Here is a 68,667-nt window from a genome sequence, read left to right as displayed (position 1 = left end):
GAGAATGAGTGGCAGGGAGGAAGAATGAAAGAGAAGGAGAAAGGGGGGAGGGAAAAAAGAAAAAAAAAGAAAGGAAGGGGTGGAAAGAAAGAAGATGGGGGAAAAACTGAGTGGAGAGGAGAAAGCTTTTATTGAGAGGAGGAAGAGACAAACTGGAAAACAGGGAGAAAGAGAACCCGCAAAGGGATGGAGAAAAAGCAGGCTGAGATAGGACAGGAGAGGAAGAAAAGAGAAGGGAGCACAGACGCAGGAGGCGGCCACCAAAGGGGTTCCCCAAGTTACAGACTTTGCCCAGAGAGCCAAGGGGTGCACCCTAGCTCCCCAACATCACTCCTGGGCCCTGGAGCTCCACTCCCACCTCTCCTCCTACCAGAAACGCCGCTGCCTCTCAGGCGCCCCATCCCAGCTGCTCCCTCTCCCATCTTCCACCCAGCCGGCAGTCCAGAGCACCCCGTTTCTTTCTCTTGCCCCTCGTTTCCACCCCCAGCCCGTTCTGGTCCCCCGTGCCCTCTTACCTCTCCCCCCCATGCACCCTGCTTGCTTCGGAGCTTCAGACAGCACCAGCAACCAATATCCTCACCATCATCACGCTAAACCGGCCCCCACACCCCCAGGAAAGGAAGAAAAAAAAAAAAAGCAGGCGGCACCACCACCAGTCCTGACCCCCTCTCGCCTCATTTTCTCCACAGCCGCCCCCTTCCCCAAACGCAGAGTCAAAAATGGGGATCCCGCCCAGCCCGGGGAGCCTCTCCAGAGCGCCGAAGCCAGCCGGGAGCGGATGCACCTCGCCTCTCTTCTCTGCACTCGCTCCTTTTTGTATACGACGGCCCCAGCTGCGATGGGTTTTATTTTCATCGTCTTTTTATTGGTATTATTGTTTTTCTCTTTTTCTTTATTTTTTTGCCCGGGGGGCGGCAGCGACGAAGCGCCCACCGCCTGGTCTCCGTCGCCAGCTCCCGGCCGTCGGCTCTTTCTCTCTCGGCGCTGCTCTCACCTCCCTCCTTTCTCTTCTGTCTCCGCTCGCTCCTCCGTGCTCTCGGCTCCGTCCTCTGTCACTGCGCCCTCTCCTCCCTACGGCCTCCCGCCCCACGCCTCTCCTTTCCCCATCCTTCTTGCCCCTTCTCCCCTTTTTCTCTCCTTCTTCACCTCCTCTCCGTCCCCATTTCTTCCCATCCCTCCCCCCCACCAACCACGCACATCTCCTTTCGGTTCCCTCGCCGCCACCGACAGCAAGCCACCCCCCTCGCCCCCAAATAATAAAAATATCCGGCCGGGGGCAAAGCCCCGACGCCGGCGCCGGGAGGGAGGCGAGAGGGCCGGGGCCGCGGCGGCGGCGGGCAGCCCGAGCGCGGTGCGGAGCGAGCGGCGCCCGCCCGGCTCCCGCCCGGAGAGCTCTCTGCAATAGGCCGAGCCGGCTGCATTAAGCTTCTTGCAATCAATAAAGCGCGGGTCAGATTATGCAAAGCGCAGATATTAATATGCAAAGTTTTAAAGATTTTTAAATGGAAGGGCGAGCGCGGCGCGGGCGGGCGGGCAGGGGCTGCGAGGGGAGAGGGAGGAAGGGAGGGCGGGCGGGCGGGCGCGCAGGCGAGCTGGGGAGAGGAGGAGGCTGCCCGCCGCCCGCCCGCCCGCCCGCCCGGCTGCGCCGCGCCGCCTTGCCTTACCGCTGCTCCCATCGGTAGGCGCCGCTGTCTTCGCCATGCGCGTCAGCTGCACGGCTCCGAGGGGATGGCCGAGGAGGAGCCGCCGCCGCCAACGCTACCCCCGCTCCCGCTCCCGCTCCCGCGCCCGCTCGCTGCCTGCTGCTGGCGCTGCTCTGGCCGCTGCTCCTCGCCTGAGCTGCCGGCGCGAGCCCAGGCGCGCGCCATCCCCGGCTCCCACCTTGTCCCCATGGCAACCCCGGGCCCAAGGATGCTCAGAGAGAGAGCGCGAGCGAGAGAGCGAGGGGGGAGAGAGGGAGAGGGAGAGGGCGGGGAGCGCAGGGGACACGGAGGCAGGGAGAGGCCCGAGACCCACAGAGACACAGAGACACGCAGAGACGGAGCGACTCAGAGACATGCAGAGATAGGCTGAAACAGACAGAGACGCAGTGACAGAGAGAGGGGAGAGGGGCGGGGAGTAGAGGGGGACACCGAGACCAGGAGAAGCCCAGAGACGCACAGAGACACACAGAAACGCAAAGAGACACAGAGAGACAGAGGGGAGAGGGAGAGGGAGGGGAGCAGAGGGGGACTCAAAGGCAGGGAGAGACCCCGAGGCACAGAGACACCCATGGATAGAGAGACATCTAGAGACAGAGAGAAAACGGAGAGAGGAGAGGGCCAGGAGCTCAGAGGACACAGAGGCAGGGAAAGACTCAAAGAGACAAAGAGATGCCCAGAGACAGAGACACACAGACACACAGACACACATAGACCAGGGACAGAGAGGGAGAGTTGAGGAGCAGAGACAGACTCAAAGGCAGGGGGAGGCCTCAAAGAGACACCAGAGACACAGAGACAGGGAGCAAAGAGACAGGAGAGACAGTAGTACAGGAGACACGGGCGGGGAGAGACTAACAGAGGCAGAGAGATATGAGAGACACACGGAAACATAAACACAGGCTTGGTGCAGGAGGTGAGAAAGAGAGGTGGGGAGTTGTAAACAGGGGCATGAAGGCAGAGGAGCACCAAGAATCCCAGAGACATGCAGAGACAAAGAGATAAAGAGAAGAGGTCCGTGCGGAGAGAAAAGAGATGAAGAACTAGAAAGACAACCACAGAGAGGCAGACACACAGACAGGAGACAGAGTTATATATCTATATCGATAGCTACAGATACATAAAGAGAGGGAGGGAGAGAGAGTCAAAGAGATAGACGCAGAGATAAGAGACACAGACATGCAAGAATCAGAGATGGGAAAAAGAGCTACACTCAGAGTTGGAGAGATACAGAGACAGGAAAAGAGAGACAGAGACAGGCACAGGGAGATAGACACGGAGATAAGAGAGACATGCAGAATCAGGGAGTACGAAGAAAGAGCCATGAGGGGGAAGGCAAAGCCAGAAAGGCACAGGCAGAGACCAAAAGATACGGAGACAGAGAAGAGGAGAAGGCACCCAGAGAGAGAGAGAGACAGAGAGGTGGAGGCAGACAAGGAGACAGATGTTTAGTGAGGTGTAGACAGAAATACAGAGAAGAAGAGATTCTGGAAGAGAACCCAAGAAACAGAAAGAAAAAAAGGAAATGTGCAAAGAGAGACACAGGACGAGACAACCAAAGAGACAAACAGAGACAGAAAGCCAAGACGGAAGATTTTGAGAGTCAAAGGGCTGAGCTGAGAAACCCAAAGAGACAGGGACAGAGACTGCAGGAGACAGGGAGATGGTGAGATGAAGAGGGACACTAGAAGAGTCTTCCTGGTGGGCAGAGATCCACGGGGGAGATACGAGACAGAGACAGCAGGGGACAAATGAAGAATCAGAAATTGAGACTAAGACTTGGAAGTAGGGACAAAGAGAAAGAGCCTAGGGGAGGCCAGGGAGAGGGCAGAGACCAGGAGAGTGACAAGTGGGTCTAGGGGAGCACCAGCGGGGAGAGAGCAAGTAGGGAAAACTAGAACAGCAGGGGATGGGGAGGGAGGGAGGGAGGAGGGCAGTATCCACTCAGTGAGCATCACCCCTGTGCCAGGCACATTAAGGCAGGGAGGGAGAGGAAGGAGAGGAGGACTGAGCAGGAAGGGACCCCAGCCAAGGGAAGGTGGGCTCTGGGTCTGGGGAGGGCACGTGGCTCTGGCCCCAAGTCAGGGCGGGGGGCGCTGCGCTGCAGGGGAGGGGGGGAGAATGGGGCTTTGAGTGGTACCCAGAGCTGACGGGTTTGTGGGAGGGAGGAGGAGGAGCATCGCAGTCTTGGCTCAGAGGCTGCAGCTGCCCGAGGACGCTTTGTTACCCACCCTGCTGCTGCCCCGCACGGACTGCGTGGGCACACGGGTGACATGTGTGTGAGAGAAACACCAGAATCACCGACTGCCCACGTGTACAGAGAAGGCTCCAGGGACCTACGCTGAAAGCGCGGAACAGAAATAAATACAGGAAACACCTACCCCGCGGGCGTACAAAGTAAGTACACGGGACATGTGCAGCGCATAACAGACTTGGAACTACCTCCTCAGCCCTGTACTGGGCAGCCTCTTGGGACCCACACTGTGTGCACAACACAGGTAAATGCGAGAAATACCTATCCCGTGTGCATACAAAGTAGGTACAGAGACTAAGGCAGTACATGCATGAGCGGAGGAACCGCTTAATACCCCCTATACGGAGCAGGGCCCCAGAGTCCACACTGCTTGTGTACAACACAAAGCAATACAGGAAATGCCTGCCCCACCTGCACACAAACTAGGCACACAGGACCCATACATCATGAACATAAGGGACATGGAACCACATAACAAGCGGCTTCCCAGGATACACACTGTGCGTACACAGCATAAATAAATGCAGGAAGTGCCCTATGGCTTGTGTCTATAAAGTAGGCACACACCTAATATTAGGACCTCAGGGGTATGAATATGACAGACACCCATGAGCAGGTTCTGGAGACCCGCAAAGTGCATACTACACAAGTAAATATAACATATACCCACCTTGTTTGGATGCAAAGGCCCAGGGGTTCCACTGATAAGGACAAACTCAAAAGGGGTGTGTATAATGACTATAGAGGAACAACCCACCTTGGAAGAACCAAGAAGGAACAGTGGGCCCTGCCATGAGCTCCCCACTGTGTGTGCACGGACACCTTGATGCCTGTTAAAAGGGAAGCTCCAGGGGATCCCTGGGTGGCGCAGCGGTTTGGCGCCTGCCTTTGGCCCAGGGCACGATCCTGGAGACCCGGGATCGAATCCCACGTCGGGCTCCCAGGGCATGGAGCCTGCTTCTCCCTCTGCCTATGTCTCTGCCTCTCTCTCTCTCTCTCTCTCTCTCTCTGTGACTATCATAAATAAATAAAAATTAAAAAAAAAAAAGGGAAGCTCCAGGCAGGGACTAGGGCCATGGGATATTCTGTTCTCTACCCCACCCCGAAACCCATAAAGGACCCACACGTGGTGGGAGCTTCTCCCCTCCAAGAATGAGCAAGTAGGCAATAACTACATGTATGGTGAGCACACACTACACACTCAAGTACCAGTGTCAATGATCCCAAAACGTTGATGGGATACATACATGCAAAATCCTTATCAGATGTTTACTGGACAGTATGCTGAGCAGTGATGGCCCGCTGCTGATATATTAAAGGTGTCTTTTAATTATCCAGAATATCCCCATGAAGCAAAAGCTGATGTCACTCACATAGCACGGGCAGATCCAGGAGGAGTCTCAAGTTAAGCCATGGGGGCAGGTTGCCCTAACTGCTCTCAAGGGCTCCACACGCAGCCCTGAGTCAAGACCATGAGGCTTAAGGCAGCCACCAAGCACACACAAAGACACACAAGGCACACTGCACACAACACGGGGGAAATGTGCATGCCCCCCCTCCTTCTGAAGGAGCCCTAATTCCAGAAGTGCTGGATTCTTGGGAGGAGTGCATGGGCATATGAGTCTGAGTGAGGCTGTGTCTGGAGATGGGTGTATAGCTCTTCTTGTGCCAATGAACTTGTGGCCTTAGCTCTCACACCCTACTCCTTCTGCCCCTTCACATTCCAGAGACTGTGTAAAAATAGCAGTACCTGGTGTACACTAAGTGCAACATGTTGTAAGCTATGGATACTCTTAATCATTCGTGTGCACCTGAATGCACATCTAGATGGAAGCACATGCTCACTAATGCAATGTGTCTGTCCGTGTATCTGTAGCCACCTATCCATGTGAGTGTGGGCGTGTGGACATCTTTGTGTCTGGGTCCCCAGTCTTGCATCTCCCTTATAAACTGAGGACAAAGCGGGTAAGATAAAGGAAATGGAGGCACACAAAGGGGGAGGAGCACTCTGGGAGAAGGAGGAGGGTTGTGGATAGGAAGAGGGAAAGAGGAAAAGACCCAGCAATGGAATGGGGCCAAGGGAAGGAGGAAAGGAGCTTCAAGGATGGAAGCAGTGGGAGAGGGTAGATGAGGAAGGAGAAACAGTGGGCTGGGAGAAAGGAAGGAGGCCGGCAGGAGAAAGGGATGCAAGTGAGACCCACTGGAGAAAGAATACGGAAGAAGGTGCCAAGAAAAGGAAGGGGCCTCAGGATGGAGGGAGGGAGGCAAGGGAAGGAAATAAGAGAGAGAGAGGTTTTTCTGGTCTGCACAAAATTTAGAGATCTCCCCCAAGGGCCTCCTTGAGGGAAGGAGTCTGAGTAGGGGATGAAGGGGAATGGAAGGGAACAGAGGAGATAAAGGAGGAGAAAACATAATGAGGCTCCCCAGAATGGGACAGCCAGCTGCCACCAGCATCCTAAAAGGGGATCAGGAGACAGGGACCTCAGTGGCCCAGAGAAAGAGGCACACAGAGCATGCCAGGCAGAGGCAGAGGAACATCTGAAAGGAGTGAGTCTCGGAAGAGGTGAGGAGGATACTCTTACTACATAGCTGAGCGACCTGCGGACTCAGGGAGGCCAGGGCTCAATGGTGGAGACTTCCAAAGGCCAGAAGAAAGCTGCGGTGGGCAAGAGAGAGAGACAGAAGACCAGGTAGAGGGACAAAGTCTAGCCGGGGCAGAAGAATGAGGACTTGTGGACTGGAAATGGCTGGAGCAGCTAGAGGGCAACCTGAAGGCCATGGGCACCTGGCAGATGAGCCCTGTCTTATGCACATCCAAGATCCAGAGGTTCTCCTAGGTGTGCTCTCTCAGAACATGCGATTCAGTTCCATTTAAGAAAACATCTACTGAGTGCTAGTATGTGCTAGTGCTATGCTGTGAGCTGAAGACACAGGGTGGCCGAGGTACAACGCTGCCCTCACAGAGACCTGGTCTGCGCAGAGACAGTAAACATGCAGTTAGTGAAAGAGGCAGTAACACAGATGGACCCCAGAACAAAGTGAGAGAAGCTGGACACGGAAGACTACATACTGTAGGATCCCATTTACAGGAAATTCTACCCAGAGCAAAACTATAGCAGCCCAAAAGCAGATCAGTGGTTGGAAGTGCTGGGATTAGGAGGGGACTTGTGGGGTAATGGGCATGTTTTGCATCATACTGTGGTGGTGGTTACATGACAGTGGGGTTGGGGGGTTACTCATCATACACTGAGAACTGGTGAATACTGGATTTAAATTATACTGCAATAAAGCAGACCAAAAATAAGTAAAGAAGCAATTATAAGCCAGAACATTGAGACTCAAGATAGGGAACACTCAGTATTCTGCAGGAGCCAAGAGAAGGTAAAGGGGGCAGTGAGAGAGGGCTTGCAGGAGGAGGTGATGTCTGAGATAAGATCTAAAGGATGGGGGTGAGTGGTGAGGCATTTCCATGGCCATGGCGGTAGGACTTTCATGTGGAAGCAGGTGAGAACTGTAAAAGGTTTGATATATTTTTTTAAGATTTTATTTTTAAGTTATCTCTATACCCGACATGGGCTCAAACTCACAACCCCGAGATGGAGAGTCATATGCTCCACCAGCTAAGCCAGCCAGGAAGCCTGAAAGTTCAGTATGTCTTGGGCATAGATTGCAAAGTGGAACTAATGAGAGTAGAAAAAAATCAGAGTCCAAAATACAAAGCCCATGACTTCCGGGGGTACCATGTTGACTAAGCCCCCCTGCAGTCCCGTAGGCCCTCCAGAGGGAAATTGCAATACGGGACTGGGGATTGTGAATCTGCCCCTGTGTACCTCACCAAAAGGCCTTCCTTCCCCAGCCCTTCCAGAACTTCTTCTCTATTCCCTTCACATCAGAACGTCCCTCCCCCCTAGTAAACAGCCTCTGCAATGGGTCAGCTCCCTATTCCATGCCACAGCCCACATCAAGCCCACCAGCTTGCCAGGCCCCAGCAAATCCCTTCAACCTGGATTCCGTGTGGCCACTGCCCCCTGGTGGCTACAGCCACGCATTACTGAGGATCAAGGGCCAGTCCCAAAGCCAGGCCTAGTCTCTTCCCCTCCAGGGCCCAGTCCAGGCCACTCCTATCACTGTCCCCTTCCCCAGACTGCCTCCTTCTTGCTAAATCCAAGAGGTGCTTCTCAGTCATAGGACATGCCCTCTCTACAGCACTGGGCACAACTGTCTTTTAAAAATCCTCTTTGCATCTAAGAAAACTCACTCTCTTGGTTCTCCTGCTGTCTCGGCTGCTCTCTCTGGGTGAATCTTCCCCTCCCACAATTGCCTTCTCTAAGCTGGTAAACCCAAATATTTCTCCATCTTATCCCTCTCTCCTAAACTTGGGACCCAGATATCCAGCCACCTCCTGGAGGTCTCAAAGTCACCTCAAAATCAAAATGTCCAACCTGAACACACTGCCTTCCCCACCATGCCCCACCCCCACCCGATGTGAGTTTCTTCTCTCCCTACTGACCTCTCCATCTGATTCAGCAATCCAGTCAGAAAAATAGCCCCACACTGAGGGGGGCACTTGACAGGATGAGCACTGGGTGTTATGCTAAATGTTGGCTAATTGAACTCCAATTAAAAAATTAAAAAAGAAAAAAAAAATTTAAAAAGAAAAAAGAAAAATAGCCCCAGACTTGGCAGCCTCTTTGTCACGTTCACCTCCATGTCAGAATCAAAATCCCATCCAGGGGGATCCCTGGGTGGCGCAGCGGTTTGGCGCCTGCCTTTGGCCCAGGGCGCGATCCTGGAGACCCGGGATCGAATCCCACGTCGGGCTCCCGGTGCATGGAGCCTGCTTCTCCCTCTGCCTGTGTCTCTGCCTCTCTCTCTCTCTCTCTGTGACTATCATAAAAAAAAAAAAATTTAAAAAAAAATCCCATCCAGTTTATTTACTTTCTTAATATATTTTTTAAGATTTTATTTATTTATTTGAGAGAGAGAGAGAGAGAGAGCAATAGAGAGCACAAGGAGGGGCAGAGGGAGAGGGAGAAGAGGCTCCCCGCTGAGCAGTCCGATGAGGGGCTCTATCCCAGGACCCCAGGATCATGACCTGAGCTGAAGGCAGAGGTGAGCCACCTAGGTGCCCCCTACCTTCCTAATATTAAGATGAACCACATAAAAATTGCCAACAGTCAACTGGCTTTTTCTTTACAAAACAGCAATTTCATAGATCTCAACCTATTTCTCAAATCTATCCCCTCTTCTCTTCCAGTGACACTTGCCTCAGGTCCTCATTCAGGCCTCCACACCTGATGCACCGGCTTCCTGCCTGGCCTCCCAGCCTCCAGTCCTGCCTTTTCTAGTCCATTCTCCACAACCGGCCACTGGAGCGATCTTTCTACAACATGGCTTTGATGAAATCACTCCCTGCTTCAAACTCTTTCAGGGCTCCCCGTCACCAACAGGATGAAAGCCAAAACCTTCCTTAGCCAGTTTTTCAGGCCCTTCCCAGTATCTGGCTCCCCTCCTGCTCCTCCAGTCAGCACCCACTATGCACTGTATACTCCAAACCAGACCACCACCACTTCCTTGAATTGGCTTCCTCTGACCTCCTGCCCTTTGCACATGCAGTTCTCTATAACTGGAATGTCCTTCCCCCTCTTCTCCCTCTGGCTAACTTCAATTCGACTTCAAGAACCATTTCATAGGGGGTGCCTGGGTGGCTCAGTCAGCAGAGCATGCACTCTCGATCTCTGAGTTCAAGCCTCACGTTGGATGTACAGATTACCTTTAAAAAATAAAGCATTTTTTAAAAAAAAGAACCATTTCATATATCCTAAGCTATCAAAAATCTCCAGTTTAAAAAAAAATCTCCAGTTTATACATTCATGCATTTAATACACACAGCTGGAGTAACCCATATAAGTACAACCTCCACGGAAGGTGCTAGTGATGCCAAGAGGGAGAGAATACAATTCCTGCCCTCAAGAGCTCATGGTCCAGTAGGAGAGACAAGCACATCAATAAATCAAAACAACATGGTGTGCTGGGACACAATACCAGCCTGGGTAAATTTTCTTGAGTTTTAAAGGGGAAATTGTTCTCCTGAAGTGGGAGGGGCATTAAAATCAGAGAGGACAGTAGAAAGAAAGACATGCATGTGAAGAAGAGCAGGTTGTGGGCAGACAGGCAGTGAGGTTGCTAACATACAAACTGTGTCAGAAAGATCCTTCTGGAAAGGCTGGATGCGGCCCTATCATTAAGCATCTTTTGATCTCAGAGGCCAAGGGGGCTTTAATCCAGGGCAGCTCTGTGTTTTTGAGAGGGTCAGAGTGAGGCAAGAAAAACCAGGAAGCTGTTGCAATTACCCAACCAAGAGGAGCTAAAGGCTGATATTGTGACATTATTAGCAACCCAAAGCAGGTGACTGGTTTGACAAACTTTGAGGTAAATCCAGTCAGCAAGGCTTTATGTCTGGATATGAGGGTGAGGGAGAGGGTGGTGTCAAGGGTGATGACCATGTTTCTCACCTGGATGACTGGGTGGACGGAGTGCCATTCATTGAGACAGGAGAAAATATGAGGGAGGCACAGAGCTTACTTGAAGAAGTTCTTTTTGGAACTTCTTTTTTTAAAAGATTTTATTTATTTATTCATAAGAGAGACACAGAGAGAGGCAGAGACATAGGACAGAGGGAAAAGCAGGCTCCCTGTGGGGAGCTCAGTGTGAGACTTCATCCCAGGGCCCCAGGATCACGCCCTGAGCCAAAGGCCAGGGACCACTAAGCCACCCAGGCATCCCCTTTTCGGAACCTCTTATGTCTGAGGTATGCATGGACACGCTCTGATCCAGCAGTCTATACTGGCTCTGCAGTGGATATTAGAATATAACATGGAGAGAGTCTGGGCTGAAAGTTTGCACATCATCAGCATACTGGTGAAAGCTAAAATCACGTGGGTGGATGACGTCTCTCAGGAAGAACGTGCAGAAGGAGAAGAGCTATGGGTCAAGAAAGGAGCCGGGGGAAGAGCCACATTTCAAAGATGTACAGAGGAAGAGGAGTCCCTATATGGACCAGAGAAGAAGCGGTCAGGGAGGAAGAAGAACTATGACTAAGCTAGGTCATGGAAGCTATGGTAGGCAGCCCTAAGAGGCACCCAGTGACCCCTGCCTCGGGGGTCTTGTGTGATCCCCTCCCCATGAGTGTGGGCTGGACCTAGACACTCACTTCTCATGAAGAGAATACAGCAGAAGTGATGGCTTGTCACTTCCAAGATTAGATTATAAGAAGACTACAACTTCTATACATGCTCGCACGTCTTTTTCCCCTTCTCTCCTGTCTCTCTCCTTCCCATCCCTGACCCCTCTGTTGGATCACCCACCCTGGGGAAACTCTTGCATGCTATATCCCCCCACACACAACCCGAGCCTTCAGACCCTTCAGACGAGATCACAAGCCCTCAGCTAAACCGTTCATGGAGTCCTGACTCGAAGAAACTATGAGATAATAAATGTCTGCTGTTCTGAAATGCTAAGTTTTGCAGATCAATTTGTTATGCACAAGCCAGGAAGGAAAGATTGTCTTTTGTTTTTCTTTATTTTTAAAGATTTTATTTACTTATTCATGAGAGACACAGAGACACAGGCACAGGGAGAAACAGGCTCCCTGAGGGAAGCCTGATGTGGGACTCAATCCTGGGATCACGCCCTGAGCCGAAGGCAGACACTCAACCACTGAGCCACTCAGGTGTCCCAGGAGGAAAGATTTTCAAGAGAGAGGTACTGGTCAATGGAGTCAAAAACTGCAGACAAAGACTGAAAAATGTCCTTGGATTTGGCAAGAGAAGGTCACCAACAAGCTTAGTGCAAATGGTTTCAGTGAGTTGAGGCTCAGATGGGAGATGAAGGCTGGGTCTGGTGAGCAGGAGTGCTCTGCGCCGCAGACATCCATTGTTTCTGCCTGCCCGGCATCCATTTCCCCCTCGTCTATGATAGCTCCTTGATTTTTCTCTGAGTAACCACCCCTGGCCTACCAGATACGATTCCAGGAGACTGTCCAACAGGGTGCCCAGCTGTCCACAGGCCAAGGGGAGGCCACGTGGCTCAAGCCACACCAATCAGAGGCTCTCCCTGGAATTTGAATCGTGAGATTACGTGACCTGCTGCTGGAACCTGGTTGGAACTGATTCAGATGGCAGCCAGGGCCCAGAAGAGACTGTTATTCCTTCTTGCTGTCTCCATCTCTGCCATGCCCCTGGCTCAAATCCTTTTGGAAGCCGGGCTCTTCAGTCCCCCCCTCCATCTGTGTGCCACCCTCATTTCCTTCTAACAAATTCTTTTCTTGCTTAAGTTTGCAAGTCAGTCTCTGTTGCTTGCAGTCAAAGAACCCTAACTCGTACATGTTCTTGCCAGAATTTTGGATGAGGGGCACCTAGGTGGCTCCATGGTTGAGCATCGACCTTTGACTCAGGACCCTGGGATCAAGTCTCACATCAGGCTCCCCTCAGGGAGCCTGCTTCTCCCTCTGTCTATGTCTCTGCCTCTGTGTGTGTGTGTGTCTCTCACGAATAAATAAAATCTTAAATAAAAAGAATTTTGGATGAGATGAGGAGGAAGAAAAAGGACAGGCAACAGAGATAAAAGGAGGTAGAGGCTTTTTGTTAGTTTTTAAGGCAGTAGAAACTTGGACATATTTTTTTTTTTTTTATGATAGTCACAGAGAGAGAGAGAGACAGAGACATAGGCAGAGGGAGAAGCAGGCTCCATGCACCGGGAGCCCGATGTGGGATTCGATCCCGGGTCTCCAGAATCGCGCCCTAGGCCAAAGGCAGGCGCTAAACCACTGCGCCACCCAGGGATCCCGAAACTTGGACATATTTACAGGCTAAGAGGGAAGAAAGAGAAGGAAGGACCATCGAAACAGAGAAAGGAAGGATGATGGAGTGATGCTCTAGGAGTCACGACGGGCTGGGTGATACATAGGTAGAGAGGCTGGCCTGGAACACAGCCTGGAGAAGTATAGTAAATCTGGGTGTGGATCCCTATAGGTTTGAATAGGAAGCTGAAGGAAATCATGATGGATTCACCTTAATTGTATTTATTGAGACTCAAAGGGTAGTGTCAGAGGATATTTGTGGAAAGGTATAACAAAGAGAGGCTGCCCAAGAAGTGGGACTACTTTGCCACCATCCTTATCTGTTTTTTTGTTTTTTGTTTTTTTAAGATTTTACTTATTTATTCATGAGAGACACAGAGAGAGAGAGGCAGGGACACAGGCAGAGAGAGAAGCAGGCTCCACGCAGGGAGCCCGATGTGGGACTCGATCCAGGGACTCCAGGATCATGCCCTGGGCCGAAGGCAGGCACTCAGCCACTGAGCCACCAGGGTATCCCAACCACCATCCTTCTCTGAGCCAGTCTCAACCACCTGGACTGAGGCTAGGGCTATGCTGCCAGATGAGGCAGATGGCCCCCTGTAAGGCAATCAACAATGTGCTGGTCATTTTCCCTTTGTCCTTCCAGGTCCGCCCCCCCACCCTTCTCTACCCATATGGATAGCATGCCCCAGGTTCCGGTGCCCTCTGACATCTACCTGGGATCTCCACAGAAGCACCAGCAGGATGTTAGAGTCGGAAAAGAAAGCACTGTTGTAGATATTTCTCCTCCTACTCCCAGCTCTGTGTCAGTACCGTGGTTCTGGCAGTGGCTGTACCTTTCACAACTTCAGCCCCTCTCAGGCATGTTCCACAGCTCTCACTGGGCTCCAGTAGTACCATTTCCTCTCCTCACCCCTGCAGACCTAAGGGTGGTCACAGCTTCCTGCTGCTTTCACCTCCCTTGTTGGCTCCCTCAACCCTGCCCACACCTCTGCAAATAGTTCCTTCATTAAATTATCTTCAAAATCCCAGCTGTGATGCCCTGTTTCCTGCTGGGACCCTGACTATTAGAGAGCTAGTGAGAAAGATCAGATAGTCTCATATGAGGCTCTGGCTGGGCAGGGAAGGGAGAGAAGCCAGAAGGGGTCCGGCCAACTGGCCCCAAACAGAGGGATCACGGGAGTGGAGCTCTCTGTGAGTTAATCTACAGGTGTGATGGCAGTGGGGGCCTGGGAGCCTGGAAGGCAGGTGCTGGGATCAGAGTGCAAGATACTGGATTTCAGGCTTGGAAAACAGTAATGGGTTGTGGTTAAAATCAAGGCTTTTTTTGTTTTAATTTTTTTTTAAGTAGTTTCCACACCCAGCGTGGGGCCTGAACTTACAACCCTGAGATCAAGAGTCATATGTTCTACCTACTGAGCCAGCCAGGCCCCCCTAAAACCTGGGCTTTTTAATTTGGGATCCAGAGAATCCTGTGTTAGCATCCTTGCCCTGCCACTTCACTATGCGTCAGCCAGGGAAGTGACTTCACCTTCCTTACTATGCATCCTCACCTTTAAAATGAGGCTCCTAATACCAGACTTGCAGGTTTTTGTGAGGGGTAAACACATGTAAACCATTTGGCACTATGCCTGCCATGTAGTATGAATGCTCAGCAAATGTTTACTATGTGTACTGCACTTCTGAGTAATGACTTAGTCCAAGGTGTGGTCACGGGAATGAATGGCTGGTTTGGGAGGAAGGTCAGCAGAGATGAGGTGGAAAGAGGCCAAGAGGTAAGATAATTGGAAGGATGAGTTATCACAGGGAGGTTAAATATTCCAGGGGGATCTAGCATGGGGTATACATGCAGTCTGTGAGGAGGTGCCAGAGTCTTCAGGAATGAAGGCAAGCAACCAGAGTCAACAGATGTCAATGAGGAAGTGGCACAGTGGTAGAACCTTTAGACATAAGCCTCAAGGAAGCCCGAGTTCCGTGAAGCCAGATTAGACTCAGTATATGCCTCATCTGAGCTCCCACAGTGACTTGTGTGTCCTCTTGAGACGCCCACAGTGATCATGTCCCCCAATAAGCCAGAGCTGTCAAGAGAGGGATTGGATCTGACCCATCCTGTAGTAGCTAGAACAGAAGTATACATTGTTAAACGATTGTTGAATTACAGGAGAGGGGTTCAGGAAAGAGCACAGTTCTGGATGACATTTAGCAAAGTGGCAGGGCCAGGACGCAAATGCAGGACTCTAGGTCGCAAATTAAAAAGCCCTGGTTTTAGGGGCACCTAGGTGACTCAGTCGTTGAGTATCTGCCTTTGGCTCAGGTTGTGATCCCGGGGTCCTGGGATCAAGACCCGCATCAGGCTCCCTGCAGAAACCTGCTTCTCCCTCTACCTATGTCTCTGCCTCTCTCTTGCTGTCTGTCATGAATAAGTAAAATCTTAAAATAAAAAAAATAAAAAGCCCCGGTTTTAACCACAACCCATTACTGTTTTCTGTGCTCAAAATCCAGTATCTTGCACTCTGATCCCAGCACCTTCCAGGCCCCCAGGCCCCCAGGTCCCCACTGCCATCACACCTATAGACTAACTCACAGAGAGCTCCGCTCCCCTGATCCCTTTGTTTGGGGCCAGTTGGCCAGACCCCTCTTGGCTTCTCTCCCTTCCCTGCCCAGCCAGAGCCTCATATTGGACCATCTTATTTAAGTTTGACTTTGTCCCATTTATCTCTCTGCATTCTCTTTTAATAACCTAGTGCCTTAAAAACACTTCTTATTCAATTTAAACAAATGTTCCCTGAGGGGCGTCAGTTGAGCATCCAACTCAACATTCGGCTCAGGTCATGATCTCAGGGTTGTGAGATGGAGCCCAGAATCAGGTTCTGCATACTCCCCTCTCCCTTTACCCCCACCCATTGCTCGCTCTTTAAAAGAAGAAGAAGAAGGAGAAAGAGAAGGAGAAGGAGAAGAAGAAGAAAGAAAGAAAAGAAAAAGAAAGACAAGACAAATGTTCCTGAGATCTCATACATACTGTTCCATCTATCTAGATTACCCTTGCCCATTCTATCCACTCAAAGACTTCTTACTCCTCATTCAAGAGCAAGCAGAAATTAGTCATCAGGGTGAAGGAAAATAAACGATACCACACAATCATCAGACTGGCAAAACTAAAGTGTCTGACAATACCAAGTGTTGTTGATGAGGATGTATAAAGACAGGATGCAAAGACAACTCTCATTCAGTGCTGGTGGGAGAGTAATCTGGTACAAACACTTTAGAAAAGTACTTTGGCAATGTGGCAGGCTGCAAAATGGCCCCCAAAACATATCTTCGGCTCAATCCCCAGAATCCGTGAATGTTGTCATGGATGGCAAAAAGACTGCAGATGTGGTTAAAGTGAGGATTTTGAGATGAGATTATCCTGATTATTTGAGTGGTCCCTAAATGTCATAACATGTGTCCTTATTAAGAGGGAGGTCAACAGAGATGTGACATAGACAGAAGAGGAAGCAATGTGATCACAGAGGCAGAGATGGGAGGAATGTGGCCACAAGCCAAGGGATGCTGGCAGCCACCAGAAGTTGGAGGAGGCAAAAAACAAATTCTTCCCCAGAGCCTCTGGAGGGAATGTGGTTCTGCTGACACCTTGATTCTGGCCCAGTGAAAATAATGTTACACTTCTGGCCTCCAGAACTACAGAGAATACATTTCTGTTGTGTTAAGCCATCAGATTTGTGCTTATTTATTACATCGGCCATTGGAAACCAATATTGATGGTATCTATGAAACCTGAACATACCCACATCCAGCAGTTCCCCTTCCAGGTATATCCCAATAGAAATGTGAGCATTTGCTCACCAAAAACCATGCACGACAACGTTTGCAGCAGCATTACTCATTATAGCCCCAAAGTGGAAATTACTTCTATGTCCATCAACGGTGCGATGCATGAAGTACTTTGTAGGATGGTCATAAAAATGAGTCAACTGCAAACAGACATATAGAGGAACCTCACAAACGCGACACTGAGCAAAAGAAAGCAGATGCAACAGAAGACATATTGTACGATTCCATTTATATCAAGTGCAAGAGATAAACTTAACTACATCGAGGGACATAAAACAAGCCAAAACGAAACAAAAGCAAAGAATTATTACTGTAAAAGGCGGGATAGTGTTCCTAGCTAGGGGAAGGAAGGGGCAGGTGTGGTCAGGAGGGAGTATATGACAGCCAGGTGGCAGGGGGTGGGGGATGTCTGGGATGCTGGCAATGTATTTCTTAATGTGGGAGGCACAGGTGTTTCACAAACACACTAACACCGCACTAGCACTGTATATCCTTTGTCCGTACTTTTCGGAATGTTGTATTTCACAGTTGAAAGGTATGGTGGTGGCGTTGATTCTAAACAGAATGAACAGGGGTCCGATCCTTGAGGCCTTTCTGGGGCGCTCCACTCAGCGTCCTCTGGGCTCCCACAGCCTCTGCTAATGATTCAGGTCACCGACCCTCCCGGGCTGCGACCCGCGGTGGCCCTGCGTGGCTGGCCCGCTGGAACAGGAGCTGCAGGGCCAGTGCCAGGGCCAGAGCGCCACCAAGGGCTCCGGCGGAGGCCTGGGGACAGGTGCGCGGCCACGGGGCCTGCCTCACTCTACCACTTTCTAGCATTACTGTGGCTGTGATCGTGGCCAGCCCGTGGGAGCTGATGGCCGCTGGGTAACCGACGGGGGGCGGGCTCTGCACCGCCACCACTTACCTCTGACTCTCCCTAAGGCCTTCAGGGGGGCTGCTCTCTCTGCTGGGAGGCTTCCTCTCGGTCACTCGGTTGAACTCCTACTCATCCTGCAAGAGCCAGATGCGGGCTCCTCTCCTCTGTGAAACCTGCCTTCCTCTGAGCTCCCACAGGCCCCTCGTCGCCTGGCCGCAGCCTGCCCATGCCCTGCCCCACAGAATCTGTCCCAACTCCTGAAGCTCTTTGATCTCCCCGGCTTGTCCTCATGGCCTGGGTCTGACCCACTTCTGGGCCTCAGGGGCGCATCGGTCACCGCCGGTGCCGGGCGCGGGCTCTGGCAGGTCCAGGCGAGCTCCACAGCGCGCGCGCCCACGGAGGCTCTGCAGGCGAGACGTCTCAAGGTTCCCGCCACCGCCGACTCCTGCATGCACTGCGCCTGCGCGGGCCCCGGCGGCCTCGCGGTTAGGCGTCCCTACGCCCGGCACGCGCGTGCCAGCGAAAGGGGCGGGCCCCGGCTGAGGAGGGCGGGTGGGAGGAGCCTAGAGGACGGGGTGGGGCCTGGGCGGGGCGCGGGCGCGGGCGCGGGCGGGGCCCGTGTCACGGAACTGACGCGCGGACCGGGCCCGAATCTCTCCCGGCGAGGAGGCGGAGCCATCACTCAAAAGGGGCGGAGAGACAGGCCTCAAAGACTATGAAGAGGCCAACTCTGCAGCTCAGCCCAGCGGCGGCAGTACCGGCAGCCGCTCCGACACCCAAGTACGGAAAGCCCCAAACCTTCAAGAGAAAACCTACTCCCGCCCAGACCCAGGAGAGTCCCCCAGCTGTTGGGAGGAAGAGGCGTGGAAACCTCCCACCTGCCTCCCCAACCTGCGTCCACTAGGGCAGAGAGCTCTGGAGCTCAGCGCTTCTCCATCCCCCAGGCAAGTCACCTCCCTTCTCTGAAGCCCATTTCCTGTCAAAAATGGGGATAGAATCCCTACTTCACACAGGCTAAGCATTAAATAAACAGATCTTGAGTAGGTGCCCAGGAGACTTCAGCTCCCTCCCGGCGAGGGTGAAGGGCTAGTCTGAAGTCACAGAGCAAACAGACCAGGTCCTGACTCCAGGACAGAACTCAGCCCCCAGACTCGCCACTCTCCCTCTACACCAACACAGGCCAGGCGTCCAGGTTCCCAAGTGTGGGCAGGAGCGCCCACTTCCCCAGGAAAGGCCAACAGTCCCTGCCACCCCCTAACCTGGTTCTCTTCCCCACAGGAAGGAAAACCTTGGTTATTGTGTAAGAAACCTGAGTTCCTAGGCCCTTAAATGAGGGATCGGGAAAGCCAGGAGGCCACAACCTCCTGTAGCCGCAAGGGAGCAGAAAGCCGTACTGCGCCTCGGGAGGAAGAATGCAGGTTCAGATTTAAGAGGTGACCGTCCAGAAGGCACAAAGAGCCAGCTGAAAAGGGATTCCAGGCAGAGAACTGTGGCTCATGACCAGTTTGGTTTCCAAAGCTTTGGGCTAGAGAGCTGGCTCACCTCTGGGAATAAAATAAAATAGTAGTACTCTCAGGAATAAAACAAGAGCAAATGCGGTTGGGACGGGTTAGGACTCCAAGGCAGTTTTCCCTTTGATAGATGAGGAAACTGAGGCCCAGAGGAGGGCAGCAGGCCTGTGGTGCCAGCGGCGGATGATGCTCCAGCACCCTAACCCCTCCTCCAGCCTGATACCGGGCCAGGAACCCCAGGATCTCATCAGCTCCTTCCCCCAACCCACAAAGAAAGAGTCCTAGGGAGCCTTGATGCCCACCCTAAGCCCCAATCCAGGGCAGTTTTATTGGTGCCATTTGTAAAAGGCCTTTCCCATCAGCCCCAAGCCTTTGCCTTCCCTTTCTGAGAAGGAAGTTGCTGATCCTGGCCCCATGGGTGACAACACACTTGGTCTGATACTGCTGCGATGCATGTGTGACACTCCAGGTGCAGGTCCTTGTGCAAGTCTGCATCCAACCATGGGCAGCAGGAAAATGTGGAGAGCCAGGTCTGTGTATGGAAGCTGGGCAGAGCCCTGGCTGGCTGTAGAGATGTGTGGGCAAGGTGAGCAGGCCCCATGTACACCCAAGCCCCAGTGCCCAGCGTAGCTGAGGTCCAGGATTGGGGGCAGTAAAATCAGAGATCCTGAGAGAGAAGCCCTTGGGCCAAAGACATGTGTGGTGGCCAGGGCAGGAGCCCAGGTGAGATTCCAGAGGGGGCAGTGTGCATGTTCGCGCACAGCCCAGGGGCAGGGACATTGTGTGCAGGGGGCCTTTGGTGAATGTGTAGCTATGCCTCCCTCCCTTTCTGATCTGCATGCCTGAGTCCCTGGCCTCCTGAAGCTGGGGGTACACACCAGAGGGTAGGGTGGGGAGGAGGTTGGGAAGGAAACTCAGGTGGAAGTGGTTTAGGCCTCAGAGCCCACATCCTGTGGGAGAGTCTGTCAAGGAGCCAGGCCTTCTGTCCCAGTCCTCAGAGCTGCTGGAGTGACAGTCCTCTAGGGGCAGAGATGGATGTCCTCTGGGGGAGGAAATGGCCCAGAGGCTAGGAGGTGGGTTTAGTCCTCCCCGTTCCAGAATCAGGAGGCCTCAGTCGGGCGCCGTCCCCCCTCCTCCTCCATCAGCAGCAGGCGGCGCCGGCCGGCCTCGTAGTCTGCCTCGTCCACACTGACCAGCAGGCGGACAGCCTCCCGGCCCACGGCCTCACGAAGGGCCTCAGTCAGGAACACGCCCCGGAGGGCCTGCAGCAGGGCACCACTCAGGTAGTCGCCCCAGAAGGCGTCCAGATAGGAGAGCTCTGAGAACTTGATGTCGCAAACCACGGAGCCCAGGTCTCGTGAGCGCAGCACTGCGGTGGCCTGCCCAAACACGTCCAGCTGCCGTGCCAGCGCCTGGGGCCGCCGGGATGCCACGCCCTGCTCCAAGGCAGGCCCGTGCTCACAGTACTCTGCTCGCACCCTGAGCCGGATGTCTGCGGAGAAGGAGGGACCAGTCAGGGGGGGCCAACACTTCACACACTGTGCAATGGGACTGGGGGATACAATGGGACAGAGGACAGAAACCCTTCCTCTCACCTTCCCTCCCCCCACAGGCTCCTCCCACCGCCCCATGGGTTGCACTGCACCTACCCACATCCTTCCCCCTTCTGGCACCCACACCCAAGGATGGGTGACACCCTCCCATGGCTTCCCTCCTGTGGCCTGGCCTCTGTTACCTCCTTCCTGACCCCACAACCTCCTCTCCCCTCACGTGCCCCACTCTAGCCTTAGCACTCTGCTGTACCTCCACTCACCAAGCAGGTTCTATCCATCCCTGCCCTCTCCTTTGACTAAGGATGCTCTGTGTGTCCCTGTAGCACTTGTTCCCTCACTTCCTTCAAATGCCACCTTCCCAATGAAGCCTCCCCAACCTCCCCATTGAAAACTTCACCACCAGCACCCTGGCCCCCCACATTCCCAGTCCCTCACACCCTGCTCCATTTCTTCCCAAGGCACTTACCACCTTCTAACCTCCTCTGTGCTCTCCCTTATACTGTCATGCTTATCACCTGTCTCCTCTGGGTGAGCCTCCTGTGAGCCCCCTGAAGTTAGGGGCTGTCTGGTTTTGTTTTTGTTTTTAAAGATTTTATCATTCATTCATGAGAGACACAGAGAGGCAGAGACACAGGCAGAGGGAGAAGTAGGCTTCCTGCAAGGAGCCCAATGTGGGACTTGATCCCAGGACTCCAGGATCAGGACCTGAGCCAAAGACAAGAAGTTCAACCACTGAGCCACCCAGGTGCCCCCAGGGGACTGTCTGTTTTATTCACTTGTGTAGCCCTGTGGCACACAGTGGGTGTTCAATACATATTTGTGAAAGAACCAATGCATGGACCAACGGATTTGCTTTGAGGCAACCGGCCTCATGTCCTCCTGCCCCCAGAGAGACTCCTGTGGGGCCAGCCACATCCTCAGCACCCACCCACCAAGTGAGCACCACCCAGGAGTCTCAAGGCTGGACCTGGCTGGATCTGCTGGCAGCAGGTGCTCTTTACCCTCAGAGGCTGCTGAGATGGTGGGCTGTACGCCCGCAGCTCCTGGGGGCCAACTGGCCACCAGGAAGGGAGAGTATGAAGCCTACCCAGGGTCAACAACAGAGAGGAAGAAACGGGGGTTTCTTATGCATCCCCCCGAATACCCAAATTTGCAGCTACAATCAATGCCCTTCTGCTAAGGCCAGTCTGAGCTGAGTTTCTGTTGCTTACAACCCTACCCACATCTGCCCAAATGAGAGGACAGCTCTGCAAGGGCACAGGCTCCAAGACTTCTTCCTAGACTGTCCCTGTAAATGTGTCCTCAGGCGTATCACACCTCCCTGTGGGATTACTGAACTCCCACTTGTGACACAGGCTACTAACAGAACCTCCTCTCCAAACAACACCAGCTGTGAGGATCAGCTATGAGCTGCAAATGACAACAGGCACTACCCACATATGAACTCATTTAATCCATGAACACCCCGTAAGGCAGGCCCTATTATCACCTCAATTTACAGGTGAGCAAGTGGAGGCAAAGAGAAGGGAAGTGATTTTTCCAAGGTCACAAGGCCAGGGAGTGGTAGTGCCCCACAGAGGTCACTGAACCTCCTGTGCCCCACAGGGCAGCTTCTGGTCAATGGAAACGATTCTAACCCAGGAGCCTTAAGGCACCAGCTGTGTGACCTGGCATAAGCCACCACCTCTCTGAGCCTAGGTTCTTGCCTGAACCAGGGAATTCCGACTCTGGAAGGCTGCTGAAAGGATTAAAGACAGAGCGATGGATGGAAAAGAAGTGGCTAGCACTGCAGGCAGTGCCCGACGAGTGCTCCAAGAATGGCAACCGCCAACAGCTCCGATGTGCCATGCTTTACCCCTAGTATTCAGAAGGACCAGCCCTGTAGGGGCACGGGCCACATGCAACCCATTTGACAGATGAGGAAACTGAAGCTCTGGAAGGGAAGTGCCATGTTCCCATCTCCCTTAGCCTTCCATACACAGTGTCAGCAGCAGAGCACAAGGTAGAAAGCAGGTCCCTGCTGCCCCAGATGACTTCTCAGTAGCACCCACTTCCTCCTCCCACCTAAACCCTTCCTCTTTCTACCTCAAGGAGAACCTCATCCTCTCTGCCTGAAGCCCAGGGCAACCTACCTGGCCTTGCCCCTCGGACTTCCCACAACACTCAGGCCCAGCTCCTTCCATCTTAAGAACCACACAAGAAAAAAAAAAAAAAAAAAAAAGAACCACACAAGACCTCCAAGCCCACATCCTAGACTCCCAGGGGCGTCTGACCATGCCCTCAATTGGTGTGGGCCAGGGAGCAGGGGATTGGGAGGGGCAGCACCTGTCCAAGGCCACACGAAGCAGCTCAGTGGCAGAGGCACAGAGCCAGGTGGCGGAGTCCGACAGACCTTGAGGCGAGTCCCGGCTCTGCCACTCTCTAGCTGTGGGGCCTTGGGCATGTGACCTCACCTCTCTGAGCCTCAGTTTCCCCATCTGAAAAACATAAACAGACAAACAAGAGGTCCCTGCTGCATGGTGCAATCGTGAGGATTCAATAAGGCAACTCACAAAGCACTTGCCCCAGGGCCTAGGACATAGAAGGCACCCAGAAACAGGAACTGTGATTTCGACACCCACCACTCTACCCCATGGCTCCTGCTCAGGCCTGGCTCTCTCTTGCTTGGGCCCCTTAGTTAACTCCTCCCTCAGTCCCCACTGCATTCTCCCATGCTCTGAGACTCCAGGTGCAAGGGCAGCACCCCCAGCACAAGACTTACTCACTCACACAATGACCTGTCTACCTCCTCTGCCCACAACAGCCCCATTCACCCACCAAGGCTCAGCTTGCGAGACCACATGTCCTGAGCCCGTGAAACCCTCCTAGATGGCCTTTTTCCTCAGCACAGATGGGTATTCAACCTGTGGCAGAAACTGTTCACCCACAGCCTACCCCCAACATGGGAAGTGGAAGGACAACAGGACCAGGATGGACTAGTGTATGTCCCAACCATTCTTTCATTTGACAGATGTATTTACAAAGTGCCAGGAACGCTAGCATGGCATGCATGTCTGCCACCAGTGTGCCTAGGAGATACGAAACCCCAGTTAGGGAGCACCTCTCATGGGCCAGGCCCTACCCAACGGTTCTCCAGATCTTCAGCCCCAAATCCCCACCGTACTTTCCTATCTCCATTGACAAATGAGGAAATCCTTCACCACGCCACAGCCCAACCTCGGGTCTGGAACACAACAGCATGACGCACAGAGAAAGAGCACAAGGAGACTCCAGGAGGGAAAAGAAGACCTGCATTACCTGAGCCTCCCTCTACTCCCCCTAGCCAGGAATCAGAGGCAGCAACAGGTGCCATCTCTCCTTTAGTCCTCGAAATGACCGAAGAACAATAGATGATCTCCATATAGCATTTACCGCAGACTAGCACACACACGGCATGTATTGACCCTCTGATTATCCTTGCAACCTTATAGGACAGTGCTGTTACCTCCTTTCGGCAAATGGGAAACTGAGGCACCCAGGATGAGTCACCTGCCTGAGGCCACACAGCCAGGAAATGGCAGAGCTGGAGTTCCAACTGGGGTGCCTGGCTCCAGAGCCTGAGCTCTTAATTACCTCTGTTCTGTTTGCTGCCTCTCACACAACAATACACAGAAACCTGTAATTAAAAGACATCCCAAGGCCCACGAGAGAAAATTAGGGAGAACGAGGTGTAATTTAGATTGTAACAATCAGAGAGAACCTCTCTAGGAAATGACACTGCAAGTAAAATGCGACGAAAAGCAGGTCGAGAGAGAAAGAGAAGGAAAAGCAGCCTTCCCAGAAGACAAACTGGCTCGCAGGAAAGTCCAGAAGCTGAACGTGAACTTGAGGCTTTCACAGGCTGCGGGCCGGTGTGGCTGGAGCACATGGAGAAGGGCGCCAGGGGAATGAGCAGAGGTGCAGGTGGAATCATGCAGGGCAAGGTGTCACAGCCTCTGGGAGGGGACCACAGCCCTCCACACCGCAGTGGCCACCCTCCATAAAACCTCACCCCGGCACCTGCTCTCCTGGGGCTGGCTGGGGGATCACACGGCTGGATGCAAGTGAGGAGCAGAGGCCAGTGCTTGCACATAATGAGCCCTCTGAGGGCCACAGGAAGGATACAACCTCACCCCAAAGGACTCCGGCTGTACCCCAGAAGCGGCCTGGCAGTCTGGGACAGAGCCAGGGTGGCAGTCGGGGAAGGACAAAGGCGTTCAGCCCAGGAAAGATGCAGCAGACACGGAGAGAAGTGAATGATCCAGGCCCAGGTGTGTCAGGAAGGAGCAGAGTGGGGAAGAGCATGGGCCAGGGGCTGGCTGAACTGTGTCCTCTGGCCAGAACACCAAGCATGGGCCAATGGTCCCTCTCCACTTGGGCAGCTAGATGGAAAGGCTCACTGGCCCCAGGGCAGAGGCCGTGGCTATACTCTCCTTAGCGAGGAGAGCTGCTCTTGCTCCCACACTCTGGTGGGCCCCAGCACACTCTGGTCCTCCTGCCCCACACCTCAACCCCCTCTCTACTAGGGCAGAAGGAGATGTGGAGGGAAACAGGCAGAGATTCCCAGTGGGGGACCAGAGAAGGGACAGGCCAAGGGGGAGAATGGCAGCCAGGATGCTCTGATGGAAAGACCCCTGCCCCTCCACGGCCATTCCAAGGGCCCCTCTGGACAACAGAGGCACCCATCCCTTGCTTTAGTCTCTTCCCCAGGATATGGCCAGCATCATCACATCAGATAGGAGGTTCTGCTAAACTAACAGATGGAGGCAATGAGGAGACACTGCCACCAATGTCAGAGAAAGATAAGCAGCCACTACCTGCTTCCCAATGGAAGGTCACACCACCACCTGGGGAGTGAGCTTGAAAATAAAATAAAACATCACATCAGAATCTGATCAAGTCTCTCTAGACCAACTACCGATTTTCAGGAAACAGACTATAGAGGACCGTATCAATCACCTCAACTGTGGGATGCAACTAACAAAATCCAGTCTTGGGCAGCCCCGGTGGCGCAGCGGTTCAGTGCCGCCTGAAGCCCAGGGCGTGATCCTGGAGACCCTGGATCGAGTCCCACATCAGGCTCCCTGCATGGAGCCTGCTTCTCCCTCTGCCTGTGCCTCTGCCTCTCTCTCTCTCTCTCTCTCTCTCTCTGATCTCTATGAATAAATAAATAAAATCTTTAAAAAAAAAAAACTTAAAACAAAACAAAATCCAGTCTTTAGGAATCACTACAGGACAACTACTTTCAACAAATACAAAGCTAGAGGGATGGGGAGGGAGAGAGAACTGACATGATGAAGGAAATATCAGAGATCAGGAGAGACTTAGAGAGCCAGCAGACAGCTCCTGGTTGGCTCACACGGATCATTTGCCTTTGGCTCAGGTCATGATCCCAGGGTCCTGGGATGGAGTCCCACATCGGGCCCCCTGCTCAGTGGGGAGTCTGCTTCTCCCTCTGCCCCTCCCCCTGTTCCTGCTCTCAAATAAATTAAATTTAAAAAGAACCAGCACTTCTGAGACAACCGGACGTTGGAGCACTGATTATAGACATTTAAACAGTTAAGGAACTTAACTTTCGCATGGTGATTTTTCAAAAATTCTGATCCTTTAGTGGTACACAGTGAAAAATCCACAAATGAAATAAAAAGACACCTGAAAGTGATTCCAAAACCATGGATGGTGCAGCAGGATCACCCACGAGCTGATAATGGTGGAAGCATAGTGAAGGCGGGGGAAAGGGGTCATCATGCTGGTGTGCCTGCCTCTGTCCCTTCACCACAGAAAACGGGAAAAAAGTCCATTCTGCCACTCAAATCCTTTGGCTGCTTTCCATCATTTAAAGCAAAGAAAGCACTGACCCATGCTGCTGGCCCTGCAGGATGAGCCCCACACCTCCCAGCAATCTCACCTTTACTCCCTGGGCTCCAGTCTGGCCAGCTTCCTCACCATCCCTTCACCACCACTGGCTCACCCTTACTCAGATCTTGACACCTGCTGTCCCCAGATCTAGAACACTCTTCCCGGCCATCCACACACTCTGTCTCTTCCAAGAGGGCTTCTGAGACCACCCTACCACCCACACATCTAAAGCTGAATTTTCCATTTCTCTCTACCCCCTTGCCCTGCCTTCTCATCTCCGCTGCCATCTGAAGTTTCTGTGTCTTGGTTTTCTCCTCCCATCAAAACACACGCTCCATATGCACAAGCGCCTCCCATCCCTGCTGTGCCTAGTGAGTAATAAGTTCTCTAAGAATACACATGGAATAAGAGAATGAACCAACCCTGCCACTCTGCACAAGGAGTGCTATCACCCCTACCTCAGGGCTGTCTTGAAAATTCAGGGCCAGGCGAGTAGTATGCCCAGCACAGTGCCCAACGGATGGCTTTGAAGGGGATGTGGAAACTCAGAGGATCTGTGTCCAAACCCGGGGTACTCCAGACACCCTTCTTCCCCTTCGGAAACCCAGAGTTTGGTCTGGTTCTACCCCTCTGGGGAGGGCACCTGACTAGGGGCAATCCCCACAGCGGTCACACACGAGGGGCAAGAATGGCAGATCACGCAGGTCTGAACGAGCCTCCTTCCACCCCTGGGAGCCTCCTTCCACCTCTGGTACTGGGCCTCGTTAAAGGTGAGCCATCCCAGCTTTCAGAGGGAAGGAACCACCAGTGCCCTTACTGGGAAGGGCCTCCCTCCAGCCCCACCCTGCCTAGTGAGTCAGCAGTTAGACCTGCTTACAGTCCTCCCAGCAAGACCCAGCCACACCCTGGGTAACAACCTCCCTGCCACAGCCCTGCCTTCCGGGAAGAGACCTGAGGCCTCTGCAGGCAACAAGACCCCTCCCCAGCCCCAGCTCAGCAGGCTCCCTAGGGAGGCAGTGACTCCCTCTGCTACAGCCAGCCAGCCCAGTGGCTCTAATTGCTGCTGGCCCTCCGGGCAGCCACTCCCTCTAGCTGAGGGTTGTTGGAGGACACTGGCTGGCTCTATTGGTCTATTCCTCCTGGCAGCACTCAGCACAGGTTATCTGCAGCCTCATCCGTGGAGTGGATGTGACACTCAAGAGAGGGAACCAAAGAGGTGTGGGCTGAGTGAAAGAGAGCACGTCTACACCCCTTAGAACCAGCTGGAATTTCTCGAAGGCAAGGTCTGAGCATGAATCTCTAGAGCAGAGCCCACCACCCACCTGACCTAACACACCCACAGGCCCAGGCAGCCCTTCTCCCCAAGAGAACATCCCTGGGCCATACCTCCCTCGTCTCCTGCATGCGCTGCCCAGCCTCTTCACTCCATTCTCTGCTCCCTTTTCGTTTATGTACTACCTACCTGGCACGGCACATACTCTTTATATGCCTGACACGCTTTTAAACACTTTATAAATCAAAACTCGTGGGCAGCCCAGGTGGCTCGGTGGTTTAGCACTGCCTTCAGCCCAGGGCGTGATCCTGGAGACCCGGAATCGAGTACCACATCAGGCTCCCTGCATGGAGCCTGCTTCTCCCTCTGCCTATGTCTCTGCTTCTCTCTCTCTCTCTCTCTCTCTGTGTGTGTCTCATGAATAAATAAAATCTTTAAAAAAAAATAAAAAATAAAAAATAAATAAATCAAAATTCGTTTATTAACTAATTTTCCAGATGGAGTCAGAGTTCCATCAAAAGCAGGTATCAGATCACCTAGCTCCCCTACTGAAAACCCTAAGTAACACCTGCTGTATGGAATAAAATCCCAACTCCCATCTACTCCCAGGTCTGCCAGGCCCAGTGGCTTGGCTCCTGCCAAGCTCCTCCACCCACTCCCCACCCTCTGTTCATGGCACTATCTAAAGTGAGCTTTAGTTTCACTGATCTGTCACCCTACTAGAAGGTCGCCTCCCCAAGGGCAGGGACCTCACTGCTATTCCTGTCCCAAGCACACTGCACATAACAAGACAACCCACAAACTGGAACATAGCGCATAGCGCGGGCCTCAAGCCAGGCACCGTTGTGGACATATTACCAGGTTAAATCATTTTCTCTCTCAACAACCCTACTCGGAAAGCACCGTATCAGCCTCGTTTTACACAAAACGATTCGGCCACCTGCCCAAGGTCAAACGGACTATTTAAAGGCCAAGGCTAAAAGATGAATCTGGCAGCCTGCCCCAGGATCATTTTCTACCCATATGTTATTCCACCCCTACAGAGGAAATGACTGTAGGGTAAGTGAACCCGGAAATTTTTTTCTGAAAAAAACAAATGAAACTGAGAGCAAGGGGTCGTCAGTAAAAGCTTCCTGAAGGAGGTAGTGCATGTGATCCTTCAACTACAGACAGGACAGACAGGACGTAGAAAGCAAGGGGCTGATGATGAACAGAAGCCACTGCCTACCCACTAGGTGTGCCACTCTCCGGACCAGTGTCTGTCTCTGCCATCCTCTGGCTCAGCACCCAGCCACTGGCACTATACATGCATTCACCAAGGCCCACAGACACCTACCACAGGTCACTTTGCCTTCTGAGGCAGGTCTGGCTGGCTCTTGCTGCTGCTGCTGGGGGGTGGTCGGGGTCCCTCTCCGCCGCCGTCTGGCACCACCACTGGGCCGGCCCCGACTCCGCCGCTGCCGCTTGGTCGGTGGGGAGCCTGAGGAGAGAAAGATGGGGCACACTGAGGGCCAGGATAACAGGTAGAGCAGATAGGCAGGTGCCTGCTGAAGAGATCAAGGCTTGTCTCCATGCCAGGAGATCCTGGATGAGCCCCTCCACTTCCTGGGCCTCAGTTGGCCTGGACCATAAAATGAACAGGGAGTATATCCAACCTAGCATCATCTGGAAGAGCACACCCTACTATTGGGAAACCCCACTCCCACGTGTGACCCTGAAGAAGCCCCTGCACCACAAGGCCAGGAAGCAAGCATGACAACAAACCACTGGGGCATCTTCCTAATTGTCTAAATGTGAACACAATGTAAATATCCGGCAAGAAGTACATAGGGTAACTCCTAGGGCAGATTGGTTAGTGAAATAAAAGCAAAGAGTCAAACAAGTGTCTACAATTTGCTACATCTGTGTGAAAAAAGAGAGAGAGAAAATAAGCATATATACACATTTGTTATTTTTGCAAGACAAAACACTGTAAAGATAAATTGGAAATGAATGGAATTAGTTACCTATTCACTAGGGGTGGGGGGCAACAGTGGAAATGATCCTTCGGAGAACATCTTTCTCACCCATGTTAGTTCTGACCTTTGAGTCATGAAACTTATTTTACATACTCAAAATATTAAAGAGACCCCAAAAACCCCCAACCATAAAATTAAACAGAAACAAATGAACCTAGTTGTATATATAATTGGTAATTCGAACAGAAGAATTATTTCAAGTAACTTGGAAGAACATTATGACTATAAACTCTCAGTGGGATATACTCCTAGGGCAGGAAGAACCAGGAATAAATGGTATGCTTCATTCAGGAGATACAGTCAGCAGCGGTGCTGGTACGGATGTACTTTTGAAGCTATGCCCGTCGTAAAACAAAGTAAACAAACCTATTATCACAAAGTTATTAATACCTAAAATTTTTAGAGTACCAAAAAAAGTCTTTGTAGTATTAACTTTGAAAACACTAAAATAGGGCAGCCCCAGTGGCACAGCGGTTTAGTGCCGCCTACAGCCCGGGGTATGATCCTGGAGACCTGGGATGGAGTCCCACGTCGGGCTTCCTGCGTGGAGCCTGCTTCTCCCTCTGCCTATGTCTCTGCCTCTCTCTCTCTCTCTGAATAAATAAATAAAGCTTTAAAAAAAAAAAAAGAAAGAAAACACTAAGATAATTTATTTTTGGAGACAGAAAGAGAAAGCGAACACACGTGTATGAGAGCAGGAGAGAGAGGGAAAGAGAGAACCCCAAGCAGGCTCCATGCCCAGCACAGACCCCAACATGGGGCTTGATCCCACAACACTGAGATCATGACCTGAGCCAGAATCAAAAGTTGGCTACATTACTGAGCCACCTCGGTGCCCCAAAATAACGAATACAAATTTCTTAAAAGCAATTTCTAGTTCTGTTCACTAAAAAGAGTCTGGAAACAGCACACAGACTCAGCACCCAGGTCTGGGTCTCTAAATGCCAGTGCCTCTAAAAGAAACAGCCTTCTGGAAATAGCAGATTCCAGGACTGGGGAAGGAAAAGTACAAGTTGAGTCCAGGACATCTCACTGTGCCACAGAGCAGGAAGCCCAAAGAATGATGGAGCCACATCAAAAAGACAGTAGGAGCTAGTCAATTTGAACCTCAGGAAGAATGACTAATAGATTCTAACACAGTAAATAAATAACAATACAAGAAAACATAGTGCTGCTCCCTCTCCCCCCAAGAAAAGAGAGAGAAATAAAGGAAAGTCCTGAAAGAACGCCAGCTAACAGACACTGAAAAATAAGAAAAGAATAAATCACCGTTTTGGGAACACCAGTGTAATCACTGGTTCGGGTGGAGATCACCAACACATGCTAAAGCCACTGGGGATGGCGTTGGGGAACAGAATGTGCCAAAGTGTCACCCCACAGATTGTCTAGCCATTAAAGGGGAAAATGTCCGTTTACCAAGGACAAATATGGCAGACACCACCTTACCCGAGTGATCAGACTTGCCTACTCACAAGAAAACCAGATATTAAGCAGCCTGAGGTGTTCCAATGTGAAACACATGGCATCAACCAAGGAGCATTCCTGCCAAAACATGTAACCTGAATCTAATCAAGCCTCCTGACCCACTTTTTATTGCACCTTACTTTACTAAACTCTCAACCCTGGAAATTACTCTAACCTCTTCTGGCCACATGTTTACATGATTTTTAAGGTTTTTTTTTTTTTTTTAAGTTTCAAGTTATAAACTATACACAGCGCCAGGTGGCTATTGCCATACCTGTCTCTTGGTATATGTGTGTGTGTGTTGGGGGGGGGGGTTCCCACTTCACAGCAGATGCAGGGCACCAAAGGGACAGCTCAGTGACACCATGAGGAAATTATCAGACACTTCCAAAAACAATCAGGACATTCTGCAAAACAACTGGCCTGACAGGGTCAGTAACTCAACATCAAAGGAAAAAAAGAAACAAATATGGGATGGGAAAGGAGTTTACATTCTAGAGTTAAGAGATTAAGGAATATAATAAATGAACACAAAGAACCTCAACTATCAGTGGATCTTAAGAGTGGAGACAATCTTGGGGAGATGTGAAAATGAGGATGAAAGAGGATTATTTATTTACTTCTGATAATGGTCTGGAGATAGTCTAGGAGAATCTTCGTCCTCAGGAAATGCCTCCTGATTTAGGAGTAAAATATCCTGATGGCTACAACTTACTTTCAAAAGAGTTCACCCAAGAACCCCACTGTTACATATACACACACAAAGCCAAAATGTCAAAATGCTAAAATTACTGAATTGAGGCGGAAGATATGAGTACACTCACTGCACTCATCTTTCAACTTCTCTGTATGCTTCAAATTGTGTTTGAATAATTTAGGAATGGAGGAAGAGGAGACTGCCCACATGAACTGGCAGGGAAACTCAAAGAAACCCATTAAAGGTACTTGACATAAATAAATCTCAGAAACACGTCCAGCAAAGTCAGCCATATGAACACCCACCATGTGATGTCATTCAGATGCACCATAAAACCACAACAAACAATTCCATACGTTGCTTCTGGACACACGCTTTTGTAGAATAAACACCACGCACAAAGGAATGTGGAGACGGAATGACCCCTCGGGCCCCTTCCTTGATGGGTCGGGATGGAGTGGGTTCACCAGGATTCAGGAGGAAGAAAGGGACGCTGCCATCACACCCAGCTCTCAAGGCTCACCTGTCTCCCACTGACCCTGCTGAACCTCTGAGGTACCACTGGACTGGCGACGGCGACGACGGCTACCTTCAGTCCTTTTAGAAGAAGAGCCAGAGGAGGTGCCATAGTTGTAGCGTTCTGGAGACACTTCAGAGAGAGAAAAATGGAAAGAAATATTCACAGCCTCCAACCCCTCCCCGACCCAGGTTCCAATTCCCACCTGGAGATGGACTCTTGCCCCACTAGGTGCCTGAGTTCCCCAGAAGTCAGAGCCCAGACAGCCGCTCCCTCTCAAATGCTTCCTGCCCAGTGGTTGCTACATGCCTACAATGAGAGATGAGACCCGTGACCTTCTGGGACTGTCCAACCCATGTTTATAGCAGCTTCCAATTGTCAGGGCTGGACTCTGTAAGTCGAGTCATGGCCAGGATCCCTGCAATGTGGCCCCCCACCACCAATTGCCCCCAATGCTCCCTGAAGCCCCAAGAAGTAAGCAGGCTCCCCAAATTCCCTCTTCCGTAGCCTGACCTCCACATATATTTTTCTAAATGCACTGTTGGTTCTCCTCTAGTGATGCCCTTCTCCTGGTTATCCAGTTCCCGTGGACTTTCTATGGGCAGGGGAAGTTTGCAATCCCCCTCCGCAACTAGCCACTGCACCTGATAACCCAGCCAAGGGCTCAACAGTTCAGGGCCTATGCACACACAGGACTTCTATCCCTTAAACCCTTGGGTTCCTCACCTTCTCAGAACTGCTCCTCCAGGAGTACTTCCCTCACAGGATTAAGAGCATCAACTCAGAGCCAAGCCACCCAGGTTTAAATCCTGACTCCCACACTTTCTACCTGTGTCATCTCAAGCCCCTGTATAAAGTGGTTTCTTACCTCCCCCTCTGCTCTTCGTTTGTCAGTCCCCTTTGCTCCTGCCACACTGGTCTCTGATGATACCAAACCCATTACTGACTCAGGGCTTGAAAGCCTGTCTTTCACTCTGCCTGGCATTTTCTCTATGCACACCAGGAGTAGAGAGCCTCCATTCCATCACTTTCTCAGAAAGGTTTGGACTGGTTATCCAATCTGAGGGGAGCTCCCTTCACTAGAAGGCACTCTCTATTCTCTGCATTCCCATAACTCTGCTTTAGTCTTTCCATAACCCTATCTAAAAAAAAACCATCTGCCTTGATGGCTGCTTCCCTCCACTAACCATAAGCTTCATGGAATAAACACTTTGTCAGTCCCAACACCCTGTACCTCCTGTACTCAGCACATAGGATTCAGTTCTTATACGGGTACAAGCTGCTTAACTTCTCTTAACCCGGTTCTTTTCCCTGTAAGGTGGAGACACTAACAGGGCTCCCCACCCCCGCAGGATTACTGGGAGGATATAAGGCGACAGTTCACATGAAGGGCTTACCGCTGTGCCCAGCATGAAATAAGCCCTCCATAAAGTGGCCACAAATGTCACAGATGTGGCCAAATTCCACAAGCTCGTGTCTCCCAAAGCCATGTCTCCTCCCTGTCCTGTTCCTCATTGATACTCTCAAAGAAGGGGAGGAGCGAGTGGGGAAGCAGGCTGATATGGTGCTGTCCCTATCAGGCCACCATGGAGGCCCAGCCAGGGCAAGGCCCCAGGCCTACCGGAAGTCTGTCGCCCTCCGATTCAACCATACCTGGCCGGCGCCTCTTGCGCGCCAGGTGCGGCAGCAGGTCGTGGCGCGCCAGGACGCGCAGGAGTTGCCCCAGCAGGCGAAGGTTGCTCTCGTCGCACTGTCCGCGGCGCTCCAGCTCCAGCAGCAGCTCCAGGCCGCTTCGGGCGCGGGCCAGACCGCCGGCCGCGCCGGGGGCCTCGTCGAGCAGGAAGGCCAGAAGCTCCAGCTCGCACTCGGTCAGCTGCCCGCCCACCACCTCGAACATACGGTGAAGCGACAGCATCCCGTAGTAGTCCAGGCATTCATCCTCCTCCCAGCTCGGGGCCGGGGTCAACCCGGACAGCGCCATATCGGGGGGGGGGGGGGGTGGCACCAGGGCCTAGAACCCACACAGCGCGGAGGGGACAGTGGTCAGCGACGCGAGGACCCGGGCCCTACTCCCGCCAGCGCGTCTCCCCAGCCCCGTGCTGCCGAGCAGGGCCACCTTCGCACCCCAGCCTTCCCGGCCGTCCGCCTCCCCTCAGAAAAAAATGGTATCGCCCGAGGTCCCCTAGTAACAGGTCGAGACGCTAGACCCCGCTCGTCCTCCCACCAGTAGGGCCCGCCCGGCCCGCACACCCCTCCCCAGGTGGTATGTCCCGAACCAGCCTCCGGATCCGACCCAGTGATCCGGTCCGAACAAGTGTGGGGGCCCATCCCGGGGCACCCTGCCAACCGCCCTTTGACTCTGGGCAGCCCTGTCCGGACGTGCCCCTTGGCTCCGTCCTGTGGTATTGTCCGATCAGCGCCGCGGCTCCACCCAAATGGTACCGTCCGAAAGTGACCCTCTGCCCCCCACAATGGAGCCGACCAAAGCAGCCCTTCACCCCACACAGGTGGTGCTGCCCGAACCCGACCCCCTCGCTCTGTTAGGGCGGTACCGCTCTCTCCCCAACACCCAGGTGGCTCCGTCTACCCGCCACCAGTCGCCCTCAGGCCTCTCTGGATCCTCACCAGATTCCGGCGTCTGACGACTCCTGGGCGACGGCCGCAGCCACTTGTTTTGGATCTTTCTGGCACCTTCTCTATTATTACGCCTGCGTCACCTCGCCCCTCCTCCTTCCCCCAACTCGCGCAGGTGCGACCGCCACGCCCCTTGGGCGCATGCGCAGAGTGAAGCTTCCAAGCCCCACCCCCCCTCCGGGCCCGCCCCCAACCGTAGCGTCGGGGCCCGCCAGTGCTGCGCCTGCGCAAGACGAGAGCGATTCCGCGTCTGAGTTGGAACTGGTACTTGGTTGCAGGGTTGCTTATGTCCACCCGTGACTTAAGGTTGGGTCCCTGTTGCCCCACGTCAAGCCCTATTGGAACTACCCAACTCAGGGACTACGGCCCCATCCTAAGCACGACCTAGACGCCCACATAACCGCTCCTTCCAGCTGCCTGTATGCAAGGAACCCCAATCGCCACCTTCCGGGCTTCTCATAGCCTCCAGGCCCCTTATGATCCGGACTTGAATGCTCCTCCATCAGACTGCCCCTTACTCCTAATGGCAACCAGGAACCTACGTCACAGCTGTGCCCATCTCATGACCCCAACTGGAATCTCTCTCCGAAGCCCCCATCACTAAGTTCCTACCCCCCCACCCCCATCGAGGCCAGGAAGCTTCCCCATCTCATGTTAGAGACCAATACCTCCTTCCTGATTGCAATAGGCCCCTCCATCCCGACTGCTCACTTCCTGATGGCATCCAACACGGTCCCTTACTACAGTCAGACACCTTTTCCTGTCTCAAACGCCCCCTCAACGACTCTTTCCAATCTCTTCCCTCAAAGATCAAGGGGCCTCCCAATGCCCCCTCTCTAACCTGCACTCTGGCGAGGGTAGGTCCCTATTAAGACAACTGGAGTCCAGGCTGCAAGTCTGAGCATCTCCCCTGAGGTGGGGCCTTAGGCGTGGTGGCCACGGCCCACCCCCCCACACACACACACTTAGGTGACTCAAGGTCGAGACTCGCACTGTGCCTTGAAACAAGTCCTCTCCTCTGAGTGGTTCCCACTCCTGAGATTATCTCCCTTTGGAAAGCAGGGGACTTGGGTCCTGCTTGGCACTGGCTCAGCACTGTCAGCTTGGGCTGCAGCAGGGACCTCAAAAGAGTCCTTTTCTCTAATGGCAACTGTCACCTATTAAAACCTAGTCCTGGGCCGGACTAGGCGTCCGATAAGTGAATATCCTTAAGTCAACTGAAGAGGGGGTGGGAAAGGAAAGCAATTTTGCAAACTGGTAAGGACTATGTCCGTGTTAGATGGGCTCTAATGAGCACCTACGGTGTATCAGGCCCTGTGCTGAGCGCTTTTACGTGTTTGATTTCAATCAACAACCTTTGAGGTGGATGTGATTCAGGTCCGTTTTACGCAAATGTAAAAGTGAGGCCCTGAGAGAAGTACCCCAGGTGTGTCTGGCTCCAAAGCTATGCTCTCAGAGATGCTCGGCCTCTTCCTCTATGAAATAACACTTCTGTCCAGGTCTCCCGCCACCCGATTCACTCCAGAGGCCCTGGCTCTCCAACGATGCCCACTTCTCACCGCTTAACTTTCTGATTTTTGGCAGAGCAACCCAGGAGAACTGCGCAGGCGCTCACCTGCCCCCCCCCCCAAGCTCCGCCCACGGGGCACAGTTGTGTGCGTGGAGCAACTCGCGGCGCCCCGCCTGAGCGTCAACACGCAGGCGCACGGGCGCGTGCCCTCCGCTGCCGGCTCTGATTGGCTGCCGCGGGTAAGGGCACCGCCCAATGGGAGGTGTGGATAGTGAGGGGTCCCGCACGCCTGGAGCAGAGAGGGTCTGTGTCAAGAGCGGCGGGGGCTGCAGGAGGCGAGAGAGACGGGTGAGGGCGCCGCGGGGCGGGCGGGGAAGAGAGCGCTGGGCGTACGGAGAGGGCGGAGGGAGAACGAAGGGGACACCGGGGGACGGAGAGCCGTGGGGCCTGCGTTAGGGCGGGAGCGGCGCGGAGTGGAAGGAGAGCGCTCCTTCCTCTGTGCCCTAGAGCGTTGATTCCGCTCGTGCGGCGTGCAGGACCCTTCCTTGAGCCCGCCGCCCCCACCCCTGCCCCTTGCAGGGCGCTCTCGTGCCGCGGACTTGATTGAGTCGGATCGGTGAAAGGGGACGTATAGCGGAAAAGTTCGAACTTCCAGGCCCCTGGTGGGTTCTTTCCCGGAAGGACTTACTGACCCACTGTCTGAAAAGCCCCCTCCCCTCCTCACCAGTAGCACACAATCCCAAAATTGGGAAAGGAGGAAGGCAGGCAAAAAGTCCCAAATTTTAGATTGCTCAGGCCACCTTCTGAAGGGACATTGACAGGGTGCCTACTTTGTGTAAGCCTTCCACCAGGCCTTGGGCCTTACCCCATGGGAGTTCTGTTTGGAGTGTGGCTGTAAACAAGGAAAAAGCTGAACTCTGGGGCTCCAGGTCGACTCATTCCTTTATCGAATGGCTGTTGTGTGCAGGGCCGTAGTAACTGAGGTATTAGTGAGGGAGTTGGAATAAGTAGTTAAGAAAGAGTAACTCCTGGGCTTTTAGTGAATCATTTATTCAGGGACCATTTATTGGGCATCAAGTGAAAACAGGGTCACGTGCTGGGCTGTGTTATTGTGGGAATTCACGGTCCAATGGGAAAGTTGGCCTGTTGTGAGAAGTGGAAGGGGCACAGGGAAAGTTAAACACTCATGGCCTCACTTCCTGGAGGGAGCATTATTCATTCACAGAATATCTACTGAGTACCTGTTGCGGGCTAATCATTATTCTTGGTGCTGGAAATACATCAATGAGGAAGAGACCCAACTTTCCTGCTCTCTGGTAGCTTAATATGAGCAACTTTGCCTGCCTGGCTGTAATCTGAGCTCCACCTGCCCTTTGGAACTAGCAGATGAGTTAAAGAAGAGATAGAGACAGTGGAGGTTGGATTCAGAAAATTAGCTGTGAGGCGTCAGTCATTTGCTAAAGGGTCTCTGAGCCCCTGCTGTGTGAAGAAGCCTTGGTTCGGTTGAGCCCACACATAAAGAAGGGGAGGTGGGGGCACGAACAGGGAAGTTAAAAATCCCTCTCCCAGGTCCATGGTTCTGTTGGTGACATCAACCCCTACAATAAATTAGACCTGCCCTGCCTGCATGGTCAGTCTGGAGAGGAGCACAGACTTGCATCCTGGGCTCGTGATATCTGCTACGATAGAGGTGGCACAGGTTGCCATAGGAACCCCAAGGAAGGAGTGGACATCACCCTGAGGATGCAGAGATGTTGTCAAAAAAGGCCTCACAAAGGAAGTGCTAGGTAGGGGTTTGCTAGACCAGGAAAGGAGAGAATCTTCTTGGCAGAGGGAATAGCCACAGCAAAGATTTCGGGTTCAGGAGTAATACTCTGGTGAACTACAAGTCATGGTTGTATTTGACGTTTCTCAGGTACCAGGGCCTTCATGGTCAGTAGTACTTTTACCTCATTTCACAGGTGTCAGAGAGAGGAAGTAAGTGGTGGAGCTCAGATTCAAGCCAAGGGCATTCTGGTCCAAAGCCTATGCTCTTGAGCGCTTGGCCGCATCTCTGTGTGTACATACGCTAGGAGGAGAGGTGGTGCCCAGTGAGGGAACTGCACAGGCAAAGGTTGAGGGGCATAAAGAGACAGGTATTCTTTTTTATTTTTTTTAAGATTTTATTTGTTTATTGGAGAGTGAGAGTGCAAAAGGGAGCACAAGCAGTGGGGAGGGCAGAGAGGGGGAGAAGCAGACTCACTGCTGAGCAGGGAGCCTGATGTCGGGCTTTATCCCAGGATCCCAGGATCATGACTGGAGGCAAAGGCAGATGCTTAACCAACTGAGGCACCCAGGCACCCCGAGACATGTGTCCTTAGAAAGGGGCAGCTGAGGGATCCCTGGGTGGCGCAGCGGTTTGGCGCCTGCCTTTGGCCCAGGGCGTGATCCTGGAGACCCGGGATCAAATCCCACGTCGGGCTCCTGGTGCATGGAGCCTGCTTCTCCCTCTGCCTCTCTCTCTCTCTGTGTGTGACTATCATAAATAAAAATTAAAAAAAAAAAAAAAAACTTAAAAAAGAAAGGGGCAGCTGGCCCTCTGGATAAGGAGGGAGGGTAGCATCAGAGGGGGCTGCCCCTGTCTTACAGATGCCCGGCAGCATGGGGCACGTGTCAGCCTCAGAATCCCACCTTCATTGAAGACTGAGGCACCAACACTGGATCCAGGCTTGCTGATTGGTAGAGGCTGGTGAGTAAGGGGATGGGCAGAGAAGCTCCTAAGCCACCTCGCCCTCCTGGGGCCCTGACGTTTCATTAGCTCCCCCTTCTTTTTCCAGGCACTGCCTTCCCCACCATGGCAGAGGTAGCGGCTGAGGTGGCTGAGCTTCCAACACAGATGTCACCAGGGGCAGTAGAGATGGCAATACCAATGTTAGGGGAGATGACAGAGATGTCAACAGAGGTGACGGAGATGACCCCTGGGGAGGCCCTGGCCTCATCTCTTTTCTTTCAGCATCACCAGTTCATGTGCTCTGAGTGTGGCAGCCTTTACAACACACTGGAGGAAGTCCTGTCACACCAGGAGCAGCATGTGCCCAATGTCACCGAGGACGAGGCTCTGGCCACCCAGGATCCAGGCTTGGAGCCAGAACTCCTGGCAGGGTCTGATGATGGGCCTTTCCAGTGTGGGGAGTGCAGCCAACTCATCCTGTCCCCCAGTGAGCTCCTGGCCCACCAGGACGCCCACCTCCGGGAGTCTGCAAGCCAGATCCAGTACCAGTGTGGGGACTGCCAGGAGCTCTTCCCCTCGCCTGAGCTATGGGTGGCTCATCGCAAGGCCCAGCACCTTTCTGCTGTAGCAGCTGAGCCACCCGGGCCACCCCCGCTGCCCCCACCGACGCCACCACCTCCACCTCCTGCTCCCCCTGAAGTGAAGATGGAGCCCTATGAGTGTCCTGAGTGCTCGACCCTCTGTGCCACTCCTGAGGAGTTCTTGGAGCATCAAGGCACCCACTTTGACTCCCTAGAGAAAGAGGAGCAGAATGGTCTGGAGGAGGAGGAGGAAGAGGAAGAGGAGGAAGACGATGAGGAAGAGACAGAGGAGGAAGAGGAGGCGGTGGCGGAGGTTGGCGATGATGCCACAGGAGGCGACAGGGCCACAGCTGGTCCGGCCCAGGGCTGTGGGGATTGTCCCCAGCACCGGACTTCAGCAGAGGCCCGCCGGCGGCACCGACGGGCATCCCGGGGCCCCACATCGACAGCCCACCCCTTCCACTGCAACCAGTGCCAGCGCAGCTTTAGCTCGGCAAACCGGCTGCTGGCACACGGGCGGGCCCATGTTGGCGGCACACATGAGTGTACCACGTGCTCCAAGGTGTTCAAGAAGGCGGCCTCCCTGGAGCAGCACCTGCGGCTACACCGCGGGGAAGCCCGCTACCTGTGCGTGGACTGTGGCCGCGGCTTCGGCACGGAGCTCACATTGGTGGCTCACCGGCGGGCACACACTGCCAACCCCTTGCACCGCTGCCGTTGTGGCAAGACATTCAGCAACATGACCAAGTTTCTCTACCACCGACGCACACATGCAGGCAAGAGCGGGGCGCCCCCTGTGGCGGCCTCCTCTTCCTCCTCCTCAGCTTCCCCGGCACCCACCATGCCTGCTCCTCCCCCGCCGCCCCCTGCACCCCCCGCCCAGCTGCCCTGCCCACAGTGCCCCAAGTCATTTGCCTCGGCTTCCCGGCTCTCCCGACACCGGCGCGCCGTCCACGGACCCCCCGAGCGGCGGCACCGCTGCGGCGTCTGCGGCAAGGGCTTCAAGAAGCTGGTCCATGTGCGCAACCACCTGCGGACGCACACAGGCGAGAGGCCCTTCCAGTGCCACTCGTGTGGCAAGACCTTTGCTTCCCTGGCCAACCTCAGCCGCCACCAGCTGACACATACGGGCGTACGGCCTTACCAGTGCTTGGACTGCGGCAAGCGCTTCACACAGAGCTCCAACCTGCAGCAGCATCGGAGGCTGCACCTGCGGCCCGTGGCCTTTGCACGCGCCCCCCGCCTTCCCATCACTGGCCTGTACAACAAGAGCCCCTACTACTGCGGGACATGCGGCCGCTGGTTCCACGCCCTGGCCGGCCTGCGACTGCACCAGCGGGTCCATGCCCGAGCCAGGGCTGTGACCCTGCCGCCGCCCCGATCGCCACCTCCAGCCCCGCCCCCGCCCCCCGAGCCTCAGCAGACCATCATGTGCACCGAGCTTGGGGAGACCATCGCCATCATCGAGACGTCCCAGCCACTGGCACTTGAGGACACGCTGCAGCTGTGCCAGGCCGCGCTGGGGGCCAGTGAGGCGAGCGGGCTGTTGCAGTTGGACACGGCCTTCGTGTGACATGGCCAAAGAGCGGCAATAAGAGAGTTTGGTTGCAGCAGCAATTGTGGGCCCCTCTGGGGAGAAAGGGGACCACCCCCCGGGTGCCAGCATCCACCCTGGCCTCTTACCCACTGACTCCTCACAGCAGTCCTCCCCAGGTCTCCCTCGCCACTTTTCTCTGCCTGACGGGATACCGAAGCTCTGAGGTCTGATGCGATCTGTTCCAGGTCATCCCCACTGCGTTATAAAAGAGGGTCTGCCAAGGTTCTTTGTTCTGTATCCATCACCCTGGTGCCAGCAATGTCAGGTGACCTTTCCTGAGCCCTGACCATGTGCCAGGTCTGTGCGGGGCGCTGTCTCATACCTCCTCAGGTTCTCGCTTGTCCCTTAAGCCCTCACCTTCCCCGGACTCTGGGCACCCAGGACTTGGCTCTGCCTTGATCTCTGTGGACTTCCCTAAGTTCACTTTTGACAATGTGGAGGGAAATCTGTAGGTACCTAGGGACTCTGCGGCAGGCCAGGTGGTGCCGGAGCCCCAGGAATGACTCAGAGCCAGGCTGTACCCCAGGAGGTGCACAGTGGGGTAGGAGGAACACACAAGTACAGATCGCCTTGCTCTCTGAGTGCGTCTCATTGATTTGTTCAGCCTGGGAGTCCTGCGGCCTCTTTCCCTCGCACGTGCTGGGTGACGCTGGGGGCCAGGAAGGAGGCAGCTCTGCCCTGCCCCTGGGCAGCAGGCAGATACCAGCCCCAGGATCCTCAGGGCTGCGATGGGGATGTACGGGGACAGTGGGATCCCAGAGCAGGGAGCAAACCCCCACCATCAGTACCACTCTAGGAGGGGTAGTCCTTGAGGAACAATTAGGAATCTGCTAACAGGAAGAGAACATAGCAGGCAGACAGCACTGCAAAGAGGGTGAGTTCTTGGTATACTTGGAAAGGGTCCAGCTATTCACAGCTACAATAACAGCAAACGCGACTGCCTAGCCGTGGCAGGCACCGTGGCTAGTACCGTGCACGCAGCAGGCCTGCGAGGTGATCTCAGTATTAGCCCCATTGTGTGGATGAGAAGACAGGGACAGAGACTCGCCCAAGGTCTCACATTAGGCAGCAGTGTCGCTGAGATTTGAATCCAGGGCGGGGGTGAGGTGGGTGCCTTCAGTCCATGTCTGCCACCAGTACTGCCGAGTGAGTGACTGGAGACTGAGACGGGCACGGCAGCACTCAGAGGAGGCTCTGTTCCAACTGGAGGGAAAGTGAAAAAGTGAGCTGGTGTCACACAGCAGCTGAGGTTTGATCGTACCTCGAAAGATCAAAGGTCTGAGGAACAGGAAGGACTTCCCAACTTTTTCAAAGGTTACCTGGGTTGGCAGTCCTTCCTCTGTAAACAGAAGTAGAGGGTTTATGGCAGGTCCCTGGAACAAGTTCCCGCCAGGCCTCTGCAGACCGAGCTGTTCAAGCAGGGGAGGCCATGGCTGAAAGGCATCTGTGAGGGAGGCAGGTCCGGACCTGGGAAGGCCAGACTGAGAAGTGGGGGCAGGGTTGGGGTAGTAGGGGGGCAAGGAGGGTCAGAAGTGGGGCTTAGGGCTCCCTGGCATCAGGGTGGGGCAAGGGGGGAGGCTGAAGATGGTCTAGGAGGGAAAGAATGGGACTGGGCCAGGGTAGAGGCCACAGGAGTGGGAAGAAAGGGAGGGACAACCTCCGTGACCTCACTGGCTGAACGGATGTGAGCCACAGGAAGGTAGGCGTGCCTGGGGTGCCCCTTGCCCGGACCAGCCTTTCTCTCCTCTCTGGTCTCCTTGCTTTAAGTATTCATCTTACAAACAAGGTGCTATCCAGAGAGCATTGAGCAGGGAAGGCCAGGGATTATTCTGGGCAGTATACAGATGCCCCCTGGAGCTGGCCTGAGCAGACTGGAGAGTTCAGATGCCATAGGAACAGTCCCTGAACTCTCAGGACACGTTCAAAATTCCCCTTTTGGGGGCACCTGGCTCACTCAGGTAGAGCATGTAACGTTTGATTTCCAGGTTGAGTTCAAGCTCCCCCGTGCGCGCGCACGCACGCACACACACACACACACACACACTCTCTGGATATAGAGCTTACTTAACAAACTCCTTCCCTTTTTCTTCACAATTGAAGTCCGGTGGAGGATGTATCAGTTGCTCCTCAGGCCTTCCATTTCTGGGGCCTCCCCTCTCACATAGCATCGGCCCTGCATGGAGGAGATGCCCTATTCCTGTGCCCACGGCCCCCCCATCTGGTCCCCCAGCATGTTCTCAAAGCAAAGGAAAAAGCCAAGTTCTCTGCACCCATCTTCCCAGTATCCCTAGATGTGGGCCAGGTATGTGCCATTTAAAACAGAAATGAGAGCTTGGAGATGTGTTACGGTTTAAGAACAGCTCCCCTGCCCACTAAGAGTCCACATCCAGGCTGATGTGGCCTCAGTGACCGCTTGTCACCTGGCGTCCTTGTGAAGCCCCAGGTAGCTCGGGCCGTGGGACACAGCCCTCATGTTCAAGTCTTGACTCTGCCACTTCCCCTCAGTGGCTTTGACCCCTGATCCCGTTCTCTTAACTGTCACCTGGGGACAACAGTGCCTACCTCCCTCTGAAGGCAGCCCCCCAACACACACTAGGCCTCTGCTGTGGAGGAGCCAGACTCTGTTCATCCCATGTGCAGAGCTGAGGCCCGGGAAAGCTGGGCACGCGTGTCAGGGCCAGGACTCAGGCAGTCCAGCCTGGGTTCATCCTGCCCCATTGCTGAGATGTCCTGTCCCAGTGTGGCCCCTCAGGCACCTCCCTCACCTCTGTGGGAACAAGGCAGCCAGACAGGAAGCAGGTTTTCATGCCAATAATTTATTGAACGGAGGTCTGTACACAGGCAAACCTTACTGTGGAAACCAAGACATCAGGAGCTCCCCCACCCCCACGCCCTCAGCCCTCCAGGGTGGGGAGAGGAGGGAGGAGACCTCAGGGGCAGAGGACAGGAGGGGGGACACAGCTGTAGAAGGGGGATGGGCCAGGTTGGACGGTGTGAATCGACGTTTTCTTTAAGAAAAAAATTATAACAATCTATTTACACCCGGGGGGGCGGGGGGCAGGGAAGGGAAGAGGAATAGACGGGCCGGTCTGGTTCTATTTACAAGGGACACAGGAGGGGAGGAGGGGTTGGAGGAGTGTAGGCCTGGGAGGAAGGGAGGGGGCCAAGGGGGTAGGAGGTCCTCATGCCTCCAACCCCCCGTCCTTCCTACTCTTCCCTCCCCACAACCAGTTAAAATCCTCTTAAAAAGCCCACCACTGGGTGAGGCTGGTGAGGGAGGGACTGGAGGTAGGGACAGGGACTCATTTACCTCTGCCCTCTAGTCTAGGGGCCCAGCCAGGTTAGGAACTTGATGGGCTATGGTCCCCCTTCCCAGCCCCACCAGGGGCTCCCAGATGGAAGGGTGATGGGGGGGGGGGCCCTCAGGAAGAGTTAGTGAGGGGAGCCGTGGCATCGGTCGTCTGCCAGTCTGGGCCGGTCTGAGCCTCACTTAAAGCTGAGGAGGGAGAAAAAGCAGAGTTACCCTGGGCCTCTCCGACCCCAGTCCAGGAGCAGGACCTCGGTGGCGGATACTGGTAGACACGGACAGCTGCCACTCTTAGGTCCAAGGCTACGTCCGCCAACGCCAAAGGGCCAGGTTGGTCATGGAGTGACTCACCAGGGAGCCAGGCCCCACATAAAAGCGGGCAGCTAGAACTCAGCCCCCACCCACAGCACTGCCCTGAGGAAAGGCAGGCCCACTGCTGCCCAGATTTTCTTCCCCAGGAGACACAGGAAATCGGGATCTGTACAGGCAATGGCCTGTTTTTAAACGTGGGCAACAAATTTAACTGTTTATTTGTGTAAGCCAAACCTATCTCTTTGGTTTTCCAGTTAGCACTTAAACACAAATATAGGCAATCAGACTCTATAAAGCTGGCCGTTCGTGTGTCGTATACTGTCAATCCTCAACGAGTTCCACGCACATGCAGGGATCCCAGGGGCTGTGGGGATAGGCCTGCCTCCCAGGCCAAGAAAGGCTTTCATCCACATCACATCACCTGGCGATGATGTGATGGCCCCCGACTTACCTTGTGAGGATGGAGTGAGGGAGGCAGTGCCCGCTGGGGACCTCAAGTGAGGAGGGATGAGAATGGCGTTGAGAGATGGCTGGATGGAGAGTTCTAGAGACAGGAATGGACAGGCCCAGTCAGGAGGCGGGTGCTGGGAGCTGGGGTTGGGCTTAGGAGGGGGCACCAGGTAAGGCCAGCAGACTCTTGTAATCACTGAACACTTTAAATGACAAACCAGAAAGGGCCTAGCACAGGTGATTGCAGGGCACGGGTGAATCAGTTCCGTGTCTCCTGTATCAGGGGCCATCTCCCGAGCACCCCACTCCTAGCCCTAGCACCAAGTGCTCCTCCACATCGCTGTTGGCTCCCTTACCCCACGCTGTGCCCTTACCTCCAGGACTGAAGTTGAAGAGGGGGGGAAGCGGGCGGTTGTTGGGGAGCTGGGTTCCGTGACATCGCAGTTCATCAAAGAAGCTGTGGGCGCAGGCTTCCAGAGGGGAGAGCCTCGAGGACGGTGTGTACTCCAGCAGGCTAGAGCAGAGTGCAATGGCCTCCGGCGGCGTTCGAGATTTGAACACCTTGAGGGGAGGGGGACAAGTCAGGAGGGCGAGCGGCCCAGGCACCGGGTACTGCACCGCGCTGCTCCAGGGCCTGACTCCTGCACACCCACTTTCCAAATGAGGTATAACCACTAAGGAGAAGTCACTTTTTTGGCGGTGAACAGCTCACCCAGGTCCCATCACTGGATAGGTTCTGCAGTGAGCCTGTTTCCCCAGCAGAACAATGGCACTCTCGAACTTACCATGGACCCTCAACTTCTAGAGAATGGAAGATGCCATAAACTTTGAAATCTGAACAGACCCACTCCCAAACCCTGACTCTATAGCCAGGTCCCCAGACCAGCTGGCCTCCAGAGGGGACGTCGACCTTGCTGCCTGAGCCCCCAGCCCTGCCCCACCTTTGTCCAAGGGTGAGCTTTAATCTGGGGAAACTTGAACTCCGTGTAGTTAGGGTTCATCTCTCGGATCTGTTCCCGGGTTGGTGTACCCAGCACCTGGAGAGAAAGGGAGGGGTCTGAGCCACAGCTCCTAGCCCTCGGCCCTGTTCCCACCCACCCGGCCATAGCGCCCTCACCTTGATGATCTCCACCAGCTGATCTACCCCGCTGTCCCCAGGGAAGATGGGCTGGCCCAGGAGGAGCTCGGCCAGGACGCAGCCAGCTGACCACACATCTGAAGGGGGTGGGGGAGGGTCAGGGCTGCCCCATCCATCCCCTCACAAACACTTCTCTTCCCCACAGTCATCCTGAGGGTGCCAGGAGAGAGCCCCATTTTCTCAGCCCCAGCTCAAAGTCCTACACGGTTTAGGAACACGGGAGCCTGCTGTTAAACCTCCAGGTCAGCCTGACCACACTGCGCTCCGCCATCCAAGCGTTTGCCACCATCATTGCCTCTCCCCCCTCAGCGACCCCAGGAAGCCCCTGCTCTGCCTCTAGACTCAGGACAGCCCAACATACCTAGGACAGGCTTCTGTGTTCTCTGGGCCCCGAGAAGGTCAAGCCTTAAGTCCTAGGCCTAGCCTCTATCCTGCCCGCAGGAACAGCTACAGGCCGGTAGTCTTGCCCCCTCCCCGGTCTGTACCTTGACCCCCACCCCCCCAAGCACACATTCACACCTAAGGACCACGCAGTTTCTTCACGCTGCCTGGGAATGCTCTCCCAACCCTTTCACGGCCTCTCCTCCCGCCTGGAGGTTGCACTGTCATCCCCACCAATGGGACAGGCCCCAGAGACCCAGGGAAAAAGTCACACCCTCTTGCTGGTCAGCCTTGCCTCCAAGGTCGCTGGCAGCTTCTCACCACCACCACCATCGCCCCGACCCCCACCTCCACCCCGATTTACCCCCTCCCCCCGGGCCCCGGAAGAGAAGGCTGACTGGGAGTTTCCAGAGCCCACGTGGACTCTGGAGTCAGGTCAGCTTTGAAAGCCCAGTCCTGCCCAGCCCCAGCGGTGCGAATGCAGGCAGGCGGCCTCTCGGCTCTCAGCCTCAGACTGCTCATCTGTGAAACGAGCAGGCGCCAGCATCGCCCTCCAAAGTTTGTGAGGACTGGATAAAAGAACACAGGTTAAGCTTGTATCACCGAGCGTGGCAGACAGCACCCTTAACGCAAAAACTGCCATGCCTGCCGCTCCCCACCCACCGCCCTCCCGCAAGTCTGACCAATGGACGAGGTGTAATCAGTGGCTCCGAAGATCAGCTCCGGGGCCCTGTAGTAGCGAGAACAGATGTAGGAGACGTTGGGCTCCCCCCGGACCAACTGCTTTGCACTGTGGGAAAAGGTGGGCAGGGGTCAACAGAAGGCGAGGGATGGGGCCCCCCACACTCCTCACCCCTTCAGCCACCCAGCACAGCCCAAGCCAGGCCCACCTGCCAAAATCGCAGAGCTTGAGGACAGCTGTGTCAGGGTCCACCAGCAGGTTCTGGGGCTTGATGTCACGGTGACACACCCCCTGGGAGTGGATGTAGGCCAAGCTCCGGAAGAGCTGGTACATGTACACCTGGGATGGGCAGGGGACAGCACGACTGCAGGTTCTGCCCACAGAACTTGCCAGAGATCCCCACTCATGGCTGAAGAGCCCTTCCAAGCTCCTTGCTCCAGCTCAAAAACCCTTCTGCTGCCCCTAGGTCCTCCAAGTTTGGGATGCACCGGGATCACCTGGAGGGCTTGTTCCAACAGGGACCCCGGGGCCCCATCCCAGAGTTTCTGACTCAGTAAGCTCAGGATGTGGCATCTGCAACGGGCCCTTCAGGGCTGGTGCCGCCCCCTACTTTGAGACTACTGCTCCAGTCACACACCTCAGCAGGAGCCTGAGAGAAACACGCAGACATCAGGAAGGCCTTGTGGGAGCCAGTCGCTCAGCTCTGAAACCGCTGGCTATAGGAAGGGCTCTGCTTCCTTCGTCTGCCAGTCAAAACCACCCACGGACTAGCCTCTCTCCAGCTGGATTTTCCTGCCACTCTCCCTCCCACCGATTAGAACATAAGAGCCAGGAGAGCAGGGATCTCGATGTGTTTATCACCGCTGCATCCCCTAGGGCCTAGCCCAGTGCCCAGTGTGCAGTAACCGCTCAGGCCAGTTTCCTGGGCCCTCGTCCTCCTGTTTCCACTGCCCTTGGCTAGAGATGCCGCTTCCTCACCCTGCACCTGATGATCTTTCAGAAGCCTTCCTTGATCCTTCTTACCCCCAAAGCAGGCAAGCCTGGGAGCCTGTTTCCAGAATTCCCTATGCTCCTTCTAGTACGGCAGTTGCTAGTCGTTTTATAGTTCTTTGTGACAACAGCTGTCTGCTCGGCTAAACTGAGAGCTCTTCCACAGCAAAGCCTGGGTCTCAGTCAGCTGGGCCTCTGGAATCACTCGATGCTGGGTTCAGCACACAGCAGCCACAGCAGAGATTCATCAAACCAGAGGACTCCCCTCCCGGGAGGCAGGATCCCTCAACACCAACCATTGGTAGAGCTCTGATGCTGCCCTGGGCCCAGGGTTCTTACAGCTGGCAGGAGGAAGCTGCTCAACCTTCAGCCGACCTGAAGCCACCCACCCCTCCCGATGCACAAGGGTGCTGCAGCCTCTGCTCTCTGTATCAGCCCTCTACTCCTTGATTCTTTCATCCATTCATTCGAACGTCTCCTGAGGGACAGTAATAGCCGGGGCACAGCACCAAGCCATGGGGAATGAGCTTGCACAGATGGCCAAAGATGCGTCCTTTCTGGGTTCTGTGGACACCAACATTCCTCCAACCCTGCCTCCTTCCCACTTGCCTCTGCCAAGGCTCCGAAGGCCAGGACTCTGACCTCAGTGTTTCCCCCCTTAGTATTCTCAGGCCCCACCCCAATTCTGGGCCAACTCCACTGCTACTAGGGCCCTGAGCTCCCAGTGTGGACCCGAGCAGGTACCCTGCAGTCTCCCCAGGCCCCACTCAGCCTGCCTCCCTGATTTGGTCAGGCCTCAGGGTGGCCTGCCCTCCACTGAGCAAGTTCCATCTGTGGCGGATATGGAGACAAGAGCAGGGAATATAAGGCCTCTGGGGAGCAAAATAAATCTGAAGAATGAGGGACACCTGGGTGACTCAGTGGTTGAGCATCTGCCTTTGGTGTTATTCCGGGGTCCTGGGATTGAGTCCCGCATCAGGCTCTCCGCAGGAAGCCTCCTCCTCCCCCTGCCTGTGTCTCTGCCTCTCTGTGTTTCTTGTGAATAAATAAATAAAATCTTAAAAAAAAAATTTTTTTGGAGGATAAGGGATACCACAGAAGGCAGGAGGATCCAGGGACCCTGGCTTTGTAGGCCTGGGCCCCAACAGCCTGCCAGACTGCCCACCTTGACATAGATGATAGGGATGGTCAACTTGGCCTTGGTGAAATGGCGGGCCACCCGGTACACTGTCTCGGGCACGTATTCCAGCACCAGATTTAGATAAAGCTCATCTTTCTGCAGAGAGCAAAGGAGAGGTGTGAGGCGCTGCTGTGAGGAACAGGCGGGGAAGGGGGGCGGGGGAGGGAAGGCTCATAGAGGGGGTAACGGGGGAAGGACTGGCAATCACGAGAAAGACAAGAAGGAACATGGCGGGGAGTCAAGCTGGAGGACTCCCCCGCACACCCAAGGTCTCACCTTCTCCCCGCTGGAGTAGAAGAAGTATCTCAGCCTTACAATATTGCAGTGGTCCAGCTTACGCATAATCTGCAGCTCTCGGTTCTTGGGAGCAAAGGGAAAGTGCCTCAGATGACAGCCTGACTCCCCTCACCTCCCCGGCACCCACCCCACAGCCTCGCTCCCCCACCCCTGCAAGTAGAGCCAGGCAACCAGTCCTTACATCCCAGCTGCATGGCCTCTCTGGGGCAGTCCCTAATTCCTCACCCTAGGAGCTAAACCCAACCTACAAATGAGCTTTCTTCAGCCCGCTGCTCAAAAATGTCCAATTTGTTGCTGACCTTTGAAAACCAAACATCTTCACGTACAAATTCAGTTTTCCAGCTGTCTTAAAAAAAATCGCACAAGGCCCAAGTGACAAAAGACAAGTACTGGCCACCAAACTTACCCTGGTCCCCACTCCTCTCTACTGCTTCCGCTAGAGGCATCTGGACCCTGGAACCCTGGGCCTGGATCCTAAGGCCCAGGCTCCAGACTTCCACCTTCCCAAAGGGGATCCAGCCTCAGCCTCTCCTCCAAGACACAGTCTTAATCTCTTCCCTATTCTCTGTCCCCCTGAGAACTCCTGCCCTCAGATCCCTCTCACCTCTGGTACTCAACACTAATCAAATTCTGACCCACACCCTGGAGCTCCTCCTGCGGGGGCAAGGAGGGGTTCTCCCTGCCAAGGTCCAGGCCGAGACCTGGTTCCCTCCCAGCCTAGGGTCAGTTCATTCATATCCAGACTAGCCTAAGCTCTAAAATGCAAGTCCTTGCAACGCCGATCAGCCAGCAACTTCCACCTCCCCCATGTCCTCCTTGTTCCCTGGGCCTCCACTAGGTTACAGGGCACAGCTGTGTGAAGGAGAAATGGGGGACAGATCTCCCCACCACGGCATGTGGTTTGGGGAGTGTGGGGCAGGCTGCATTTCACCCTGCACTTGGCCAAGCACCTGGGTCAGGGCATGACCTTCACAAACACGCTCATCACCTCTACCAGCTTCCTGCCCGCTCTGTGCAGAAGGGTAGCTTTGTGCGTGAAGTGGAAGGCTTCGGAATCAGGCAAGCCAAAGTCTAGTCTTGCCCTCAAGTCAACTCTCTTCTACGAGTCTCAGTCTTAGACACCGATACCTACCCTCAAACGATCTTTACGTGAGTTAGATAAGAACTTGCCCTTGTTACAAAGCACTTCACGCCAATCCAAAAGCCAGTAAACACCATCCTGGGCTCTCTGGGAACCCGCAGGCCTATCTTCCACACAATTCACTCCCTTCTCTTTCCCTACGCTGGCCCATGTTCAGGTCCCCTGTGGAAAGCCAATTCCAGCCCTCTCGCCTATCACACCTGGTCACACCTCCTTGTCCCCACTTGCTACCTTGAACCTTTTGTCCTGGAGAACCTTCTTGATGGCCACCAGTTCCCTGGTCTCAGCCAGCCGTGCCTGGTACACGACCCCAAATGAGCCATTGCCAATCACTTTGATGTCTGTGTAAGCCACCTCCTGGGAGCGCTCCGGGCCTTGGCCTAGAGTGGCTACCACTGTGGTCACCTTCCCGCTGTCACCTGGGGAACAAAGGGGACACACAATCCACTGACCATCCCCCTTGCCACCACCCAATCATAGGGCTGTGGGAAGGAGGGGAATCACTACAAGGTGCTCACTAGGGGCCTCCTCATCCCCTCATCTTGGAGCAAAGATGGGTGTCAGATGCCTCCAGGTGTACTTTCTCCTTTTCCCTCCAGGGAATGCTAAATCCTGCCTCTTCTTCTGTGGGAGGACACTGACATCTAAACCTCTTGCTGTTCAAGCGTTGATAAGTTGTAATTTCTATGCCTGATAAGCAGCAAATCACTGGTCCCTCTTGGTTCGAGGGCAGCCTCACACTCGCAGAGGTTGACTCCATCCACTCAGAGCTTACTGCCTGCTGGGGCCCCCTCCTGCCTGGGTAACGCCTGACCCAATCTCTTCCATTTAATACAGCAGCAACCCTAAGGTACTTTGACTTTCAGCAAGCACTAGTTTTTATCACAGCTTGGGGAACAGTGACCTCTAAGTCCTCATTGGTAAAGCTGGTAACTGCCACTGGTTTTCAGTGGCAGAAAGGACTCCTTCAGGCTTAAGTGCCAGTGCCAGGACTCTCACTTTTTGGGGAGAGCTAGCCCGTCCCAAATACTTTGGGGTTAGAAAAAGTGCTGACATGACCTCCTCATCTGTGTGGCCCAGAGCCCTAAACCCTTTCATGTATTTGGAGGGGTCCCCAGTGGGCAAGTACTAAGTTGTGAGAATGGCGAATCTGACCTCCGTTAACCAGGGGCTAGCCAAGTCTCAGTCCTCCAAAGGAAAGCTGTAATCCCTAGCTCCATTCTCTAAACAGCAGCAAACTTTTGTGGCGTTCTTAGAGAAAAGTGGCCCCTTTACTTTGAGGAACCATCAGACCCCAAAGAAAAGGAGTCACTGATGAATCAAATCCATTTTGAGGGGGCAGTGACACCTTTTGGAAGGAGATGATCCTACATAGCTGTTCTTCCACAGCCAGTGACACCACACCTCAGAACATGGGTTTAACCCCAGATCTGTATCCTATGGAGAACTGTGACCCTCCCTGACCCGGTTTCATTTTTGTGGAAGAAGACCCACCACTACAAGTTTTTCATTTTCCTTGGTGTTTTGGGTTTGGTTTTTTGGGGTTTTTTTGTTTTTGTTTTTGTTTTTTAATTTTTTTAGCAAAGTCTACCCTCAATGTAGAGCTCGAACTCACAACCCTGAGATCCAGAGTTGCATGCTCTACCGACTGAACCAGCCAGGCGCCCCAAGCCAAGCTTTCAAAAGAACACTGACTATAGACTTGGTCTGCAGAATACAATGATTCCTAGTTTGTCCTTATTTCTAAGAAGCAATAATCATTAATTTCTACCACCGGGGATACAGTTTTACCTGTTACAGATGGGGTGATGGTAACTGATCTTGCGTTGTAAAAGGAAAGACTGCCTGGGTACCAGGTTTGGGAAGCCCTGGCCCAATCCTTCCGGGCCAGAGTAACCTCTAAACCATTTCCACGTGATATTCACTCCAAATCCCCATCCTCTAGAGGGGAGCAAATTCAGACCCCCCTCTTTTGAGGTGATGGTAATCTCATTCTTTTTGGGAACAATAACTCTCTAGCCCCATTTGCAAGCGATGACTCCTGATCCTGTTGTCTAATGGATGGCAACATCAGATTCCTGTTTTTGAGGCTTAAGGATCCAAGCCCTAGGCATCGGAAGAACAGGAACCTGTGACCCCTGTTTTATGGAGAATTACTAAATCTAATCCTAAACTCCAATTGATGGTAACCCCTCAAATCCCTTTCTCTGGGAGGGGGAGAGCTCAGATCCCATCTTTGGCAAGCACACTGAGCTGGAGCTCCTATCTGGGCATACAGAAGAACCTGATCGACGTCTGATGGGCTTCAGGACCCCAGATCTCCACCCCCCACGGACGCTGCTAATACTCACGGCCCAGCTTCACTCCGGGCGGCGGGAAGCTAGTGCCCGCACCCGGGCCGCCGCTGCCTCCTCCGCCGCTGCCGCTGGGGCCGCCCCCGGAGCTCGAGGCCCCCACGCCCCCACCCATGGCTCCGACTGACGCCTTCCCACCGCCGCTGCCGCCCGGGCCGGAGGCCGAGCCCCCGGGGCCGCCACCGCCGCCGCCGCCTCCGCCGCCTGGCTCCGCGAACGAGCTGGTCCGCGCCCGGCCCGAGCCCCCAGGGCCGCCCCCGGAAGGCGCGCCGCCGCTCATGGCGCCGAGCGCAGGCCCAGGCCGCGGGGCTCGGGCTGCCCGGGCTGCCCCCGCCGCCGCCGCTGCCGCCGCCTCCCCCGGGCTCTGGCCTCTTCCAGGCCGCGCCGCTCGGGCTCCGGCTCCGGCCCAGCGCCCGCCGCGGGGCACGCCGGGAGATGCAGTCCGCCTGCCCTACGCGCCGCCGTCGCCGCCCTCGGTCGGCACAGAGAACCGCGGGGCACGCCGGGAAATGGAGTCTGCAAAGGCTTCAGAGCTGACCGCGGGGGATGACGGGTCGCGCTGCTCGTCAGGAAATAGAGTCTTAGGCAATAAGTCAGCCGACTGTGTAGACGGCGGACCCTGAAGTACTTTGAGAAGTGGAGTCAGAGTCACACACTCGCTCCACTGCAGCAACTGCGAGCGCTAGATGTGCTTCAGAAATGCAGTTGGAGCCACTCTTTTCGGAGAGCTTTGTAGGCCTGATGCACGCCGGGAAACGGAGTCCAGACGCTCATTTAGTTTATTGGTTGTGTATGCCGGTCAGCGCCAGGTGCACTGTGGGAAATTGAGTCGGCGCCGGTGCATCCGCAGATATCAGGCCGTGAAGCAAGCCGGGAAATGGAGTCGTCGCCACGCCCTCACCGCATTGCAGGTGTACCGCGACTGCCAAAGTACGCCGGGAAATGGAGTCCCATGTGCTCCCCAAGCCCCAAGTGGACACTGCTATTACGGAGATAGGCTAGGAAATAGAATAGGTAGATACGGCGTTCCTCTGCCCTCTTATGGTGGGCCGCAGTTCCTGCCGGGAAATGTAGTCGACACCAACGCTTCGGAGTAGTTGCCACAGTGAGCCTTTGTGTCTTCTGGGAAATGGAGTTCAAGGCAGACTCATTTGACTGAGGGGGAGGGATCTACCTGGAGCCCGAAGAATGCTGGGTAATAGTCCAGACCGGATCCTAACCCTTTATGAGACGAGACTGCAGAGGCTCGCTGGGAAGTGTAGTCCAATCGGTACGTTTGGGAAAGCGTGAGCCAAATGTGGAAGACGTCAATCCCCTGGGAAGATTGCAGTGTTCAACGCCTCCTTACCCTCCTCAGACCCCAAGAAAAAGCTGAAGTTGGTCAGGGGCTGCGGGAAAATGGAGCCCAAACATTCCAAATTCCAAGTTTCCACAAATCAGGAAGGAAAAACCCGCCCTGAAACAATTTGGGGAACCAGGTTCCCGGTGGTCTCTCAGAACAATAGTCTTCTAGCTTTTTCTACCGACGTGGGTTGCACCAAGAGGCTGAGACGACCATTAAAGCAGGTGAAAAAATTTCCGTTTTGCATCTCCTTTCAGCCTTTTGCGTACTCCCGCCTTCTAAGTTTACAGGATCCAGGAGGGACCAAAACAAGGAAGCCGGCTGTTAAGAGTAGCCTCGGGTTTTGTGCACGGACTAGGTCGCCCTATTTATCGATTAATAACCGGAAAGACTAATTTCAAAGGACCCTGGGAAATGAAGTTCGTGCGAGGGAGCGTGTGTGTGTGTCTGTGTGTGTGTGCCGGAAATATTTGGAACTAGAATGAAATCATCCTCGGCCCCTCCTATCCCCTAGAATAATGGGAAATGGAGTCTCTAGACGTTCACTTTCATCTGAGTCTATGTTCATACTGTCTTGTCCTTTCTGAAGCCTGAAGTCTCGTTCACTAGGTCTGACTGCAATTCGCAGCGGACCCACAAAGCCTTAGGGCCCCCCGCAGTCTCGCGAAAGCCTTCTGGGACTACATTAACCAGAAGGCAAAGCGCGGACATACTTCCGCTACCTTTTCAATGAACGCGGCTGCATTAAGGAACAGTCCAGAGCGGGGCCTTCTGGGAGTGGTAGTTTTTCAGTCAAGTGGTGGCTGCTGCCCTCTGACGGCAGCTCAGAGATGAAAAGCAAAAATCTGAGTCAGTCCCGAGCCTGGGTAAGTCCTACACTGGACCACCAAGGCCCCAAAGGGCAGCGGAGAAGTGCGGGATGGCAGCGGTTACTTAACGGCCGGAGCTCATGGGACACGCGCAGTGGACGGCGCGTGGACAACCGCCACGAGGGGATTGGGGTCCGTGAGAGTTTGAGGGCGACCACCTGAGGGAACCTTACCAGATTGTTTGCAGGGGTGAGAACGTTTGTTGAGTGATACTAGGGCAGACTCTTAAGTGTCTATGAGGGGCCCGTGGGTGTCTTGAGGTGCTCAGGGGAGTCCATGGAGAGGTGAAGGGGCATTACTGGGAACCAGTGGAGAAGTCACAGGGGATTTGGAATGTCTTCAAGATCTGTAGGATACCAAGAAACCACCGCTGACTGAGGGGTTCTCTCAGGGACCCCAAGGGGCAAGCACCAGGAAGGAGCTTCAGGGGCCTGGGAGGGGGCGAGGGGGTGTGATGGTGCTGCGGGTTACAGGCAAGAAGAGAGTCTCTGAAAGGATGAACTGATGAAGTATTGTGAGACCTATAAAGGGCTTTCTATTTGGAATCAGAGATCCTGGGATATAGAAGGGAGCAAGGGTGTGGTCTTGCAGAAACTGAATAGATTTAGGTGGGTCATTAAAGATTAGAGGAGCCGCTGGTGTTTTCAAGACCAGATGCCACCTGTGACATTCCTCAGGGTCAGAATTGGAGGCAACAGGTCTGGCTTTGCCGTGGTCTGACCTGAAGAGCAGTTCTGGAGCTGAACACTCTTTAATCCATATTAGACCTGGTTAGAGATGCTCTGCAGGCACTGGAATCGGGCTGAGATTACGAGTCTGGGTCCGCCCCCCTCCTCCCAGTGATAACATCCCCCTTTCTTCATCACACCACCACCACCACCACCAACTCAGTTGCATCTATGTTGCCAGGAGACATGCCTCATCCCAACTTCCAGAAATAGCCCAGTGGCCCCCACCCCAGGGAGTGACTTACATCACCCAGGAGAGGGAGCAGTTGCCCGCAGGCTGCCAAGGGAGCCTCGGTTTCCTGCCAGTACCCCAGCCCTGGATCCTCTCTTCATTGCCAATCGACATCATCTGGGACCACCCACCCTGGGCTGGCAGGAAATGAGGGTGAAGCCTGAGCAGATAGGAACTGCCAGCTCCTTCCCCCTCAGAGTGGCGCAGGGTGGAGTTTCTCCGTGAAGCCAGTCCAGCAGGCCTGAGTCCTCAATTCCCACTCCATTTCTTAGCTGTGTGGCCTTAGGGAAACTCCTTCCTCTCTCTGGGCCTCCTGTGCCTCACCTGCACTGAAGGGGTTGGACTGCCCCTAAGGACCTTTCTGGCCAGAATTCCTCCTTTTTCATCCCAGAGCAAGTTCTCCAACCTGAGCTTCTAGCTTTATAAGCTCACCTTTCAGATCCTATGATCTTGAGACCTTTGTCTAGATCCAACCATCCTGGCCTTAGGAGAAAAAGGAGTCGTCAAAAGAACATGGGCTCCAGAAACAGACCTCATTTTAAGTCCTGGCTGGCCTTAGGGCCTTAGGCAAGTCATTTAACTGAGCCTTGCCCTTACCTCACTGGATGTGGGAGATAAAGCACTGCAGCTAACTAGGTATCAGCAAGTCGATCAGTACCAACTATGATTAAGCCTGTCCCTTCTCTTGGGACACCTAGGTGGCTTAGTGGTTGAGCATCTGCCTTCGGTCAGGGCATAATCCCGGGGTCCCAGGATCAAGTGCCTTGTCAGGCTCCCCGCAAGAAGCCTGCTACTCCCTCTGCCTATGCCTCATGAATAAATAAAATCTTAAAAAAAAAAATTTTTAAAGCCTGTCCCTTCTCCACTTGCTGGCAGAGCATGTTTCCTTGGTTTGACAGACCACTAAGGAACCGTGCAAAGTCTACATTTGAAGAGACACTGCAGGCCTGCTGCCAAAGTCTTACTCCCAGCTGTGGGGACAAGGACAGGAGTACAGAGAACTAGAAAGGAAAGGCAGTTCAGGTGATCAGAAGAGCAAAGGGCGATAATGTTGTGGAATCTCAAGTGCTTCCAAGGACCAGGGGATCCCCCACAGAATAGGGGAGCTGTCTGAGGGCCAAAGGGTGCCTGAGACCTTTATCATCAGGCCCTGGGGTTATGTGGCTCTGGGGTCAGATATTCCCCAGGCTTGGATTTGACCCATTAAGATGGGGTTAGACCCTCTGGCCATAGATCTTCTGGAGGGACAGTCTAGGCCCGTCTTTCAGAACCAAACAGAGGCTGTGACCTTGTGGTGGTTATGCCTAGCACCCAGGACAGATCACCACATCCAAAGGTCCAAAGTTTTATTGTTTTGAATACATTCTCCAGCAGCCCCCCAACTTCCCTCCCCCCCCACCCTCCATCCCCAATACAGAATAAGGCTTGACCAAAGACCCCCACCCCAGGGGCCCCAGCTAGGAGGCAGAGGGGGCTTCCAGTTTGGTTTCAGGGCACCCCCTTGTCACCCCCCCACCCGCCTGCCTATGGGCTTAGTCCTAGGAGCAGCTGGGGGTGAAGGGGTTGGACCAGTGCTGGGGTAGGGAGTGGGAGAGGGATAGCAGGCACTTGTAGAGATTTGTGGCCTCTGGGCGGCACCCCTCCCCCTCCTCTGCCCCCCCACCCCCCACCATGGAATTTTTGGTTCATCAGAAAATGTCCCTCCCTCTCCTGCTGCAACCCTGTGGGGTATGAGAAACCCAGGCACTCAGGGCCCCTGGAGGGGCAGGGAAGGCAGGATGGGGCTGAGGATGGCCGGGAACGGAGAGGGATTGGGACAGGGACAGGAGGCAGAGAACAGGGAGGGAGACAAGGCTTTTACTTCCTAAGCGATTGTAATAAAAAACGTTCCTGGGCATGGAGGCCAGAGCCTCAGTTCAAATATAAATTCCCCAGAATGGAGGTGGCCCCCTCAACTTCCCCCCCCTCCCTACCCTCCCCACCACCACTTTGCCTGGAGCTTAGAAACCCACAGATAGGGGAAAGCCCCCAGCCCTGGGCACCCACCCACCCTCACCATTAAAAAAAAAAAAAAATTAAAAGTTTTATACAAAACGTGGGGCAGGAAAGGGGAGGAGGCCGGGAAGACACCAGAGAGCTGTCCTCACCTCCAGGGCTGGGGGTGGGGGGGTGGTTAAGGCAGCAAAAGAAGCATGGGAGGTGGGGGGGGACCAGGGGGACCCCCTGCCCACAGCTCTCAGGAATCTCGATGCTCCAGGGAGAGCTGGGCTGTAGCGTGCTGGAGGTCAGAGCTCACTCGCCTCGGGGTGAGGGGTCCCCCGGCCTCCCCGGGCCCCTCCCCGCGCACCTTCTTGTCCTCACCCTCATCCTCTGGGCCCCCAGCGGGGCCCCCACCCCCCTCCAGGCGACAGTCTTCACTCCAGCGCCGCTTGAAGCGCAGCTTGAGAGGCATGCACTGCGCCGCCCCGGGAGCCTCGCCGGGCTCGGGCTTGGGGGGCGCGGGAGGGGCACGGGGGGTCTTGAACACCTCCCCATCTTCCTCATCCTCATCGCTGATGTCCGTCACCTCCACTTCCTCCGACTCGCCTTCCGAGATAGGCTCCACCTTGATCTGTGGCGGTGGCGGCGGTGGCGGGGCCAGGGCCCCCGCACCCTCAGCCAGCCCGCCCGCGCTGCTGCCACCGCCAATGCTGATGCCACTGCTCTTGTCAGCACCCGCCGGGGCCTTCTCCCCGGCTGCCCGCTGCCGGCGTCCCAGCGGGGGCGGCTGGAGCTTAAACTTGAATGGGGAGGAAGAGGAGGAAGAGGAGGACGAGGCCGAGGAGGGGACTGGTGGGGTCTCCGGTGCCATGGGCGGCAGCGGACACTTGTCAGGGCGCTGTGGCTGGGGCACCACCAGCCCAGGGTAGTGCAGGAAGGCGCGGGGACTGAGGTGGTAGTTGTAGACGCTTTGGGTGTGGGCCTGCAGGTACCGTTTCATGTCCTCCGGGCTGAAGGAGAAGTGGGAGCCTCCCCCTGAGCCGCTGGGGCCACCGCCACCACTGGGGTACATGGGGCTCAGCGTCGGGGAGGGAGTGTAGGCCAGGTGAGTGGGTGTCATGGGCAGAGCCGGGGAGAGCTGAGGGGGGAGCAGGGAGCCAGGCCCAGCCAGAGGCGACACAGGGAAGGGGCTGAGGGGCTCAGGGCCACCCCGGGGCCGGGGGTAGACACGGAAGACGCCGGGGTCATGGGGCAGGCGTGCCAGCGGGGGCCCGCGGAAGGCACCCAGCTCCGGAGGCCCTGGCGGTCGGGCCCGGGGGTCCTCTCCCAGTGGCTCTTCCAGCTCCGATGTGCCATCGCTGCAGTCACTGACTGAGCCTCGGCCCAGGCGTCGGGCCACCACAGCCGAGAAGAGGGAAGAAGAGGATGAAGAGCAGGCAGGTGGGGAGCGGGGGTCCTCGGTGGGGGACAGCACCTCGGAGGGCGTTGAGGGAGGGAAGCGGAAGTGGCTGCCACCCGATGGCACTGGAGGGGCACTCTGGGGCACTGCGCCCCCTGCAGGAGAGGGGAGACGTGGCGTCAAGGTCCACGGTCCAGCCTGGACACAGGCCCATCCTCTCCTCCCTCTGAGGCCAAGCCCCCCAGCCCAACTACTCACCAGCCAACCCCACATCGATGAAAGGGTAATTAACCAGCACCAGTTTGTTGAAGTTGAACTTGTAGGTGAACCGTTTCCCCTTGGTCTTGTGCAGAATGCGTTTGTTGTAATAATAGCTGTGGGCGTAGAAATGCATTGGACCATCAGTCACACAGGGACCCCAGTCTAGACCCTTACTCAACGCAAGTCAGGTGTCGCTCACCAAGAAGGACCAAGAAACCTGGGTCACACGCGAGAAGCCAAGGACCCAGGAGAATGGAAACAGCTCTCCCCTCAGGTCTGGGGCCAAGACTAGAGGCCACACCCAGACTGTAGTCTCTTCTCAGGACACTTCTATGTGACAGAAGCGCTCCAAGGAGGATTAGGACTTGCCCGTGGTCGCACAGCTCTGAGCTGGCAAAGGATCAAACCCGAAGCCTATTCCCGTGGGTTATAGGCTCCCCAGCCAGTGGGGGCTCCCCAGCCAGTGGGGGCCATCCACTCTGCCCAGGGGCTTCTGCCCCTCCTCACCGCAGGGCCCGGCTCAGCTTGTCATAATTCATCTGGGGCTTGCACTTGCGGACACCCCAGAGCCGAGCCACTTCGTCAGGGTCCTTGATGACGAATTCCCCGTAGTCCCCCTGCCAGGCGATGACACCCTGGTACTCCTCCTTCCGCAGCAGCTCCAGGATAAAGTGCCACAGCTGGATCTGCCTCGAGCCAGGGGACGACTCCGGCTTGTAGGCCCAATCCGGGAAGGCAAACCCTGGGGACAGGAGGCAGGGGAGTGGCCCCGGGTCAGGATGCCAAGTCCAAGGCTTCAGGTCCCCTCCCAGGGTCCACCCTCCTACCCCGCCCTCCACGTGGGGAAATCCGTCTCCCCTCTGCCAAGTCAGGACCTGAGTTAGAGAGAGACAGTGTGTGTCTGTGTGTGAGGGGGCTAGACGGGAGCTGGGGGGGGGGAGGGAAGCTGGAGCCTGCTCCAGCGACACGGGAGAAACAGGAAACCGTCGGCGGCGGGTCCCGGGGCCAGTGCCAGGGGGCCAGGCACCAAGCCAGGCCGGCGGGCAGGGCTGCCAGTGGGGGAGGGGCAGGAAGGGGCACACGTGGCCAGCCGGGTTGGGGCGATCCCCCCTGACCCCCCCAATTCCCATTCAGGGCCAGTTATACCCCTCCCCCAACTCACCCCACAGCTCCAGTCCCCTTCTGGGAACATAACACTGTCTCCCCTCCCAAAACCTACCAGAGCCCGACTCCCACCCCAGGACCCGAAGATTTTTTTTTTTTTCTTAAAAGGACCAGGAGGGGTGGGGTGGTTGGTTGACGATGAGGTCAGCGCTTGCACACACAGAGGCTTCTGTCTTCCCTGGAGAGTGAAACCCAGACTGTCTGAGAGAGCCCCCCCCCAACAAGCCCTAGACCCTCTGTGCTGACTGCCCTCCCCGGACCCAGGCGCATGGACACAACCTGGCTGGAACGCCCCAGCCCAGGCCTGGAGACTGAGCAGGCAATGCTGCAGCCTGTTCCCCCTTCCGCCTTCTCATCCTCAAGCTTCTTCCCTGCCCACCTGCCTACCCGCCCCCAGCATTAACCTTGGGTAGAGGTTGGTGGTGGGCTGGCTGGTCCCTGGAGGGGGTGGGCAGCCTGGGGGGGGGGGGACAGTGGGGGGGCTGCGGTTGTCATTTCCCAAACCCCCGGGTAATCAGGGGCCATCAATAATTCAGCACTAGGCAGCCGGTAATGGAGGGGTGGGAGGAGGGAAGGGGAGGAAGAGAAGGAGGGGGAGGCAGGGTAGGGGCCCTGATGCCACCAGAGGGAGAAGGCCAAGGTGGACAGCAAAGGATGGGCGGGGTCCCAAGTCCCAGTCAGGCTGCTGGAGTGAGCCTCTGGCCTGCCTGAAGCCCCAACTGAAGCAGGTACCAACCAGGCCTGAGGCAATGCTGAGCCTCCCTCAAAGACTCCACCGCAGCCTGGACTCCCAACAGAGGATACTTCCCCTGGGGACACAGGGATTCAGCACTTCCTACTCCCACAGGCACTACCCCTTCTAAATCCAAAGCTGACTCTATCCCCTACAGTGACCCAGCTTCCTGAGCCCCAGCCTTGGGTAGGATGGAATGGCCAGCATTCCCCACATAGTCCCAGCCCCATTCAGAAATCCCAGCCTCAAACCAGCGCCTCAGGGCTCCAAGGATACGACCTCCAGCTGGTTACAGACCCAGAGTCCTACACCAGCAGCCCCTGCTCCATTCAGAAGTGACAGCCCCTGACAATGCCTTCCATAGATCCCAGCATCCATAGCCCCATCCCTCTCTCGGGAATCCAGGTGTTCATCCCCATTATCCTCACCCCACTGGAGATTCCAGGTCCCAGGGTCATCCTCAGGGCCCGAAGGCCCTTAGGAGCCAAAGTTACCAAATGACTAGCTCCATGTACCCTCTGAGTCCTACAAAAAAAGCTCCTACCCCCCCCAACTCAGGGCACCAAGCTCTGTGCTTCTCCCACCTAAGCTCCAATCTGGCTCACAGACCCAGGAGTGTGTGTGGTGTTGGCGGTGGGGGTTGTGAAGCCCCTGAGACATCAGTCTGGAGTTGGGGGAGTATACTGACTTCCATCCTCCCCCCCAAAATTAAAGCCACCCTTCCCAGCCCACCCGCCCCAGCCTCCTTGTCCCGGTAACCAGGCAACGTGTGTGCAGCGACAGTCCTGGGAGCGGGGGAGCAGGAGGCTAAAAATAAACTTTGCAGAAGAGAAGGAGTGAGAGAGACTACATGCAACACAAAGGGAACTCGGAAGGGAGGTGGGGGGCTCTGGGAAGGCCTCAAGCTGCATTCTGGGGGCCGTCCCAGGCCGCCTCGTTAACCCCCCCCTCCCTGAGCAAGCCTCCCTCAGGGGCTAGGACCCTGGATCCCACTCCAGTTAGAGACCCTCCCCACTCCCAGGTCCACCCCTACCCGGCTTTCCTCATCGGACATGGCATACATGAGGGCCTGTTCCTGGCTTTGGGGGGAGAAGAAGAGCGGGGGTGACGTCAGGGTGTCTCAATGGGGCTCTGTTCCCCAGGCCTTGGAGCCAGGAGCCAGGCACGGGCAAGGGGAGCATGTGTGAGTGTGTGTTGTGTATGGGTCCACGTGCTTCAACAGGGAACCACCGGGCCTGCGCCAAGAAAGCTTGGGGGAGCAGGACCCCCGGAGCATGGGGGTGGCAGCGAAACAGACAGCAAGCAGTTGACACTGAGAGAGGTGCTCAGGACATTCTGAGACAGGGTGAAGAGGTGGCAGCAGACAAGACAGGAAGGGTTGGGATGGCAGGGCCCCAGAAGGCACACCTGGGTCCCACAGAGGCGGGGTAGGGATTCTCCCAGACGGACTGGAAACCAGGGGTGGGGAACAGAACTCCTGGGCACCCCCCAAATTCACAGGACTGGCCAAACTTTTTTTAAAGGGACCATGGGGGTCGGAAGGGAGGGGTGGTGATAGAGGAAGAACACGCCGACCTCCTGGGGGGCCCTACCACCTCCCCCACTACAGGCAGCCCTCGGTGGCGCCAGAGCCGGGAAGAAAACAGGAAGTGGGAAACAGCCGCGGCAGAGACTAGAGGGGCCGGGATGGAGGATCGGATGAGGGGCGTGCAGACGGACAGACGCGCCGATGGACCGATCGGGAAGCCATTCCAGGCCCCCGCCCCTTCCCCCAACCGGAGAATCCACACGCGCGGCTCGGCCCCAAGACAGGGGTAGGGGAGCGGCCCAGCCGGTCCCACCAGGAGAAGGCCCGCAGCAGGGAGGGAAGACGAGGCGGGGTTGTCTGGGCGCCTAGGCCCCCTCCTCAGGCGAGGGGAGGCTCCTGCTGCCCCCAAGGCCCAGCGGCCCCGGAGCCTGTGGGAGCCAGAGAGTATGTGGGACGCACGTGACTGACCCTACAGCACTCTGCACCCCTGCCCCACCCCCCTGCCCCCCTCCTCGGCCCCAGTCCCCAGGCGCCGGAGCCCGGCTCGGAGCCCTTTAAGAGCCGCCCCCACCCGCCGAGCGGGGGGGCGGGGTGGGTGGGCCGGTCGGGGCACACACCCGCACACAGGAGCCCGAGCCGCGGCCGCCGCCGGGGGAAGGAAACAAGTTTGAACAGCGGCGCCCGGCCCCCTTCCCCCTCCCCCGTCCCCGCCCCGGGCCGGATTCCGACGGGGTAGACGGGCAGGGGGCGGCTGGGACCCCTCCCCCCAGCGCGCTCGGGCGCAAAGTCCAGCCCGCGCGAGCCCGGGGGCGGCGGGGGAGGGGAGGGGGGAAAGTCCGAGTGGGAGGGGGGTTAATCCCGCTGCCCCCCGCCCGCCGACGGACGGGGGGGGAGGGGAACCTTGGCCCCTTAAGGAGGAGCAAGTTGGCGGGGAAGAGGGGGGCGGAGGGAAAAGACGGCCGGTTGAAAGAGAAGCGCTGGATGAGGGAGGGGGGGCGAAGGGGGAGCCTCCGCGTCCCCCCCACCTTCCCCACCCTTCTCAACCCCGAGGCCCCGGCGGCGCGGGAGGAGGGTACCCAGGTCTCCCCGGAGCCACCTTAAAGCCGCGCGTTCTAAGGTCGGAAACAAAAAGTTCCTTTTTCGAACGTTCGGGCTGCGCTTTGGAACTTTGCGACTCGGCGCGGGCGGGGGAGCGAGGAGCCGGCGGAGACGGGCGGGGGAGGGGCGGCGCAGCCCGGACCCCGAGTCTCGGGCTCCCCAATCACGCCTTCCTCCTAGAAGCCATCCCGTATACCCCCCTAAGCCGGTGCGGGGCAAGCGCCGCGGTGAAGGTCATGGGCCGGACCACGCAGCGCGGAACCGGGAATAGCGGGCCCCGTGGACAGCCCCCCCCCCACACGCCCCGCACACGTCCCGGCCCCCAGAGTGCAACGTGACAGAGCGGCGGGGAGGGACCCCGCCACCCCCGTGATCCCAGGAGTGGGGGAGAACCCAGCTTTCGGGGTCCAGCAGGGAGAAGACCAGGACTCGCGGCACCCACACCACTCCGCCCAGACCCAGAAATTGGGGGTCCCATGCAGCACCCCTCGCTTGCGCCACGAGAAGCAACAGGTCTCGAGTGCTCGGGGGTCCCCCGGAACTGGGGATCCCTCGGGCTACCCCGAAACCCTTCAGCCCCCCCCAAAGTTTCTACGCCTGGTTTCCCGGGGCAACAAGTCTCCCCCACACGTGCTGCCCCCGCCCCCACCTGTGTCCGCCGGGGTCTTCATGCTGGGGGGCCCGGGGCGAGGCGCCCCGACTCCGGGCCGCAGCTCCCGGCGCCCGCGCTGCCCCGTCCCGTCCCGCGCCCGTCGGGCCGCCCTCGGCGCTTCACCCGGCCTCGCCTCTCAGAGCCTCTCCCCTCCCCGCCGCCGCCTCCCGGGTTAATATCGCACTCCGGGGCCGGGACGCCCACGCCCCCCGGCCGGCGACGTCACCGCCGCGTCGCCATGGAGACACTGCGCCCGCCCCCTCCCCGCGCACTCACACACACACTCGCCGGCGCGCAGCCACTGAGGACCGGCCGGCTCTGGGCTTAAAGGGGCCGCGCGGCGGGGGAGGAAGGAAGGAGGGGGCGGGGGTGGGATGGGGTCCTGGGGGTCATGACCCTTTTCTGAGGCTCCAAATCTGCAGATAACTTAAGTCCTCGGCACTCGCGACCTGCCGCCCCTCCTCCTCTCCTCCCCACTGCAAAATCCAGAGTTTCTTTTGGGAGCTTGTAAGAGGGGAGGGGGGAAACTGGAGGGGGGGGTCAGAAACTTTTGAAAGGCCTGGACCTTTCGGGAGGGGTCAGGATCTTCACTGCAGGGGGGCAGGGTCAAGACCTTGGGGGATGATCAAGACCACATTTCCCACCCTGGCCTTACCCTACTCGCCCCCCCCCCCAGCCCTAAGCCTGAATGGGGGCAGCTGTCCGGGGGTGGCATGGAATGGGTGGGAAGCATTTCCCAGCATCGGAAACGGGGAGGCGGCTGTGCCCTCTGCTCCTCCGGGGATGGGGTCTTGGCCTTCCAGATAGCCCCAATCCCAGCTGGTGAGGAAGTGACCAGAGAGAAGGCATTCGGGAGCATCCCCCCACACACACTCCATCCTCGGGCAGCAGCTGTCCTAAGGACACCGCTGGCGTCGGAGGTACCCCCACCTCCATCGTTGGCGCTGGGGGTTCCGGAGGTGGAGCCAGGATGCGAGGGGGCGATCAAAGTCTGAACAAATGTGCTCCCAAGGGGCACTGGGGGGTCGCCAGGAGAGAGGAAGGTAAGCTTAAGGATGAGGGCCAGTGCGTAGGGCAGTGTTAAGTCTGTTCTCCGCAGCGGGGAGGGATGGATGGAGCCTGAGGCTTCAGGAAACAGGAAATCAGTGCTGATCAGATGGCTAGCTGGAGCTGGCAGCAGGGTAGAGGGCAAATAGAAGCAATATCCACAGACTGAGCCTGGAGACAGAGTTTCAAAGAAGACTCTGAGGTACCAAAGGAGAGGAATATTGGAGGGGGTGGGGGAGTGATGCTCAGAGAAACTGAAATTGAGAAGATGGGCCGGGAAAGACAAGCCACTGGGAGGGAAGGCCAGCAGGGTCAGACTCTTTACTTCTTGGGGCTTCCTGATGCATTAGAGCAGTCCCTCACCATCGCCTCAGAAGTCTCTAGCCTCTTCCTCCATGGAGGCCAAGGCCTCGAGGGAAGCATCACCTCCCTGGGGAATTATGTAACCTTGCCTACGGACAGTGCAGCTCCCCCACGGATATTGTAACCCTCTGGGAGCAGTGTGGTCCAGCAATAATAATCGCCATCATTGTTATTATAACAGCTCCCGAATTCCTAGCGCTCATGATGTGCCAGGCATTGGGCCAAGCATTGTCTGGGGCATCTTGTCATTTGATGCTCACAAAATCCCAAAGAGGGAAGTTACTATTGTTACCCCCATTTACAGATTAAGAAGGTGAGGCTCAGAGGGGAAATCAGCCTGCCAAAGTCCTACAGCCAGGAAGTGTTGGGAGTCAGGATTCAAAGGAAACCTATCCAATTTGGAACCACTACCCTTCACCACTATTCTTTACTAACGCCTTCACTGTCTGCCCCCCTCTGAAAAAGACAATGCTGAGTTTCAAAGATTATAGGTCTGTAACAGCTTCAGTGATCCCACACTCCCACTGACAAGAGAGAGACTTAGGTTGCACCCCTAACTTTGCTACTTCCTGTCTGTGACATAGAGCAAGGGAGTTTGCCTCTTTGAGCCTCAACTTCCTCATCTGTAAAATGGGGATTTTATTAGACCCAACATGACCAGCTTGTTTTAAGAAATCGGGGATGTGGGATCCCTGGGTGGCGCAGCGGGTTAGCGCCTTGCCTTTGGCCCAGGGTGCGATCCTGGAGACCCGGGATCGAATCCCACATCAGGCTCCCTGCATGGAGCCTGCTTCTCCCTCTGCCTATGTCTCTGCCTCTCTCTGCCTCTCTCTCTCTCTCTCTGTGACTATCATAAATAAAAATTTAAAAAAAAAAAAGAGGGGGATGTGAAGTAAGTATGCAGTAAATACTGGTAATAATTAGTAGGAGAATGAATGAACTATATACCCCATGAATAATGTAAGGACCCCTCACTGTATAGACTGCGAACTGTAGGCAACAAATACAGGGTACCGACAGTGTAAAATGGCCTCTTAATGGCATAAGTCCCACCCTGACCCAGTTGGATAACTCAATCCTACTGTTTCAATGAAGTACAATCATGGATGGGTGGGCATGCCTCGTGGCGGAGTCTGAGACATCACTGAGAATGAGAGTCCCTGGTGAAAATGTCCCTTGGGTAGTGTGACCTCTGGTGGTTTGTGAAAACCTATCCACAGATAGTGTAACCCCTCAGGGGTTGAGTGACTCTACCACAGAATCATCATGGGCCCTTTTGGATAGTTCACTTGCCTCGTGAACCCCATCCTTGGAGAAGCTGGACCCCACTATTACCATATGAAACATTCACATATTCTGAACTTGTGATAGAAACTATTCATCACTACCAAGTCATTCCTTAAAGACGTGCCATCCAACCAAGACCGTATCAATTCCTTTTCTTTTTTTTTAAAGATTTTATTCATTTATTCATGAGAGACACAGAGAGAGAGAGAGAGGCAAGGACACAGGGAGAGGGAGAAGCAGGCTCCATGCAAGGACCCCAATGTGGGACTCGATCCTGGGACTCCAGGATCACGCCCTGGGCCT

The 68,667-nt window shown here is 55.2% G+C and overlaps 4 protein-coding genes across 6 annotated transcripts; 1 reads left to right on the top strand and 3 right to left on the bottom strand.

The window, feature by feature from the left end:
- Window positions 1-19,313: 19,313 nt before the first annotated feature.
- On the bottom strand, window positions 19,314-35,172 carry DEDD2 (death effector domain containing 2). The gene is made up of 5 exons (XM_041745383.1): window positions 35,043-35,172; window positions 34,071-34,428; window positions 32,424-32,549; window positions 29,058-29,201; window positions 19,314-20,510 (listed from the first exon to the last, which is right to left on the bottom strand). Exons 2-5 carry the CDS (start codon window positions 34,396-34,398, stop codon window positions 20,119-20,121), a joined length of 990 nt encoding a protein of 329 aa, XP_041601317.1. The 5' UTR covers window positions 34,399-34,428; window positions 35,043-35,172; the 3' UTR covers window positions 19,314-20,118.
- Window positions 35,173-36,827: 1,655 nt separating this feature from the next.
- ZNF526 (zinc finger protein 526) lies at window positions 36,828-42,030 on the top strand. Of its 3 annotated transcripts, none has more exons than XM_041744194.1 (3): window positions 36,828-36,909; window positions 39,190-39,289; window positions 39,378-42,030. In XM_041744194.1, the coding sequence occupies exon 3, from the start codon at window positions 39,395-39,397 to the stop codon at window positions 41,423-41,425; it is 2,031 nt and encodes a 676-aa protein (XP_041600128.1). In that variant the 5' UTR covers window positions 36,828-36,909; window positions 39,190-39,289; window positions 39,378-39,394; the 3' UTR covers window positions 41,426-42,030. The 3 variants fall into 3 exon arrangements, with proteins under 3 accessions (XP_041600128.1, XP_041600130.1, XP_041600129.1); XM_041744196.1 differs by having other exon boundaries at window positions 39,359-42,030; XM_041744195.1 differs by lacking the exon at window positions 36,828-36,909 and having other exon boundaries at window positions 36,918-39,289; window positions 39,359-42,030.
- Window positions 42,031-44,249: 2,219 nt separating this feature from the next.
- Window positions 44,250-54,095, bottom strand: GSK3A (glycogen synthase kinase 3 alpha). The gene is made up of 11 exons (XM_041744197.1): window positions 53,679-54,095; window positions 51,559-51,746; window positions 50,166-50,249; window positions 49,875-49,985; window positions 47,928-48,058; window positions 47,721-47,827; window positions 46,636-46,733; window positions 46,460-46,555; window positions 45,893-46,079; window positions 45,520-45,612; window positions 44,250-44,945 (listed from the first exon to the last, which is right to left on the bottom strand). The coding sequence occupies exons 1-11, from the start codon at window positions 53,959-53,961 to the stop codon at window positions 44,872-44,874; spliced, it is 1,452 nt and encodes a 483-aa protein (XP_041600131.1). The 5' UTR covers window positions 53,962-54,095; the 3' UTR covers window positions 44,250-44,871.
- Window positions 54,096-58,185: 4,090 nt separating this feature from the next.
- Window positions 58,186-65,829, bottom strand: ERF (ETS2 repressor factor). The gene is made up of 4 exons (XM_041745647.1): window positions 65,665-65,829; window positions 61,000-61,234; window positions 60,490-60,605; window positions 58,186-60,386 (listed from the first exon to the last, which is right to left on the bottom strand). Exons 1-4 carry the CDS (start codon window positions 65,684-65,686, stop codon window positions 59,089-59,091), a joined length of 1,671 nt encoding a protein of 556 aa, XP_041601581.1. The 5' UTR covers window positions 65,687-65,829; the 3' UTR covers window positions 58,186-59,088.
- Between the last annotated feature and the right edge of the window lie 2,838 nt (window positions 65,830-68,667).

This window comes from Vulpes lagopus, chromosome 2, assembly GCF_018345385.1.
Source record: "Vulpes lagopus strain Blue_001 chromosome 2, ASM1834538v1, whole genome shotgun sequence".
Classification (NCBI taxonomy): Eukaryota; Metazoa; Chordata; class Mammalia; order Carnivora; family Canidae; genus Vulpes; species Vulpes lagopus.
Note: the sequence above shows the minus strand (reverse complement) of the source record. Positions and strands in the feature narration are given on the sequence as shown.

Coding starts and splice junctions, on each gene's coding strand:
- DEDD2 (XM_041745383.1), bottom strand. CDS start 34,398: ATGGCGCTGTCCGGGTTGACCCCGGCCCCGAGCTGGGAGGAGGATGAA. Junction 32,550..34,070: donor GCGCAAGAGGCGCCGGCCAG/GTATGGTTGAAT, acceptor CTCTCTCTGAAG/TGTCTCCAGAACGCTACAAC. Junction 29,202..32,423: donor GCAGGGTCAGTGGGAGACAG/GTGAGCCTTGAG, acceptor TTCTCTCCTCAG/GCTCCCCACCGACCAAGCGG.
- ZNF526 (XM_041744194.1), top strand. CDS start 39,395: ATGGCAGAGGTAGCGGCTGAGGTGGCTGAGCTTCCAACACAGATGTCA.
- GSK3A (XM_041744197.1), bottom strand. CDS start 53,961: ATGAGCGGCGGCGCGCCTTCCGGGGGCGGCCCTGGGGGCTCGGGCCGG. Junction 49,986..50,165: donor TCTACTCCAGCGGGGAGAAG/GTGAGACCTTGG, acceptor TGCTCTCTGCAG/AAAGATGAGCTTTATCTAAA. Junction 48,059..49,874: donor TCCCTATCATCTATGTCAAG/GTGGGCAGTCTG, acceptor TGCCCATCCCAG/GTGTACATGTACCAGCTCTT.
- ERF (XM_041745647.1), bottom strand. CDS start 65,686: ATGAAGACCCCGGCGGACACAG. Junction 61,235..65,664: donor GAAGACCCCGGCGGACACAG/GTGGGGGCGGGG, acceptor TCCTGTCCCCAG/GGTTTGCCTTCCCGGATTGG. Junction 60,387..60,489: donor CATCGATGTGGGGTTGGCTG/GTGAGTAGTTGG, acceptor CCTCTCCTGCAG/GGGGCGCAGTGCCCCAGAGT.